This window comes from Lolium rigidum, chromosome 6, assembly GCF_022539505.1.
Source record: "Lolium rigidum isolate FL_2022 chromosome 6, APGP_CSIRO_Lrig_0.1, whole genome shotgun sequence".
In the NCBI taxonomy this organism is placed as follows: domain Eukaryota; kingdom Viridiplantae; phylum Streptophyta; class Magnoliopsida; order Poales; family Poaceae; genus Lolium; species Lolium rigidum.
The window spans coordinates 276384102-276456190 of record NC_061513.1 but is presented as its reverse complement, the minus strand read 5'-3'; the positions used below and the strand labels follow the sequence as shown (position 1 = coordinate 276456190).

General features: G+C 44.5%; 3 protein-coding genes across 3 annotated transcripts; all 3 read right to left on the bottom strand.

The window, feature by feature from the left end:
* Positions 1-45756: 45756 nt before the first annotated feature.
* Positions 45757-50265, bottom strand: LOC124659994 (2-succinylbenzoate--CoA ligase, chloroplastic/peroxisomal-like). Its single transcript, XM_047197795.1, is given in 11 exon segments — positions 45757-46200; positions 47505-47713; positions 47827-48197; positions 48326-48391; positions 48394-48449; positions 48527-48720; positions 48904-49001; positions 49137-49235; positions 49387-49555; positions 49710-49782; positions 50075-50265. Coding segments are annotated over 11 exon segments (1653 nt in total). The 3' UTR covers positions 45757-46073.
* Positions 50266-60372: 10107 nt separating this feature from the next.
* Positions 60373-62749, bottom strand: LOC124667917 (60S acidic ribosomal protein P0). Its single transcript, XM_047205147.1, has 5 exons — positions 62380-62749; positions 62208-62276; positions 61464-61562; positions 60984-61376; positions 60373-60589 (listed from the first exon to the last, which is right to left on the bottom strand). The coding sequence occupies exons 1-5, from the start codon at positions 62635-62637 to the stop codon at positions 60446-60448; spliced, it is 963 nt and encodes a 320-aa protein (XP_047061103.1). The 5' UTR covers positions 62638-62749; the 3' UTR covers positions 60373-60445.
* Positions 62750-64143: 1394 nt separating this feature from the next.
* Positions 64144-69634, bottom strand: LOC124667916 (BTB/POZ domain-containing protein At1g30440-like). Its single transcript, XM_047205146.1, has 4 exons — positions 68981-69634; positions 66695-66764; positions 65281-66507; positions 64144-64925 (listed from the first exon to the last, which is right to left on the bottom strand). Exons 1-4 carry the CDS (start codon positions 69037-69039, stop codon positions 64344-64346), a joined length of 1938 nt encoding a protein of 645 aa, XP_047061102.1. The 5' UTR covers positions 69040-69634; the 3' UTR covers positions 64144-64343.
* Positions 69635-72089: the final 2455 nt, after the last annotated feature.

Here is a 72089-nt window from a genome sequence, read left to right as displayed (position 1 = left end):
TTACTAGGATTTCGGAACCAAAAACAGCGAAAACGAGAACCGGCCCTTCGGCATCTCGTCAATAGGTTAGTTCCGGAAAACGCATAAATATGACATATAATGTGCATAAAACATGTAGATATCATCAATAATGTGGCATGGAACATAAGAAATTATCGATACGTCGGAGACGTATCAGTCGTCAAGGTGGAACGTGGCCGGCATGGCCATGGCCACGCCATGTTTGGCCGTGTCCATGGTGTCTCCATGCATGGGCTAGGTAGGGTGGGGTCCAGGGGTCATGGCTGGATCAAGTGATGATCAAGAAGTGGCATGGTTTGATCAAAATTTGAAAATAGATGATCTTGCCAAAGTTTCAAAGTCTCCACTTGGCTTGCTCCTAACTTTTGATCCAAGAAGATCTTGAGGGGGTGAGCTTTACAGAAGTTGTTCACCTTGTGTGTACTAGGATGTGGTGCAAAGAAAGGGATTTGTTTAGTTTGAAAAACTTGAATTGCAAAGGCTCAAAGTGGTGACCAGATTGTAAATGGCAGTTTTGACCATTATCATATGTGATCCCATTTTGAATTTGAATTTGATTTGTTTTGGGTTTCTTTGATCCCAAAAGTTGTACTAAGTGTTTAGTAACATAATACAACTAATGGTGAAGACCAAAAAGGTCTAGGGTAAAGATTTGCAAAAATGGCATAAACCATATGTGAGGGTTTTAGGGTTTTCTTATTTGGTTTCTTTCTCTTTTATTTTATTTGGTTTGTGATCTTCTAATGATCACTTTAGGGTTTTAGAGATTATCACAAAAACATAATAACAATCATCATGGCATATCACTCAAATGCACAAGTCCTATGCATGGCACTATATGCAGGAAAAGTTTTTGTTGGTTCTGGATTTTGGATCTCTGGAATTCTTCTTCTCTCTTTATTGAAATTTGGGATGTTACAAACCCTTCCCCCTTACAAAAGATCTCGTCCCGAGATCTTAAAGAAAAGTTAGGTACTAAAGAGATCTGGGTATTCTTTCTTCATGTCTTCCTCCCGCTCCCAAGTGGTTTCGTCTTCAGTATGGTTGCTCCACTGTATCTTCAGAAACTTGATGCTTCGGGTGCGGGTGGTTCTGTAAGCTTCCTCCAGGATGCGAATCGGCACTTAGCGGTACGTCAAGTCTTGGTTGATGTCCACCGACCGGTGATCGATGTTCTTGAACACTTCGGTCTTCTCGGGGACTTCAAGGCACTTCCGGAGGAGTGAGATGTGAAACACGTCGTGCACAGCCGACATTTCTTCAGGTAGCTCCAGTTGATAGGATACTTTGCCTCGGCGACTCAGAACTTTGAAGGGTCCAACATATCGGGGTGCGAGCGTTCCTTTCAGCTGAAATCTCTGCATTCCTTTCACGGGTGATACCTTGAGATAGACAAAATCTCTGATCTCGAAGGTCATCTCTCGACGTCTCTTGTCGGCGTAGCTCTTCTGTCTTGATTGCGCCGTCTTGAGGTACTCGCGGATCTTGTGTACTTTCTCTTCGGCTTCACGAAGAACATCAGGTCCAAAGACTTGGCTTTCTCCGACTTCCGACCAGTTCAGGGGGTACGGCATTTCCTTCCGTACAAGGCTTCAAAGGGGGCCATCTGTAAGCTGGCTTGGTAGCTATTGTTGTAAGAGAATTCTTCGTAAGGCAAGCAGTCTTCCCACTTGGATCCGTACTCCAGTACACATGCTCTCAACATGTCCTCCAGTATCTGGTTGACTCTTTCCGTCTGTCCATCGGTCTGAGGGTGATAGGCGGTACTGAAATTCAGACGGGTTCCTAGTCCTTCATGCACTTTCTGCCAGAATCTTGAGGTGAATTATGATCCTCTATCTGACACTATCGACTTCGGGGTTCCGTGCAGGGCGACTATTCTGGAGATGTACAGTTCAGCTAACTTTGGGCCTTGGTATGTGGTCTTGACGGCGATGAAATGAGCTACCTTGGTCAGTCTATCGACAACTACCCATATTGAATCATTGCCTTTGCTGGATTTGGGCAAACCTGTGATAAAGTCCATTCCTACGGAGTCCCACTTCCATTCTGGAATCTGCAGTGGCTGTAATAGTCCTGCAGGTCGCTGATGTTCCGCCTTGACTCTCTGATAGATATCACACTTGGCGATGTAGCTTCCGATCTCTCTCTTCATTCCATGCCACCAGAATTGCTCCTTCAGGTCTTGATACATCTTGGTACCTCCGGGGTGAATCGAGTAAAGGGTGTCATGGGCTTCTTGCAGGATGACTTGCTTCAAGTCTGAGTCCGATGGTACGTGATACGTCTCCGACGTATCGATAATTTCTTATGTTCCATGCCACATTATTGATGATATCTACATGTTTTATGCACACTTTATGTCATATTCGTGCATTTTCTGGAACTAACCTATTAACAAGATGCCGAAGAGCCGATTGCTGTTTTCTGCTGTTTTTGGTTTCAGAAATCCTAGTAACGAAATATTCTCGGAATTGGACGAAATCAACACCCAGGGTCCTATTTTGCCACGAAGCTTCCAGAAGACCGAAGGAGAGTCGAAGTGGGGCCACGAGGTGGCGACACACCAGGGCGGCGCGGCCCAGGCCCTGGCCGCGCCGACCTATGGTGTGGGCCCCTCGTGTGGCCCCCGCGTTGCCCTTCCGCCTACTTAAAGCCTCCATCGCGAAACCCCCAGTACCGAGAGTCACGATACGGAAAACCTTACTGAGACGCCGCCGCCGCCAATCCCATCTCGGGGGATTCAGGAGATCACCTCCGGCACCCTGTCGGAGAGGGGAATCATCTCCCGGAGGACTCTTCACCGCCATGGTCGCCTCCGGAGTGATGAGTGAGTAGTTCACCCCTGGACTATGGGTCCATAGCAGTAGCTAGATGGTTGTCTTCTCCTCATTATGCTTCATTGTTGGATCTTGTGAGCTGCCTAACATGATCAAGATCATCTATCCGTAATGCTATATGTTGTGTTTGTCGGGATCCGATGGATAGAGAATACTATGTTATGTTAATTATCAAGTTATTACCTATGTGTTGTTTAAGATCTTGCATGCTCTCCGTTATTAGTAGAGGCTTTGGCCAAGTTTTCGCTATTAACTCCAAGAGGGTATTTATGCTCGATAGTGGGTTCATGTCTCCGTGAATCTGGGGGAGTGACAGAAACCCCTAAGGTTATGGATGTGCTGTTGCCACTAGGGATAAAACATTGATGCTATGTCCGAGGATGTAGTTATTGATTACATTACGCACCATACTTAATGCAATTGTCCGTTGTTTTGCAACTTAATACCGGAAGGGGTTCGGACGATAACCTCGAAGGTGGACTTTTTAGGCATAGATGCATGCTGGATAGCGGTCTATGTACTTTGTCGTAATGCCCAATTAAATCTCACTATATTTATCATGACATGTATGTGCATTGTTATGCCCTCTCTATTTGTCAATTGCCCGACTGTAATTTGTTCACCCAACATGCTTTTATCTTATGGGAGAGACACCTCTAGTGAACTGTGGACCCCGGTCCATTCTTTTATACTGAAATACAAATCTGCTGCAATACTTGTTTTACCGTTTTCTTGCAAACAATCATCTTCCACACAATACGGTTAATCCTTTGTTACAGCAAGCCGGTGAGATTGACAACCTCACTGTTTCGTTGGGGCAAAGTACTTTGGTTGTGTTGTGCAGGTTCCACGTTGGCGCCGGAATCTCCGGTGTTGCGCCGCACTACATCCCGCCGCCATCAACCTTCAACGTGCTTCTTGACTCCTACCGGTTCGATTAAACCTTGGTTTCTTACCGAGGGAAACTTGCCGCTGTGCGCATCACACCTTCCTCTTGGGGTTCCCAACGGACGTGTCAACTACACGCATCAAGCAAATTTCCGGCGCCGTTGCCGGGGAGATCAAGACACGCCGCAAGGGGAGTCTCCACTTCCCAATCTCTTTACTTTGTTTTTGTCTTGCTTTATTTTATTTACTACTTTGTTTGCTGCATTATATCAAAACACAAAAAAATTAGTTGCTACCTTTACCTTATTTACTTGTCTTGCTCTCTATATCAAAAATACAAAAAAATTAGTTACTTGCATTTATTTTATCTAGTTTGCTTTATTTACTACTCGCTAAAATGAGTAATCCCGAAGTTGAAGTTCGTTCATTTAAGCAACAAGGGGGAGAATGTTTAAAAGATGCTTGGTATAGAATTAGTGATGCCCATAATAGGTGCACTAAGAAACACTCCACCACTATCCTACTCGGGAATTTTTATGTTGGTATCTCTAGCCGGAATAGATATGTTCTTGATTGTCTCGCGGGAGGTAACTTCCTAGGCGCTCCCGCTTTAGAAGCTAGTTGCATTATTGAGAGTTTATTTGGAACACCACCTGTTAATGAAACTAAAATTGAAACCTCTCTTGAGGATGTTATGAAAAAATTGGAAACCATAGAGAAAAAATTTCCGAGTGTTGAAACTAAATTGGAGATGTTACTCGATAAAACTGATGAACTTGATAAATCCTTAGGAGGAATTGATGAAAGATTTAGTGTCCTAGGAACTTGTGTTGTCCATGATGATCAAATCAATAGGATTGGTGAACTTGAAAAAGCTAAAGGAACCTTGGGTTCAACCTTTTCATCTATAAAGTTTAGAGAAAAAGCTTATGTGGGTAAGGAGCAAAAGTTCATGTATGTCTCTAAAGTGCCTAAACCAAAGAAATATTATTATAGGCCTAAAATTGACAAAGCCCTTAGTACCACTACAGATGGGGAAGCTTATGATATCAATGCTCCATCTCTCGATAATACTTGATTTACACTTTCTGCGCCTAGCTGAAAGGCGTTAAAGAAAAGCGCTTATGGGAGACAACCCATGTTTTTACTACAGTATTTTTGTTTTATATTTGAGTCTTGGAAGTTGTTTACTACTGTAGCAACCTCTCCTTATCTTAGTTTTATGTTTTGTTGTGCCAAGTAAAGTCTTTGATAGTAAAGTGAATACTAGATTTGGATTACTGCGCATGAAACAGATTTCTTTGCTGTCACGAATCTGGGTCTAATTCTCTGTAGGTAACTCAGAAAATTATGCCAATTTACGTGAGTGATCCTCAGATATGTACGCAACTTTCATTCAATTTGGGCATTTTCATTTGAGCAAGTCTGGTGCCTCAATAAAATCCATCTTTACGAACTGTTCTGTTTTGATAGATTCTTCCTTTTACTTCGCATTGCCTCTTTTGCTATGTTGGATGAATTTCTTTGATCCATTAATGTCCAGTAGCTTTATGCAATGTCCAGAAGTGTTAAGAATGATTGTGTCACCTCTGAACATGTTAATTTTTATTGTCCACTAACCATCTAATGAGTTGTTTCGAGTTTGGTGTGGAGGAAGTTTTCAAGGATCAAGAGAGGAGTATGATACAATATGATCAAGGAGAGTGAAAGCTCTAAGCTTGGGGATGCCCCGGTGGTTCACCCCTGCATATTCTAAGAAGACTCAAGCGTCTAAGCTTGGGGATGCCCAAGGCATCCCCTTCTTCATCGACAACATTATCAGGTTCCTCCCCTGAAACTATATTTTTATTCCGTCACATCTTATGCACTTTGCTTGGAGCGTCTGTTTGTTTTTGTTTTTGTTTTGTTTGAATAAAATGGATCCTAGCATTCACTATATGGGAGAGAGACACGCTCCACTGTAGCATATGGACAAATATGTCCTTAGGCTTTACTCATAGTATTCATGGTGAAGTTTCTTCTTCGTTAAATTGTTATATGGTTGGAATTGGAAAATGCTACATGTAGTAATTCTAAAATGTCTTGGATAATTTGATACTTGGCAATTGTTGTGCTCATGTTTAAGCTCTTGCATCATATACTTTGCACCCATTAATGAAGAAACACATAGAGCTTGCTAAAATTTGGTTTGCATATTTGGTCTCTCTAAAGTCTAGATAATTTCTAGTATTGAGTTTTGAACAACAAGGAGTAGAGTCTTATAATGTTTACAATATGTCTTTTATGTGAGTTTTGCTGCACCGTTCATCCTTGTGTTTGTTTCAAATAAACCTTGCTAGCCTAAACCTTGTATCGAGAGGGAATGCTTCTCATGCATCCAAAATCCTTGAGCCAACCACTATGCCATTTGTGTCCACCATACCTACCTACTACATGGTATTTCTCCGCCATTCCAAAGTAAATTGCTTGAGTGCTACCTTTAAAATTCCATCATTCACCTTTGCAATATATAGCTCATGGGACAAATAGCTTAAAAACTATTGTGGTATTGAATATGTACTTATGCACTTTATCTCTTATTAAGTTGCTTGTTGTGCGATAACCATGTTTCGGGGACGCCATCAACTATTCTTTGTTGAATATCATGTGAGTTGCTATGCATGTCCGTCTTGTCTGAAGTAAGAGAGATCTACCACCTTAATGGTTGGAGCATTCATATTGTTAGAGAAGAACATTGGGCCGCTAACTAAAGCCATGATTCATGGTGGAAGTTTCAGTTCTGGACATATATCCTCAATCTCATATGAGAACACTAATTGTTGCCACATGCTTATGCATTAAAGAGGAGTCCATTATCTGTTGTCCATGTTGTCCCGGTATGGATGTCTAAGTTGAGAATAATCAAAAGCGAGAAATCCAAAATGCGAGCTTTCTCCTTAGACCTTTGAACAGGCGGCATGGAGGTACCCCATTGTGACACTTGGTTAAAACATGTGTATTGCGATGATCCGGTAGTCCAAGCTAATTAGGACAAGGTGCGGGCACTATTAGTATACTATGCATGAGGCTTGCAACTTGTAAGATATAATTTACATAACTCATACGCTTTATTACTACCGTTGACAAAATTGTTTCATGTTTTCAAAAATAAAAGCTCTAGCACAAATATAGCAATCGATGCTTTCCTCTTTGAAGGACCATTCTTTTTACTTTTATGTTGAGTCAGTTCACCTATTTCTCTCCACCTCAAGAAGCAAACACTGTGCAATGATTCCTACATACTTGCATATTGCACTTGTTATAATTATTCTATGTTGACAATTATCCATGAGATATACATGTTATAAGTTGAAAGCAACCGCTGAAACTTAATCTTCCTTTGTGTTGCTTCAATACCTTTACTTTAATTTATTGCTTTATGAGTTAACTCTTATGCAAGACTTATTGATGCTTGTCTTGAAGTACTATTCATGAAAAGTCTTTGCTTTATGATTCACTTGTTTACTCATGTCATTACCATTGTTTTGATCGCTGCATTCATTACATATGGTTACAAATAGTATGATCAAGGTTATGATGGCATGTCACTTCAGAAATTATCTTTGTTATCGTTTTACCTGCTCGGGACGAGCAGAACTAAGCTTGGGGATGCTGATACGTCTCCGACGTATCGATAATTTCTTATGTTCCATGCCACATTATTGATGATATCTACATGTTTTATGCACACTTTATGTCATATTCGTGCATTTTCCGGAACTAACCTATTAACAAGATGCCGAAGAGCCGATTGCTCGTTTTCTGCTGTTTTTGGTTTCAGAAATCCTAGTAACGAAATATTCTCGGAATTGGACGAAATCAACGCCCGTGGTCCTATTTTGCCACGAAGCTTCCAGAAGACCGAAGGAGAGTCGAAGTGGGGCCACGAGGTGGCGACACACCAGGGCGGCACGGCCCAGGCCCTGGCCGCGCCGACCTATGGTGTGGGCCCCTCGTGTGGCCCCCCGCGTTGCCCTTCCGCCTACTTAAAGCCTCCGTCGCGAAACCCCCAGTACCGAGAGTCACGATACGGAAAACCTTACTGAGACACCGCCGCCGCCAATCCCATCTCGGGGGATTCAGGAGATCTCCTCCGGCACCCTACCGGAGAGGGGAATCATCTCCCGGAGGACTCTTCACCGCCATGGTCGCCTCCGGAGTGATGAGTGAGTAGTTCACCCCTGGACTATGGGTCCATAGCAGTAGCTAGATGGTTGTCTTCTCCTCATTATGCTTCATTGTTGGATCTTGTGAGCTGCCTAACATGATCAAGATCATCTATCCGTAATGCTATATGTTGTGTTTGTCGGGATCCGATGGATAGAGAATACTATGTTATGTTAATTATCAAGTTATTACCTATGTGTTGTTTAAGATCTTGCATGCTCTCCGTTATTAGTAGAGGCTCGGCCAAGTTTTCGCTATTAACTCCAAGAGGGAGTATTTATGCTCGATAGTGGGTTCATGTCTCCGTGAATCTGGGGAGTGACGTAAACCCCTAAGGTTATGGATGTGTTGTTGCCACTAGGGATAAAACATTGATGCTATGTCCGAGGATGTAGTTATTGATTACATTACGCACCATACTTAATGCAATTGTCTGTTGTTTTGCAACTTAATACTGGAAGGGGTTCGGACGATAACCTGAAGGTGGACTTTTTAGGCATAGATGCATGCTGGATAGCGGTCTATGTACTTTGTCGTAATGCCCAATTAAATCTCACTATATTTATCATGACATGTATGTGCATTGTTATGCCCTCTCTATTTGTCAATTGCCCGACTGTAATTTGTTCACCCAACATGCTTTTATCTTATGGGAGAGACACCTCTAGTGAACTGTGGACCCCGGTCCATTCTTTTATACTGAAATCCAAATCTGCTGCAATACTTGTTTTACTGTTTTCTTGCAAACAATCATCTTCCACACAATACGGTTAATCCTTTGTTACAGCAAGCCGGTGAGATTGACAACCTCACTGTTTCGTTGGGGCAAAGTACTTTGGTTGTGTTGTGCAGGTTCCACGTTGGCGCCGGAATCTCCGGTGTTGCGCCGCACTACATCCCGCCGCCATCAACCTTCAACGTGCTTCTTGACTCCTACTCGGTTCGATTAAACCTTGGTTTCTTACCGAGGGAAACTTGCCGCTGTGCGCATCACACCTTCCTCTTGGGGTTCCCAACGGACGTGTCAACTACACGCATCAAGCAAATTTCCGGCGCCGTTGCCGGGGAGATCAAGACACGCTGCAAGGGGAGTCTCCACTTCCCAATCTCTTTACTTTGTTTTTGTCTTGCTTTATTTTATTTACTACTTTGTTTGCTGCATTATATCAAAACACAAAAAAATTAGTTGCTACCTTTACCTTATTTACTGTCTTGCTCTCTATATCAAAAATACAAAAAAATTAGTTACTTGCATTTATTTTATCTAGTTTGCTTTATTTACTACTGCTAAAATGAGTAATCCTGAAGTTGAAGTTCGTTCATTTAAGCAACAAGGGGGAGAATGTTTAAAAGATGCTTGGTATAGAATTAGTGATGCCCATAATAGGTGCACTAAGAAACACTCCACCACTATCCTACTCAGGAATTTTTATGTTGGTATCTCTAGCTGGAATAGATATGTTCTTGATTGTCTCGCGGGAGGTAACTTCCTAGGCGCTCCCGCTTTAGAAGCTAGTTGCATTATTGAGAGTTTATTTGGAACACCACCTGTTAATGAAACTAAAATTGAAACCTCTCTTGAGGATGTTATGAAAAAATTGGAAACCATAGAGAAAAAATTTCCGAGTGTTGAAACTAAATTGGAGATGTTACTCGATAAAACTGATGAACTTGATAAATCCTTAGGAGGAATTGATGAAAGATTTAGTGTCCTAGGAACTTGTGTTGTCCATGATGATCAAATCAATAGGATTGGTGAACTTGAAAAAGCTATGGGAACCTTGGGTTCAACCTTTTCATCTATAAAGTTTAGAGAAAAAGCTTATGTGGGTAAGGAGCAAAAGTTCATGTATGTCTCTAAAGTGCCTAAACCAAAGAAATATTATTATAGGCCTAAAATTGACAAAGCCCTTAGTACCACTACAGATGGGGAAGCTTATGATATCAATGCTCCATCTCTCGATAATACTTGATTTACACTTTCGCGCCTAGCTGAAAGGCGTTAAAGAAAAGCGCTTATGGGAGACAACCCATGTTTTTACTACAGTATTTTTGTTTTATATTTGAGTCTTGGAAGTTGTTTACTACTGTAGCAACCTCTCCTTATCTTAGTTTTATGTTTTGTTGTGCCAAGTAAAGTCTTTGATAGTAAAGTGAATACTAGATTTGGATTACTGCGCAGAAACAGATTTCTTTGCTGTCACGAATCTGGGTCTAATTCTCCGTAGGTAACTCAGAAAATTATGCCAATTTACGTGAGTGATCCTCAGATATGTACGCAACTTTCATTCAATTTGGGCATTTTCATTTGAGCAAGTCTGGTGCCTCAATAAAATCCATCTTTACGGACTGTTCTGTTTTGATAGATTCTTCCTTTTACTTCGCATTGCCTCTTTTGCTATGTTGGATGAATTTCTTTGATCCATTAATGTCCAGTAGCTTTATGCAATGTCCAGAAGTGTTAAGAATGATTGTGTCACCTCTGAACATGTTAATTTTTATTGTCCACTAACCATCTAATGAGTTGTTTCGAGTTTGGTGTGGAGGAAGTTTTCAAGGATCAAGAGAGGAGTATGATACAATATGATCAAGGAGAGTGAAAGCTCTAAGCTTGGGGATGCCCCGGTGGTTCACCCCTGCATATTCTAAGAAGACTCAAGCGTCTAAGCTTGGGGATGCCCAAGGCATCCCCTTCTTCATCGACAACATTATCGAGTTCCTCCCCGAAACTATATTTTTATTCCGTCACATCTTATGCACTTTGCTTGGAGCGTCTGTTTGTTTTTGTTTTTGTTTTGTTTGAATAAAATGGATCCTAGCATTCACTATATGGGAGAGAGACACGCTCCGCTGTAGCATATGGACAAATATGTCCTTAGGCTTTACTCATAGTATTCATGGTGAAGTTTCTTCTTCATTAAATTGTTATATGGTTGGAATTGGAAAATGCTACATGTAGTAATTCTAAAATGTCTTGGATAATTTGATACTTGGCAATTGTTGTGCTCATGTTTAAGCTCTTGCATCATATACTTTGCACCCATTAATGAAGAAACACATAGAGCTTGCTAAAATTTGGTTTGCATATTTGGTCTCTCTAAAGTCTAGATAATTTCTAGTATTGAGTTTTGAACAACAAGGAGTAGAGTCTTATAATGTTTACAATATGTCTTTTATGTGAGTTTTGCTGCACCGTTCATCCTTGTGTTTGTTTCAAATAAACCTTGCTAGCCTAAACCTTGTATCGAGAGGGAATGCTTCTCATGCATCCAAAATCCTTGAGCCAACCACTATGCCATTTGTGTCCACCATACCTACCTACTACATGGTATTTCTCCGCCATTCCAAAGTAAATTGCTTGAGTGCTACCTTTAAAATTCCATCATTCACCTTTGCAATATATAGCTCATGGGACAAATAGCTTAAAAACTATTGTGGTATTGAATATGTACTTATGCACTTTATCTCTTATTAAGTTGCTTGTTGTGCGATAACCATGTTTCGGGGACGCCATCAACTATTCTTTGTTGAATATCATGTGAGTTGCTATGCATGTCCGTCTTGTCTGAAGTAAGAGAGATCTACCACCTTAATGGTTGGAGCATGCATATTGTTAGAGAAGAACATTGGGCCGCTAACTAAAGCCATGATTCATGGTGGAAGTTTCAGTTCTGGACATATATCCTCAATCTCATATGAGAACACTAATTGTTGCCACATGCTTATGCATTAAAGAGGAGTCCATTATCTGTTGTCCATGTTGTCCCGGTATGGATGTCTAAGTTGAGAATAATCAAAAGCGAGAAATCCAAAATGCGAGCTTTCTCCTTAGACCTTTGTACAGAGCGGCATGGAGGTACCCCATTGTGACACTTGGTTAAAACATGTGTATTGCGATGATCCGGTAGTCCAAGCTAATTAGGACAAGGTGCAGGGCACTATTAGTATACTATGCATGAGGCTTGCAACTTGTAAGATATAATTTACATAACTCATACGCTTTATTACTACCGTTGACAAAATTGTTTCATGTTTTCAAAAATAAAAGCTCTAGCACAAATATAGCAATCGATGCTTTCCTCTTTGAAGGACCATTCTTTTTACTTTTATGTTGAGTCAGTTCACCTATTTCTCTCCACCTCAAGAAGCAAACACTGTGATTGATTCCTACATACTTGCATATTGCACTTGTTATAATTATTCTATGTTGACAATTATCCATGAGATATACATGTTATAAGTTGAAAGCAACCGCTGAAACTTAATCTTCCTTTGTGTTGCTTCAATACCTTTACTTTAATTTATTGCTTTATGAGTTAACTCTTATGCAAGACTTATTGATGCTTGTCTTGAAGTACTATTCATGAAAAGTCTTTGCTTTATGATTCACTTGTTTACTCATGTCATTACCATTGTTTTGATCGCTGCATTCATTACATATGGTTACAAATAGTATGATCTAGGTTATGATGGCATGTCACTTCGAAATTATCTTTGTTATCGTTTTACCTCGCTCGGGACGAGCGTAACTAAGCTTGGGGATGCTGATACGTCTCCGACGTATCGATAATTTCTTATGTTCCATGCCACATTATTGATGATATCTACATGTTTTATGCACACTTTATGTCATATTCGTGCATTTTCCGGAACTAACCTATTAACAAGATGCCGAAGAGCCGATTGCTTGTTTTCTCGCTGTTTTTGGTTTCGAAATCCTAGTAACGAAATATTCTCGGAATTGGACGAAATCAACGCCCAGGGTCCTATTTTGCCACGAAGCTTCCAGAAGACCGAAGGAGAGTCGAAGTGGGGCCACGAGGTGGCGACACACCAGGGCGGCACGGCCCAGGCCCTGGCCGCGCCGACCTATGGTGTGGGCCCCGCGTTGCCCTTCCGCCTACTTAAAGCCTCCGTCGCGAAACCCCCAGTACCGAGAGTCACGATACGGAAAACCTTACTGAGACGCCGCCGCCGCCAATCCCATCTCGGGGGATTCAGGAGATCTCCTCCGGCACCCTACCGGAGAGGGGAATCATCTCCCGGAGGACTCTTCACCGCCATGGTCGCCTCCGGAGTGATGAGTGAGTAGTTCACCCCTGGACTATGGGTCCATAGCAGTAGCTAGATGGTTGTCTTCTCCTCATTATGCTTCATTGTTGGATCTTGTGAGCTGCCTAACATGATCAAGATCATCTATCCGTAATGCTATATGTTGTGTTTGTCGGGATCCGATGGATAGAGAATACTATGTTATGTTAATTATCAAGTTATTACCTATGTGTTGTTTAAGATCTTGCATGCTCTCCGTTATTAGTAGAGGCTCGGCCAAGTTTTCGCTATTAACTCCAAGAGGGAGTATTTATGCTCGATAGTGGGTTCATGTCTCCGTGAATGCGGGGAGTGACGAAACCCCTAAGGTTATGGATGTCTTGTTGCCACTAGGGATAAAACATTGATGCTATGTCCGAGGATGTAGTTATTGATTACATTACGCACCATACTTAATGCAATTGTCCGTTGTTTTGCAATTTAATACTGGAAGGGGTTCGGACGATAACTCCGAAGGTGGACTTTTTAGGCATAGATGCATGCTGGATAGCGGTCTATGTACTTTGTCGTAATGCCCAATTAAATCTCACTATATTTATCATGACATGTATGTGCATTGTTATGCCCTCTCTATTTGTCAATTGCCCGACTGTAATTTGTTCACCCAACATGCTTTTATCTTATGGGAGAGACACCTCTAGTGAACTGTGGACCCCGGTCCATTCTTTTATACTCGAAATCCAAATCTGCTCGCAATACTTGTTTTACTCGTTTTCTTGCAAACAATCATCTTCCACACAATACGGTTAATCCTTTGTTACGAGCAAGCCGGTGAGATTGACAACCTCACTCGTTTCGTTGGGGCAAAGTACTTTGGTTGTGTTGTGCGGGTTCCACGTTGGCGCCGAAATCTCCGGTGTTGCGCCGCACTACATCCCGCCGCCATCAACCTTCAACGTGCTTCTTGACTCCTACTGGTTCGATTAAACCTTGGTTTCTTACTGAGGGAAACTTGCCGCTGTGCGCATCACACCTTCCTCTTGGGGTTCCCAACGGATGTGTCAACTACACGCATCAGTACGCAGAGGCGTCCTTTGTACCAAAGAACTCCGGCTTCATCTACGGTGAATCCTGGTGCTTTCCCTGCAGCTATCTGTTTCTTGATTCCATCGATGCTGGCGTTTCCTATCTGGGCTTCCTTAATCTGGCTGATCAAGGTGGGTTGAAGTTCTATGCTGGCTAGGAATCCTTTACTAACAAGTTCCATTCTAAACTGCTCAAACTCTTTGTAGAGGCTAGGTTGTTCTTCTGCTATCATGGAGTTCAACTGACACGGCAGTCTACTCAGCGCATCTGCTACCACATTGGCCTTGCCGGGGTGGTAGTGAATTTCCATATCATAATCCTTGATCAACTCTAACCATCTTCTCTGCCTCATATTCAGTTCCTTCTGTGTGAAGATATACTTCAGGCTCTTGTGATCCGAATAGATCTCGCAGCGATTACCCATGAGGTAATGACGCCATACCTTCAGTGCTAAAACTACAGCTGCAAGCTCGAGGTCAGGGGTTGGATAGTTCTGCTCATGTTGCTTCAGTTGCCTAGACAAATAAGATATCACCTTGCCTTCTTGCATCAACACACATCCAAGACCAATCTTGGAGGCGTCACAGTAGACGTCAAATGGTTTGGTGATGTCCGGCATGATCTGTATTGGGCTGAGGTCAGTCTACTCTTGAGTTGTTGGAAGCTCTCTTCACATTTGTCAGTCCATTCGAACTTCTTGTCCTTCTTCAGCAGTTGGGTCATTGGTCGAGCGATGCTCGAAAAGCCTTCGACAAATCTGCGGTAATATCCGGCTAATCCAAGAAAAGCGCGGACCTCGGTCTGGGTTGTTGGGGCTTTCCGTTCTGCAACAGTCTTGATTTTGGCGGGATCTACGGCAATTCCTCCTGCAGACAAGATATGTCCCAGGAATCCTACTTCCTTCAGCCAAAACTCACACTTGCTAAACTTAGCATACAACTGATGCTCCCGAAGGGTATCTAGGACAGCTTCCAGGTGTTGCTCATGTTCTTCTTCAGACTTGGAGTAGATTAGGATGTCATCGATGAACACAACGACAAACTTATCCAGGAAGTTCATAAAGATCTTGTTCATGAGGTTCATGAAGTAAGCGGGGGCATTGGTCAGTCCAAATGACATGACATTGTACTCGTACAATCCATATCGGGTGGTAAAGGCAATTTTGGGAATATCCGATTCACGAATCTTCAATTGACGGTATCCCGTCCTAAGATCAATCTTCGAGAATACTATGGCACCGGTCAGTTGGTCAAACAGGTCTTCTATCTTTGGCAAGGGGTATTTGTTTTTGATGGTGACATCGTTAAGCTTACGATAATCCGTACATAAACGACTGGCACCTTCCTTCTTATCCACAAACAACACTGGGGATCTCCACGACGACGCACTTGGTCGAATCATACCTTTGGCTAGTAATTCATCCAGTTGCTTCTTCAGTTCCACTAGTTCTGTTGGGTTCATGCTATAGGCTCTCTGGGCTATAGGTCCTGTTCCAGGGATTAACTCAATGATAAACTCGATATCCCGATCTTGGGGCATACCGGGTAGACCATCAGGAAACACATCAGGGTATCGACAGACGACCCTGATCTGATCCAAGGTGGGCTTGGCTACACTCTGGTTGCAGGTGAATTTTCTGGGTAGTCTTTCAGATACATGTTCTACTATGATACCGGTGCTACTAGTCATGGTGATGGCTTTCTTAGCACAGTCAATCAATCCATGGTGTTTGGCCATCCAATCCATACCCAGTACTACTTCCAAACCTTTGGTTCCCAGAATAATCAGATTGGCATAAAACTCTACTTCATGTATTCTGATGGGTACATTTTTGCAAAATTTTCTGGCTTTGGTGGTTGATCCGGGAATTTGAACTATCATAACATGCTTCAAGCTGATAGGTTGAATTTTACTTGTGGATGCAAAGTCTTCCGTGAAAAAAGAATGGGATGCTCCAGAATCAAACAACACTCTGGCAGGTACTGAGTTGACAGGAAACATACCCAGTACAACATCTGGTGCTTCCTGGGCTTCTTCAGCGTTCATGTGGAAGAGACGGCCGTTGCGGTTGTTGGGGTTGTTGGACTTTTTTTATTATGTGATAATTATGAGAACCAATCCTACTACTTCTCGTCCCGGGGTTTCCACAATTGAAGAACATTTTCAGAATGATCTCTTCCATTGCACCTTTTTGCATGTGGGACACTCTGTAGGGTCTCAAGTTAGGTGGTTGTGATCCTTCCAGCAAAGGAATCGCATGGTCACAATCTCTCTTGGGAGGAAGACCTGTTGGTTCAGAAATCACTGACTGAAATTGCTGTAGCAGTGTTTCAATCTCAGTTGGTATTGGCTCTGAAGTGGGGCTGTGGTGGGGCCCACTCTGAAGGGGGCCAGCCGGCCTGCTGATACCCTTTGGGGGTTCACGTGCTGTTAAAAGAGCGACTGATTGATACCTTCCCTGCCTTACCTATTTCTTCTTGCCTGCTTCTACCGGGGTTCATAGAACCAAGGTGGTGCTACACTCTCGTCTTGATAGCGCAGTTGCAAATCCAATATATAGCGCGTAGTTGCAAGGCTTTCTTTCGTGAGCTAGCTATGTTTGCTTCTTCCTCTTTTCCTCTCTGTTCCGGATGTCAATCCAATCTCTGATTCAAGTCCATAACTTCCTTTAATATAGCTCCTGTTGCTCTTCTCTGGCTAGGATCTCACTTATATGGCCTTTTTTTCTTGTGCCGATTCTTCTTGTATCAAAATAAGAATATTTTTGCTTCCTAATTCGTCAAAGATTACTATGTTTTTCTTTATTCGGGTCTGTCTCTTAGATCTCTTTTTCTTTTGCTTAGGTTCAGGCGAGGTAGTGGACAAATTCTTACCGGTGGAGACGCGGCGTTGCTGCTGAGCAGGTGCAGCGGTGTTGCCTGCGAGCTTGGCGAGCCTCTTGGGACACTCGTTGGAGTAGTGTCCCACCACTCCGCACTCATAGCAGGTGATGGTGGACTTGTCCTTGGGGGCGACGGGGATGGCGTTGCTTCCAGTTCTGGGGGCGGTGTTGGGGTTGTTGTTATTGGTGTTGGGAGCTCTGGGCGAAGCGCGGTTGAAGTTGTTGTTGTTGTTGTAGTTGCTGTTGTTGTGGTGGCCTCCTGGCCTGGAGTTTCCTCCACTCCGGTCCTGATAACCGGGGCGCGAGTTCTGCATAGGGGGCTTGTTGTTGTTTCTCGGAGTGAAACCTCCGCTTGAGCTGGGGCGATACTTCGGGGCATTGCTAGGCCCACTCTGGTGCATCATGCGGCGTTTGCGGTTCTCATTGGCTTGGTTCAGCTTTCCCTCCATCTGGATGGCGGAGTCAACAAGGGCTTCAAGGTTGACGAAGGGGATGTTGACGAGGACAATCTACATCTCATCATGCAGTCCGTTCAGGAATCTCTCCTGCCTCTTCTCGGTGGTGTCTGTCTCGTCGGGGGCGTACCTTGACAGGGTAAGGAACCTGTCGCGGTATTCTACCACCGTCATGCGACCTTGCTTCAGTTCACGGAACTCATCCCTCATCTTCTTGATAAGACCTGGGGGTACATGGTACTTGCTAAACCAGAGCTTGAAATCTGCCCAAGTCATGAATTGACCTCCGTTCATGGCGCGGGTGCTAGTCCACCAGGCTCGGGCTGGTCCAGCGAGATAATGGGTTGCAAACAGGACCATCTTGTTGGCTTCCACTCTAGCTACTTCCAAGTTGTTTTCCATGGTCTGGAGCCAGTCGTCGGCGTCGAGGGGTTCCTCAGTCTTGCTAAACACCGGAGGGTTGGTGTTCTGGAAGTTCTTGAGTTTTGATCCAGGGTGATCATGATTCCCATGGCCTTGGTTAGCAAGGTTTTGCAGTGCTGCGATGTTGGCTTGACGTTCAGCTCTTTCAGTCTCCCTGGCTTCCAGCAGGGTTTGCAGCAGTTGCATCATGGCGTCGTTGTTGTGGCGATTGGGAGGGGCCATCTGGATATACAAAAGATTATGAGATAAGAGGGAAAATTCTATGGTTTATTTTGAGTAAATTCAAAACTTTAAAACTTGAATGCTTTTGATGACCACACAACATTCATTCATTCATTCATTCAACATAACACATTACAAGCTAACATACCAACGTTTCCCATGGTTTGAAGAACCATATCTCATGCTACGATACAACGGACGGGATACAACTCACACCTACATAAGTGCTCAAGTGCAACTACCCTCGTCCTCAACGTCGATCGGGACGACGTCGTTGGGTCCTGCCTCCAGGAACGCGTAGTCCTCCTCCTCGGTGAACTCGTCCTCCTCAAAGTCGTCGTCGTCACTCAGGAAGGCTCCTCCTCCCTGAAGGTCGATACCATCATCATCCTCCTCCATCTCCTTCAGTTGGTCCTCCTGGGCCTTGATAGTGGTCTCCAAAGATGCGATCTGGGCGCGAAGGCGCACAATAGTAGCATCCTTCTTGGCACGCTGCAGGCGGAGCTTCTTGCGGTCATTGGCAAGCATCTTGATTGCCTCGGCATGATTTGCCAAAGCAAGGTGAGTCTGGTTGGCGTACGCACGGGCGTTGTCCAGATCCTGCTGAGTGTGGTACAGCATGAAATCCAGATGCTCAGCGTGGTGCCTCAACTCGTGGTGAGACTCGCAGCTCCATGGGCACTCTCGCGGCATCACGCCTCACAAGGTGAGCGAAGCGGGACGCAAGTAGGCGCACCATGTTCTGTCCACAGAGGCGCGCAAGTGCCTCCTGAAGGGCTCGTGCGAGTCCGTCGAGCCAGTTGCTCTCACGGAAGGAGAAAAGGATCCTCTCCGAGGTGGGAGACTCCATCGTGCCCCTCAGGTCTGCTGTGATGATCCACTGCAACTCGCCGCCGGGCTGATCGTTCACCTGAATCCCGTGGAACTCGGGGTGGAGGCGTCCAAGAAAGTTCGAGACAGCGTTGAGGTCGTGCTCGAAGATCAGACTTCCGCCGTTTTCGAGCTGGTAAAACTTGGCGTTGATGGGTTCATTCGGCTCCATCTGAAAGCGAAATGGATGAGTATGTTAGAGAGTGAACAAGTGTGGCAAAATTTTAAGTAGATTTGAATAAGAGAGAGCACGATTCAGCAAATTTCGAAAAGGTCTCAAAGGCAAGAGTGTGAATGAATTTTCATAAATATTCTCTTCATTTTGACTTTAAGGTTATGTTTTTTTATGAACGTCCATTCTAACTAGGGTCTTCTAAGGTCAAACAATGGCTCTGATACCAAATTGTCAACACCCGGATTTTTAAGTCCAGATGCCTATTATGTCATTCATCGCAATCCCGGGAATATTGTTGTTGCGAGGCATAATAGTTAGGGATTTCTAGTTTCGTGCCCCTGGTTCGTTAGTTGTACTCAGTTTTCCCCAGCCTCTTAACTTTTCCTCAGTTTTCCCCTCCCTCTAGTTTGAAACCCCTTTCAGAGGCTCGGACGGGAGGGTTGCCGTCTGTTCGTAGGCCTTCCGTTACCGGTGACGGCTAGGGAGCCGCGGTGGTTTTGACTTGACCGTTGCTTTCGAAATGTGTTGACTATTGACCGGAAGAGCCGACCCAAAGCTTTCCCCTCCGTCCGAGACCGGAGGAGCTCACACACCGCCCCTCCGCCGCCACGCCATCCTCGCCCACCTACCTTATGGCGTTGTCCGCCGCCGAGCCGGCCCCGCCCCCACCACCACCCCCGGCTCCGCCTCCACCGGATCCGGATCTACCCCCGTCCTCTTTGTAATTCCGTCTCGGTGTGCGTACTATTCCCGCCAGCCGTGGAGAAGATTGGGAATCGGAGGGATCTAACGCATGGATTCCATCTCGGGTAAGCATCGTCTCGCCTATCCCATGTGAATTAACAAGCAGGCAGTTTTTGAGCGCCAATCGTTGTTGCTCAACTAACCGCGTTGCTTTTCGAATAGGATGGATCCAGCATCGGCTTTTCGGCCGGTGGTTACGCTCGGATTCTAGCTTTACGCGTGATTCTAAACGTTGTAAGACTCGGGTTTAACTTCCCTGCGGTGGTTGCAACCACCATCTCGTTAACGGATTTCAAAGCTAACATCTACGATAACTACACCTGGAGCTCTCTCGATGCAGTTCATTTTGAATATTTCAACAGCTCGGAGGGAAGATTTGTTCCACTAATTTCCGAAGACGATCTGGGATTTCTTTTTCTTTGAATGCTTCTTGCCGGTTCGGTAAAATTCGTATCCATGTGGACAGGGGCCAGGCATCATCTGGTGCCGGGGCATCATCAGTGGTCGGGCATCATGTCCCTCTACCGCCGCCGCCTCGCTAATAGTGTGCGCCGTGGCGCTCCTTGTAGGTCCACAAGCAGCACCATCTCGTCCCTGGTGCTAGTGGTAGCCGGATCGTTCGTACGGTCGATGTGGAGGACGATGCGGACATTGAGGATCAGCCTCCTCAAGATGATGAGGATGAGTTGATGTTTCCTGAATTGGTAGATCGATGCAGAAGCGTGCAATGGAGGATCAATACATGGAAGATATGGCTTTTGGTGCCAGATTTGATGACACTGATGATGAAGAGAAGAATGAGAATGATGACAGCCTCGTTTTAGCCGATTACGAAGGTGAAGACTTGCCAACAATTGAGTGGAACAGGGAGAAACCCCGACTTGTAGAAGGCACCGTGTTTCAAACGATGATGGACTGCCGTAATGCAATTACTACATATCACATTCTCACTAAGAATAATTTTGAGGTTATTAAAAGTGAGCCGGTAGGTTCACAATTAAATGCCCATACCCAAGGTGTAGGTTTAGGCCGCATGCATCCACAATGCGCGTAAGCAGCTTGGTTCAGTGTACTACGCCAACCAGCTTGTGTATTTAGATCACGGTGTAAAATTTGTTATCTATTACCGACATCCCTTATCATTATGTTTCGGATAAAGAAGAATAATGAGATCCATAGGTGTCCACCTCTAGGGGAGAGCCGAGCTGAAAACAAAGCTAGCGAAGACTAGGTGGTTGGCAGATGTAATCCTAGATTGGCCGAGAGAAGATCCTTCACTTGGTCCAACAACGACTCGTGAAAAAGGTGGTTGAGAAGTATAAAATGGAAGTACCTTACATGAGGATGTTCTATGCAAAGGAAATGGCTCTTGACAAGATCAATGGTCCATGGAATGAAAGCTTTCGGCTTGCTTTACACTTTCAAAGTCGAAGTGGAGATGGCTAGTCCAGGCAGTGTTGTAGCGATAGACAAGCATACAGCTCCCTACAAATTGAAAAGCGGGAAGGTAATGCACAAGGAATGTTTTAGAAGGGCTTTTGTTTGTTTCAAAGCTTGCTGGAAAGGCTTTTTGGACGGTTGCAGTGCCTTATTTGGCCGTGGATGCATCAGCTCTTCATGGCAGGTTTAAAGGACAGCTAGTTGCTGCCATCGCTAGCTGATGGACATAATTGGATGTTCCCTGTTGCTTATGGGGTTTTGGAGGTTGAGTCACAGGAAAGTTGGACTTGGTTTCGCGACCTTATAGGTCATCCAACAGGACTTGTTATCCACACAGACGCTTGCAAAGGTTTGGAGACTGCGGTAGAAGCAGTATTCCCTGGAGTGGAGCATAGGGAATGTATGCGACACTTGGTACAGAATTTTACAAAGAAATTCAAGGGTAAAGTTTTTACCGACAACCTATGGCCAGCTTCATACACATGCAGCTCTAGGAAGCATCTCGTTTCATTTGGATGTGTTGTATAAACAAAAACCTGGGGTGAAGGAGTACTTGGATGAACATCATGGTAGGGTGTGGTCAAGAAGCCAATTCAATGAAATTTGCAAGGTAGACTATGTAACAAGTAACCTTGCGGAGAGTTTCAATTCAAAGGTCAAGTCATTGAAAGGGCTTATGATGTGGCAAATATTTGATAAGATTAGGCGGATGATCATGATAAAGATCGATTCGCGTCAAAGAATTGCATCCACAAATTATGTTGGCCATCTCATGCTCCCATCTTTGATTAAGTCTTTGCATGCCAGGGCAAAACAATTGAGGATGCAAAGCGTCGAAAAGGAATGGAGGCCGAGGTAACCTACACCGACAAAGAAAACAGGCAAGGGAGGTATCCAATGGAGTTTGGTTGATAGGACATGCCATTGTAGGGGATGGCAGATCCGTGGGATACCCCGCATACACGCATTGTTTTTCATGAGTGTTATAGGGGGTGAAGATGGTGAAGTTGATCGTATGTGTCGAGTATTTCTCTCGTTGCCAAATTTAGGGCTGCATATGCTATGAATGTTCCTACCTTGTTGGGAAAAGACCAATGGATGAAAGTCGATCCAGGCTTCAAACCGTACTCTCCGATATTGACTAGACCGGCAGTAAGCCGAGGAAGAATAGGATCGAGCTAGTGCAGAGGGTGGTGCACCGATTCGAAAACGTAAGTGCAATCGTTGTGGAATCCCTGGACACATTGCTAGGCTTTGTAAAAATGGAGTTGACCCAGCTTTTGGAATGGAAGATCAGGCGGGAGCAGAAAATGCAGAGGAGAATGAAGCAGCAATTCAACTTGAGATTGAAGCAGCAGCTCAACATGAGGTGATTGAAGCAGCAAATGCAGAGGAGATTGAAGCAGCAGCTCAACATGAGGAGATTGAAGCAGCAAATGCAGAGGAGATTGAAGCAGCAGTTCAACATGAGGAGATTGAACCGATGGATCGAGAGCGGGGGGAACAGATGGATGTAGAGCTGCTTGAACCATTGGATGGAGAGCAGAGGGAACAGATGGATATAGAATGGCTTCAACCGATGAGTCTAGAGGAGAGGGAACAGTATAGTCGAGAATGCCACGAAAGTGGTAAGGCCATGATACAAGCTAACTTCGAAGAGTACATGGCGAAGAAAAAGCACAAGCTTTGCGTAAGAAGAAGAAGAACAAGAAAGAGGGCAAAAGGAAGGTAGACACCGGTAATATCCCCGTTAGGGTTACCCGGAGTAAGGTGGTGGCCCCGGCGAGTCACACCAGGAGCAAGAGAAAGATTTTATTCTGAACAACTAATTTGAATTTGTATGAACAATTTGTATTGGGGTTCCCTTTGTATTGGCGATCCCTTTGTGTTGAACAATTTGTATTGGGGATGCCTTTGTGTTGAACAATTTGAATTTGTATGAACAATTTGTATTGTGGTTCCCTTTGTATTGGGGATCCCTTTGTGTTGAACAATTTGAATTTGTATGAACAATTTGTATGCCACATTTAAGCCACATTTATCATTTTAGGGTTTTAGGGTTTTAGGGTTCAATTCAAAATAATTCAAAACATGGTGGAACCTTCCCATGGAGCCTTGTTATGTTACCTACAACCTAGAGAAATAATAATGGAAAAGGAAATATAGAGATATGAAGTTTTTATGCCAAAATCTTCAAAACCACTTCCTAGTCCATGAGCTACTAGATATGAAGATGCAGGGCTTTTCGCTCAATACACCTCCCAAATACCCACTATGCTTACAAACTTTGTCCAAATGAGTCCAAATTCGTCACACTTGTGTATCTTTGAGTTGCAAACAATATCTAGTCGGCCAAAATGTAATATATTGTTCAAATAACACAATTTTACAATTTTTATGCCAAAAGCTTCAATTTCCCTTAGTCCGTTTATTATTTGGGTGCCCCTGTTTTACTTAGTGTTACTCAGCTTTCCCCTCCGGGCCCACTTGTTTTACTCGGCCATACTCAGCTTTGCCCTTCCGATAAACATTTCCTCACTTTTCCCCCTCTTAGTTCTACTCGGCTTTCCTAACTTGTACTCACCGGCTGATCTCTCGATTGGTCGAGATGTATGTCACACGGATCTTGGTTAGTTGAAAGCTCAACGAACGCTTGCACCGTTCGATCATTTATGATCGGACGGCCCGTATCTCTCTCTCTACCACGATGGACGCATACGGAGACAAGAGCAGAGCACATACCTACCAACCCCGCGGTCGCATATTCCGGCCGCATCCTCCTCTCTCGTATTTCCTCTCTTACTACGGCGGTCGCGGCGGCGCGGATCTAACTGTGCGTGCGGCGGCGCGGATCTAACCGTGTGTGCGGCGGCGTGCGGCGGCGCGGATCTAACCGTGCGTGCGGCGGCGTGCGGCGGCGTGCGGCGGCGCAGATCTGACCGTGTGTGCGCCGTGGATCTAAGAGTGCCGGTGAGGATCTAACCGTCAGAAATAGTTGAAATGTCTCTCTCTGTCTCTAACCGGTGAGGATTCTATTCTCAGATCTGTTGAATGATGAAGAACACCAAGACGGCGGCCGTGCCGACAGGTGGTCATCGATGCCACGAACATTGAAGCCATCGCCTACAACATCGCTTCGACGGCGCAGTACCCAGCCTTCAATGTCGGAGCTCGTTGATGTCTCACTTCCGGTGCCGAGAGTGCGAATCGATGCCAAGACGATTGAAGCCATCGTCTACAACCGCGCTGCAAAGCCGCCGATCCAGCCCTCCGCAGATCCGTCGCTGATGAAGTACACCAAGACAGCGGCGGTTCCGACACTAGTCATCGATGCCACGAACATTGAAGCCATCGCCGATAACATCGCTTCAACGTTTGATGGCGCAGATGACCGTGTTCGACGCCGCAAATTGGGATAAATTATGATAAATTTGTATTTTTCAATTGCCAAATGGGATAAAATTGTTCGAACTACTACCTCCGTCTCAAAAAAAGCTTCTCCACGTTCTTGATGTGTCCATGTACATTCGTATGTATGATTTGAATTCTATCCCAACTTGATTGGGAAGATATTGATATGTATTTGATCCGGAGGCTGGTACATGCTTTCACTTTTGGGATCCCTTCACTTTTATAAAATGTTCATGCATTCTAAAATTATCGTGCGCATTACTTAGCACAAGTAGGAAATTGTACACCAAAATACGAGTGCTTAGAGCCACAACAAAATACAAGTGGTTAGAGCCATCTACTGAATAACAATTCTATACTAAATCGTCTACCAAAACCACATAACTGCTAGGACAGAGATGACACCTAATAAAACTGCACAGATGAATCTACTTTTCTCCTCTCCCATCACTTAAAGTTCATGTTCTAGATTTTCTACCACTTGATCAAATACGGCAAGATCTGTCTCAACTCTCAACTTCTCCTTGCGAATAAGCTCTGAATTCTTCTTTTCTTCCTCCACAATACGCTTCAGCTCGAATATCATCAGGTTTTTACGGGCCAATTCATCACCTAAATTGGCCACCTTCTCCTCCAAATCCATCCTCCGGCTACACCACCGGGTTGATTCATCTTGGTATGCAATGTACCATGGATCATCGGCTTGCCCGGCTAACCGTAACAATAATGGAAAAAAGAACAACCGAAATCACCCCAACAGGCCATGGCGGAACTTCAAATTCGACGGTAGTACAGAGAGCTGAAGCTAGATACCTGCACTTCCGACGAGGTAGGAGAAGTAGAACGTGGCCACGACATGATCGAATCCCCACCCTCGCCGGTGTACCCGCTACGACCGTACATTGAGGACTATTTCGTACCTGCAAACTCCAATAAATTACGGGAACCGAATCGATTAGGGGGCGGGGGGGGCAGAAGCGGAGGTCTTACAAAGCTATACCAATTGGTGCGTGGAACAAATCCCGGTCGTCGTGGGCGGCGGATCTTCTTGCGGCGGACTTTCCTGCGGTGGGTACAATGCGTGCGGACGAAACAAGTGCTGGAGCCGTGGTTGACGTGCAGCGCCGCAGTTCGTCCGACGCCGCCGGGGACGAGCCGGCGGCGCGACGAGGCGCCGGCGATGGCTGCTCCGTCCGACGGTGGGGAACGAGCTACCGCCGGTTCTCCGGTCTAGCTTAAGAATAATTAATTAGCGAACTTGTTGCTTCTCTCTATGATATTCTCTAAAGACATATATCGGAGCGGCAATATGTGAGTTTTCCCGAAAAATAGACGACCCACCGGTCATTGGCTGCGCAGCCCCACGAGAGCGGCAATATATGATTTTTTCTCTCTAAATAAGTAGACGATCCCACTCGGTCATTGGCTGCGGCAGCCACACGGAGCGACAATATGTGTCTTTTCCTGAAAAATAGACGACCCCACTGGTCATTGGCTGCGGAGGCCCCACAGAGCGGCAATATATGATTTTCTCTAAATAAATAGACGACCCCACCGGTCATTGGCTGCGGCAGCCCCACGTAGCGGCAATATATGTCTGTCTTTTCCTGAAAAATAGACGACCCCACTCGGTCATTGGCTGCGGAGGCCCCACAGAGCGGCAATATATGAGTTTCTCTAAATAAATAGACGACCCCACTCGGTCATTGGCTGCGGCAGCCCCACGTAGCGGCAATATATGTCTTTTCCTCGAAAAATAGACGACCCCACCGGTCATTGGCTGCGGCAGCCCTATAGAGCGGCCCCATTTGTCATTGGCAGCACCGCGTATAAAATCATGAAATAAAACGGCCCACACGTCGGCGATAGATGGATGGCTGCTCCGACGTGTCTCCCCGACCCTACCCGTCGGCACGAGACGGTCGGGGAGGAGCTGCCCCCGTGCGGCCCCACCCGGTCGGACTAACGGTCAAGGCCTCCGACCCGACGGCTACCGGCCGTTCAAGCACTTGTGCGTGTTTCAAACTAGAGGAGGGGAAAACTGAGGAAAAACTAAGGGACTGGGGAAAACTGAGTACAACTAACGAACCAGGGGCACGAAAATAGAAATCCCTAATAGTTAAGTATCACAGTCATCATTTATTACAAACCATAATGTCTTACAACTTGAATCACATGACCCATATTACACAAATAGTTGATCTATTGATCAACGAACAAACACAAGTTCATAGCGGAAGCGTAAAGATAAAGGGACTCTCTAGTCCACAGGCCAACGCTTGACGTTGGAAGACTCCTAGTTGTCGTAGGCGTCCTGCTGGTCATCTCCTTGGTAGTTCTGTTCATCTTCATACTCTGGCCATTTGAATAGCCAGGGACAAAGCCGTGAGTACTTTAAGTACTCGCAAAACTAGTACTAATGTAAGTGCTACTAATTCTAGTGAGGGGATGCTAAGCTCTAGTTTAATTTGCATAAAGCCAATTTTAGTTCACAAGTATTTCACAAAGACTTACTCCAATGCTAACTAACTCATGTGGGAACATTAGTGTCATTCCCACAACATTTGATGTAATTCAAACAAGTCACCAAGTTACCATTCATTTCACCAACATTTTCTAAAGTCTGACACAGGAAACTGTATGGCCTTTCCAACCGTCTGTAACCGTGGACACGGCTATTCGAATAGATTTACACTCTGCAGAGGTTGCACACTTGTGCCACAACATTTAATTTCATCCGTCGGGATAACCCCGAATCATCGTAACACAGTACGCGGATCATCAACCATAACCTTTCACTTACAAACCCTAGTATGAGCACCTCTCCCCATGAGCTTGCCTCCCAGTGAGTGATACGTCTCCGACGTATCGATAATTTCTTATGTTCCATGCCACATTATTGATGGTATCTACATGTTTTATACATACTTTATGTCATTATGCGTTTTCCGGAACTAACCTATTGACGAGATGCCGAAGGGCCAGCTTGTCGTTTTCTCGCTGTTTTTGGTTCCGTAAATCCTAGTAAGGAAATATTCTCGGAATCGGACGAAATCAACGCCCAAGCATCTTAGGATTGCATGAAGCTTCCGTAACACCCGAGAGCCGCGCAGGGGGGCCACAGGCCCACCAAACAGTAGGGCCGGCGCGGCCGGCGGGGCCGCGCCCCCCCCCCGTTGTGTCGTCGCCTCGTTGACCTTCTGACGCCGCCTCTTCGCCTATATAAAGGTCCCTGACCTAAAACCTCGATACGGAAAAGCCACGGTACGATAAACCTTCCAGAGCCGCCGCCATCGCGAAGCCAAGATCCGGGGGACAGGAGTCTCCGTTCCGGCACGCCGCCGGACGGGGAAGTGCCCCCGAAGGCTTCTCCATCGACACCACCGCCATCTTCATCAACGCTGATGTCTCCCATGAGGAGGGAGTAGTTCTCCATCGAGGCTAAGGGCTGTACCGGTATCTATGTGGTTAATCTCTCTCCTATGTACTTCAATACAATAATCTCATGAGCTGCCTTACATGATTGAGATTCATATGATGATGCTTGTAATCTAGATGTCATTATGCTAGTCAAGTGGGTTTTACTTATGTGATCTCCGGAGACTCCTTGTCCCACGTGTGTAAAGGTGACAAGTGTGTGCACCGTGTGGGTCTCTTAGGCTATATTTCACGTAATACTTATTCACCGTTATGAATGGCATAGTGAAGTGCTTATTTATATCTCTTTATGATTGCAATGTGTTTTGTATCACAATTTATCCGTGTGCTACTCTAGTGATGTTATTAAAGTAGTTTATTCCTCCCGCACGGTGTAATGGTGACAGTGTGTGCATCGTGTAGTACTTGGTGTAGGCTATGATTGTGATCTCTTGTAGATTATGAAGTTAACTATTGCTATGATGGTATTGATGTGATCTATGCCTCCTTTCGCAGTGTGAAGGTGACAGTGGGCATGCTATGTTAGTACTTGGTTTGGTTATGTTGATCTGTCATGCACTCTAAGGTTATTTAAACATGAACATCGAATATTGTGGAGCTTGTTAACTCCGGCATTGAGGGTTCGTGTAATCCTACACAGTTAGTGGTGTTCATCATCCAACAAGAGGGTGTAGAGTCTAGCATCTATTTATTTATTCTGTTATGTGATCAAAGTTGAGAGTATCCACTAGTGAAAGTATGATCCCTAGGACTTGTTCCTAAATACTGCTATCGCTGCTTGTTTACTGTTTTACTGCATCTCTACTGTCCGCAATATTACCACCATCAACCACACGCCGATCCTGGGCAAAGCACTTTTCTGGCGCCGTTACTACTGCTTATATTTATTCATACCACATGTATTTCACTATCTCTTCGCCGAACTAGTGCACCTATTAGGTGTGTTGGGGACACAAGAGACTTCTTGCTTTGTGGTTGCAGGGTTGCATGAGAGGGATATCTTTGACCTCTTCCTCCCCGAGTTCGATAAACCTTGGGTGATCCACTTAAGGGAAACTTGCTGCTGTTCTACAAACCTCTGCTCTTGGAGGCCCAACACTGTCTACAAGAATAGAAGCACCCATAGACATCTAGCACTTTTCTGGCGCCGTTGCCGGGGAGGAAAGGTAAAAGGTACTCACACTCCGGATCTCGGCTACTAAGCACTTTTCCGGCACCGTTGTAAGTACTCGAAGCTATTTCCTTTAGATCCTGCAATTGCATCTTTTTGTTTCTTGTTTACACTAGTTTGGCATAATGGACAACAATGAGCTTTTTATTCTATTTCCTGATTTAAGACATGGATGGTTTGATGCGAAAATTAAAAAACCCATGGAACATATTAGTATGAACACTTTAAATACCATTGTTGCTAATGATATAGAAAGTTCTAAGCTTGGGGAAGCTGGTTTTGATGAGCATGATCTTTTTAGTCCCCCAAGCATTGAGGAGAAAATTTACTTTGATGATACTTTGCCTCCTATTTATGATGATTATAATGATAGTAATCTTTTAGTACCGCCTCGTTATGGAGGATAAATTTGATTATGATTACAATATGCCTCCTATATTTGATGATGAAAATAATAATGATAGCTACTTTGTTGAATTTTCTCCCACTATTACTAATAAAATTGATTATGCTTATGTTGGGAGTAGTAATAATTTTATGCATGAGACTCATGATAAGAATGCTTTATGTGATAGTTATATTGTTGAGTTTGCTCATGATGCTACCGAAAGTTATTATGAGAGAGGAAAATATGGTTGTAGAAATTTTCATGTTACTAAAATGCCTCTCTATGTGCTGAAATTTTTGAAGCTACACTTGTTCTATCTTCCTATGCTTGTTACTTTGCTCCTCATGAACTTGTTTATTTACAAGATTCCTTTTCATAGGAAGCATGTTAGGCTTAAATGTGTTTTGAATTTGCCTCTTGATGCTCTCTTTTGCTTCAAATACTATCTCTTGCGAGTGCATCATTAAAACTGCTGAGCCCATCTTAATGGCTAAAAAGGAAAGAACTTCTTGGGAGATAACCCATGTGTTTATTTTACTACAGTAATTTTGTTTTTTATTTTGAGTCTTGGAAGTTTTTATTACTGTAGCAACCTCTCCTTATCTTAGTTTTATTGCATTGTTGTGCCAAGAAAAGTCTTTGATAGTAAGGTTCATACTAGATTTGGATTACTGCGCAGAAACAGATTTCTTGCTGTCACGAATCTGGGACTAATTCTCTGTAGGTAACTCAGAAAATTATGCCAATTTACGTGAGTGATCCTCAGATATGTACGCAACTTTCATTCAATTTTAGCATTTTCATTTGAGCAATTCTGGTGCCTCAATAAAATTCGTCTTTACGGACTGTTCTGTTTTGACAGATTCTGCCTTTTATTTCGCATTGCTTCTTTTGCTATGTTGGATGGATTTCTTTGTTCCATTAACTTCCAAGTAGCTTTGAGCAATATCCAGAAGTGTTAAGAATGATTGTGTCACCTCTGAACATGTGAGTTTTTGATTATGCACTAACTCTCTAATGAGTTTGTTTTGAGTTTGGTGTGGAGGAAGTTTTCAAGGGTCAAGAGAGGAGGATGATACAATGTGATCAAGAAGAGTGAAAGCTCTAAGCTTGGGGATTCCCCGGTGCTTCATCCCTGCATATTTCAAGAAGACTCAAGCATCTAAGCTTGGGGATGCCCAAGGCATCCCCTTCTTCATCGACAAATTTATCAGGTTCCTCCCTTGTAACTATATTTTTATTCGGTCACATCTTATGTACTTTATTTGGAGCGTCTGTTTGTTTTTGTTTTTATTTGAATAAAATATGATCCACCATGCTTGTGTGGGAGAGAGACACGCTCCGCTGGTTCATATGAACACATGTGTTCTTAGTTTTTAATGTTCATGGCGAAGGTTGAAACTGCTTCGTTAATTGTTATATGGTTGGAAACGGGAAATGCTACATGTGGTAATTGATAAAATGTCTTGGATAATTTGATACTTGGCAATTGTTGTGCTCATGTTTAAGCTCTTTCATCATATACTTTGCACCCATTAATGAAGAAATACATAGAGCTTGCTAAAATTTGGTTTGCATAATTGGTCTCTCTAATGTCTAGATAATTTCTAGTATTGGTTTGAACAACAAGGAAGACGGTGTAGAGTCTTATAATGTTTACAATATGTCTTTTATGTGAGTTTTGCTGCACCGGTTCATCCTTGTGTTTGTTTCAAATAACCTTGCTAGCCTAAGCCTTGTATCGAGAGGGAATACTTCTCATGCATCCAAAATCCTTGAGCCAACCACTATGCCATTTGTGTCCACCATACCTACCTACTACATGGTATTTCTCCGCCATTCCAAAGTAAATTGCTTGAGTGCTACCTTTAAATAATTCAAAATTTATCACCTCTGATTTGTGTCAATGTTTTATAGCTCATGAGGAAGTATGTGGTGTTTATCTTTCATTCTTGTTGGGCAACTTTCACCAATGGACTAGTGGCTTCATCCACTTATCCAATAATTTTGCAAAAAGAGCTGGCAATGGGATTCCCAGTCCCAAATTAATTAACCTAAATAGGCACTCCTCCATGGTATGTGATTGTTGGACGGCACCCGAAGAATTCGGTTAGCCATGGCTTGAGAAAGCAAAGGTGGGGAGGAGTGTCATCATAATAAAACTAAAATAAAAAGGCACTCCTTCATGGTATGAGATTGTTGGCGTGCACCCGAGGATTCGGTTAGCCATGGTTTGTGAAAGAAAGGTTGGAAGGAGTGCCACCCAAAAATAAAAATAATTCATGGGAGCCGCTCTTTGAAGGTTTGTCCGGCAAGGGGGTTAGAGTGCCCACTACCATTCGTTGACAACAACAAACACCTCGCAAAATTTTACTTTTATGCTCTCTTTATGTTTTCAAAACCAAAGCTCTAGCACAAATATAGCAATCAATGCTTCCTCTCGCGAAGGGCCTTTCTTTTACTTTTATGTTGAGTCAGTTCACCTATCTCTCTCCACCTCAAGAAGCAAACACTTGTGTGAACTGTGCATTGATTCCTACATACTTGCATATTGCACTTGTTATATTACTTTACATTGACAATATCCATGAGATATACATGTTATAAGTTGAAAGCAACCGCTGAAACTTAATCTTCCTTTGTGTTGCTTCAATACCTTTACTTTGATTTATTGCTTTATGAGTTAACTCTTATGCAAGACTTATTGATGCTTGTCTTGAAAGTACTATTCATGAAAAGTCTTTGCTATATGATTCAGTTTGTTTACTCATGTCATTACCATTGTTTTGATCGCTGCATTCATTACATATGCTTACAATAGTATGATCAAGATTATGATGGCATGTCACTCCGAAATTATCTTTGTTATCGTTTACCTGCTCGGGACGAGCGAAACTAAGCTTGGGGATGCCGATACGTCTCCGACGTATCGATAATTTCTTATGTTCCATGCCACATTATTGATGATATCTACATGTTTTATACATACTTTATGTCATATTTATGCGTTTTCCGGAACTAACCTATTGACGAGATGCCGAAGGGCCGCTTGTCGTTTTCTCGCTGTTTTTGGTTCCGTAAATCCTAGTAAGGAAATATTCTCGAATCGGACGAAATCAACGCCCAGCATCTTAGGATTGCATGAAGCTTCCGAACACCCGAGAGCCGCCGGAGGGGGCCACAGGCCCACCAAACAATAGGCCGGCGCGGCAAAGGGGGGGCCCGCGCCCCCGTTGTGTCGTCGCCTCGTTGACCTTCTGACGCCGCCTCTTCGCCTATATAAAGGTCCCTGACCTAAAACCTCGATACGGAAAAGCCACGGTACGAGAAACCTTCCAAAGCCGCCGCCATCGCGAAGCCAAGATCTGGGGGACAGGAGTCTCCGTTCCGCACGCCGCCGGACGGGGAAGTGCCCCCGGAAGGCTTCTCCATCGACACCACTGCCATCTTCATCAACGCTGCTGTCTCCCATGAGGAGGGAGTAGTTCTCCATCGAGGCTAAGGGCTGTACCGGTAGCTATGTAGTTAATCTCTCTCCTATGTACTTCAATACAATAATCTCATGAGCTGCCTTACATGATTGAGATTCATATGATGATGCTTGTAATCTAGATGTCATTATGCTAGTCAAGTGAGTTTTACTTATGTGATCTCCGGAGACTCCTTGTCCCACGTGTGTAAAGGTGACAAGTGTGTGCACCGTGTGGGTCTCTTAGGCTATATTTCACGTAATACTTATTCACCGTTATGAATGGCATAGTGAAGTGCTTATTTATATCTCTTTATGATTGCAATGTGTTTTGTATCACAATTTATCCGTGTGCTACTCTAGTGATGTTATTAAAGTAGTTTATTCCTCCCGCACGGTGTAATGGTGACAAGTGTGTGCATCGTGTAGTACTTGGCGTAGGCTATGATTGTGATCTCTTGTAGATTATGAAGTTAACTATTGCTATGATGGTATTGATGTGATCTATGCCTCCTTTCGCAGAGGTGAAGGTGACAAGTGGGCATGCTATGTTAGTACTTGGTTTGGTTATGTTGATCCGTCATGCACTCTAAGGTTATTTAAACATGAACATCGAATATTGTGGAGCTTGTTAACTCCGGCATTGAGGGTTCGTGTAATCCTACACAGTTAGTGGTGTTCATCATCCAACAAGAGGGTGTAGAGTCTAGCATCTATTTATTTATTCTGTTATGTGATCAAAGTTGAGAGTATCCACTAGTGAAAGTATGATCCCTAGGCCTTTGTTCCTAAATACTGCTATCGCTGCTTGTTTACTGTTTTACTGCATCTCTACTGTCCGCAATATTACCACCATCAACCACACGCCAGTCCTGGGCAAAGCACTTTTCTGGCGCCATTACTACTGCTTATATTTATTCATACCACATGTATTTCACTATCTCTTCGCTGAACTAGTGCACCTATTAGGTGTGTTGGGGACACAAGAGACTTCTTGCTTTGTGGTTGCAGGGTTGCATGAGAGGGATATCTTTGACCTCTTCCTCCCTGAGTTCGATAAACCTTGGGTGATCCAGTTAAGGGAAACTTGCTGCTGTTCTACAAACCTCTGCTCTTGGAGGCCCAACACTGTCTACAAGAATAGAAGCACCCGTAGACATCACTGAGGACCAACTGTCAACCTGGGATCTGCACAGGGCTTGGCCGTACAATTCACCTCAATTCACATCATTCATCAACAAAGGAGGCAGCCTCGGCATAACCCCTATGATGTGTGTTCAGAGGGAACTCATACTAAGATGCATAAACTTCCAATTAAGCCTTACCCATAATCAGGTATTGTGGGGGTACTCAAAATTGGAAAGGTATCGCATTCAAACCAATATCAGTTTTATATCAAAAATCACCATCTTCTCTTGGTCAAAAACATCTTCAAAAAAACAATCAATGGAATGATTCATCATTCCAAGGTTTCAAGTTCAACACAAGTCACATGTTCCCATCTAGAGTAGTCAAATTTTAGTATTTAGCACTAGCACTAATCATGAGGGGTGCTATCTTGCTTGGCTAGCTTGAGACTAACTTTGCTACTCTAGTAATCTTCTTCACCTAGACCCAAAATCAACTATTTAAAGTAACTCTTAAATAACAAGTAAAAACTTGTAGGATAAAAACTTGGGATAGGCTTATGATAAGAACAGTAAGAATCATGGTGCCTTGCCCCAAAGGAGCTTTGCACTTTGCAAGAGTATTAGCTTGCCTTGGTAGTTCTCAAAGTTCTCCTCTTCTTCCTCTTGGTAGCAACCTTCCTCCTCCGGGTATTCTCCGGTGCTAGCGTCTAAATTTGAATACGAGTATAATTACTCACTAATTCAATGGCTATTCCAAACATCATATATATTCACACAAACTATTCTAAGCACACAATTAATTCAATTAGGGTGCATTGGTTGTGTGGCTTGAGGAAAAAATAACTTCCTCTCATTTCATATGTAAAAGATAGTTTCCATAGGGTTCTTGAGGAATAAATTCCTCTCATTGAAATCTTCTTAAGATTTAATTTCTCACACAATAATACATGAATTTATATTGACCTAAGTCAACCATTCATTATCATCATTTGAGAAAATGATTTAAATGAGGTAGACCACCTCATACCATTTAATAATTCTACAAATGATTTAAATCTCCAAGTATTTCATAAAAGAGTATTTGACCAGGGGTTCAAACATCACATGAATTCACTTGGGACAAGATTTAAATGAAGTAAATCACTTCATATGATTTGCATAATAGTTTTGGACAATATCACTTAAAGAAACTAGCCATATTGTTCATTAATTAAACTAGGGCATGATCATGCAAAGTGACCGCACCATTTTCTTACAGAAACAATTAGTGTAAGTCAAATGTGAGCTATTGGAGTTGGAATTAACTGAATACCTATTTTGGTTGATTTTTAAGATTTAATTGAATGTGCAAACGTCCCTGGATTGTTCTTTTTGTCACATTATTTCTACAACAGATCTCAAGGTGAGACCAGTGGCATGTTGTAGAACTTTTCCATAGCTTTCCAACAATATCAAGTTTGCTAAATTTGGCCAAGCCAAACAGATTCTATGGATTTTCAAAGTGGGAGCCAGTATTGAATTTGAATTGAATTGATTTAAACTGGATTTGAATTAACGGGCTAGCGGGAAGACTAGGTGGGCCGTAACGATTTAAACGGAGAGAAAACGGCCCAGTAACGCAGCTGGTGCGCTTGGGCCGCCTGACGGAGTGGGGTTCATTCGTCAGCGACTCTTAAAAGCCGAATCGGTATGGATCAAAGGGAAGCGTCGGATTAGAATAGGATCGGACGGCGCAGGGCCATCGTCGTCTCCGACGAGATCGAGCCACTGGCGCGGCAAGGTAGGGGGTCGGCGAGCTCACCGTGGCTCCAGCTAGGGTTGGCAGTGTACGTGACGAAGTTGTAGACGACGGCGAGGCAGCCTGTAGCAGCGGCGGAGCTCGAGGTGGCCTAGATCGACGGCGATTTCACCAGGGCTTCCGCGGCTCCGATCGTCCAATTGGAGCTGCTCCGGCGTCGATTGAGGTGGCTAATGGTGCGAGGAGAAGCAGGGGTGAGAGGAGAGCATGGTGGTGTGCTTGGTTTGGTCCGGGGAGGCCTCTATTTATAGGAGGGAGAGTGTGCTGCGGGGCAGGGTGAGGGTCGTCGTGGGCGCGGCGTCTCCGGTGAGCTAGGGAGCTAGGCGATGACGCCGCGGTGATCGCGACGGTACGGCGAATCTCCGAGCGTCCATGGCGCGTCAATGCGAGGCGTACGGTGGTCGGGCGAGCGCGTGTACTGCCGCGGCCGTGGCGGGAGGAAGCATCCTCTCCGGCGGCGGTAGGCGCTAGGGGGTGACGCGAGCGTGTCCGGCGAGCTCCGCGTGGCGCGACGGGTACCAGGGCGAGCGGAGATGGTCGGGGTACGGCGGAGTACGGCGAACGACGCGTGCCCGTGTCGCGCGCGTCCGTGCGCTGGTGACGTCGCCATGCCGTTGGCGGCATACCTGGAGCGTCGTGGGCGCGCTCCGTCCGGGTCGTGTCGGTGTCCTCGCGTTCAACGGCTGGTACAGGCGATCTCAGGAGATCAATGGCAACCTGTTTGGCAAGGTGGCGCGGGCTGGAGAGCTAGGGAGAGAGAGGTGGTCGTCGAGGTGGAACGTGGCCGGCATGGCCATGGCCACGCCATGTTTGGCCGTGTCCATGGTGTCTCCATGCATGGGCTAGGTAGGGTGGGGTCCAGGGGTCATGGCTGGATCAAGTGATGATCAAGAAGTGGCATGGTTTGATCAAAATTTGAAAATAGATGATCTTGCCAAAGTTTCAAAGTCTCCACTTGGCTTGCTCCTAACTTTTGATCCAAGAAGATTTTGAGGGGGTGAGCTTTACAGAAGTTGTTCACCTTGTGTGTACTAGGATGTGGTGCAAAGAAAGGGATTTGTTTAGTTTGAAAAACTTGAATTGCAAAGGCTCAAAGTGGTGACCAGATTGTAAATGGCAGTTTTGACCATTATCATATGTGATCCCATTTTGAATTTGAATTTGATTTGTTTTGGGTTTCTTTGATCCCAAAAGTTGTACTAAGTGTTTAGTAACATAATACAACTAATGGTGAAGACCAAAAAGGTCTAGGGTAAAGATTTGCAAAAATGGCATAAACCATATGTGAGGGTTTTAGGGTTTTCTTATTTGGTTTCTTTCTCTTTTATTTTATTTGGTTTGTGATCTTCTAAAGATCACTTTAGGGTTTTAGAGATTATCACAAAAACATAATAACAATCATCATGGCATATCACTCAAATGCACAAGTCCTATGCATGACACTATATGCAGGAAAAGTTTTTGTTGGTTCTGAATTTTGGATCTCTGGAATTCTTCTTCTCTCTTTTATTGAAATTTGGGATGTTACAGTGATCCACTTCTCGATCGGGCCTACCGAGGCGAGGATTTAGCGCGATCAAGCTCTCCGATCGAAATCGAGGAACTCAATCACAACCCGACCCTGAAATTACGAAACCCAAATCTGGAGAGGAAAATTTAACCACGTTACTGCGCCCGAGGAATTCATCCGCAAATCTGATACCAAGTGTAATATCCCGCTACCAGTATGATTGCCGATATAGATCTACGATGTGAGATGAACTTGCAAAGGAAGAAAGAATCAACAGATAAGGCAAAGCATAGAGAGGAGGGGAATTTGCTTTGTTCGTCTATTTCTTCAAACTTGTATTTCTCCTCCTAAACACTGCTTATAACCGCACAACACTCACACCATACACGCCTCCTGGCTGGCCCACTGGACCCACAAGTTAACTTAACAGACGCACCCTTATGCACCACCTTTATTCACACTTTACTCCCTAGGTGATAAGGGCTAAGCCCTAGGGGAGGCCCGATCTTCACGAATTTGGGGACGGGGTGAGGAACACGAAGAACAAGGGTAGAAGCGGAGGGGATCGAAGATACAAACGCACACACGCACACACGCACAACCGGTTGTTCTTCATTGGCCTGATACACCAACCCAATAGAATTCCAAGGAAAAGACCCACAAGGAGTAGAATCCCTCACAAAAGATTGCAAGCAATTGGTAGAGTTCCAAAGAGGAAAAGAGTGCAAATAGATAGAATTGCAAGAATCAAAAGATCCACAAACACTAGAATTCCTAGAATGGAAGAGACCAATTCCTTAGAAGAGTCTTGGTAACTTCATAGATTCAGATCTAGAAGGGTTTCCCATAGGGAGGAGCAAAGCTCATGTCTATTCTCACAACAAGTCTAATCTCATATCTGAGTCAACAAGGCTATTTATAGTGGGTGGGGCGAAGGGATAAGTTACATGCTGAATCGGGCAGTTTTGGTGATGTAACGCGTGCAGGCGGAAGTTCTGGTCTCTGGGGGAGGAAGTTCCGACCGGGCGGAAGTTCCGGTCGGGGCAGTACTTTCGGCCAACTTCCGACCTAGTTCCGAAAATGACCGTTTTGCATGCAGTAACATCCCGGGGGCTCTGAGCTTGTTTTAGGAACTTGGGCGGAACTTGGGCTGAAGTTCCGGTCCGCAGAAGTTCCGGTCCTTGGGGGCGGAAGTTCCGGCTGGATCCTCTTCACCGAGTGCTTTCTTCACTTCTGGACAGCATCTGGGAGGCATCTGGGCGTAAGTTCCGGTCCTGGAAGGCGGTACTTCCGGCTGGAGCGCTGGAGCTCAATCTTCTTCATCTTCAGCTCCCTCTCCATTGGCTTGGTCTCCATGGCTTGCGTCTTGTTCGATGTACCTGGTTGAACACATGGTATTCGCATGAAGTAGCATGCCATCCGATGAGGTATCAAATGTATATGTGGAAAGGAGCGAATTCACCTCTTGGTGTATGGCTTTGGCCCGAGCTCATGTCATTGGGCCACGACGAGGGCTTGTCGCTCTTGAGGAGGAGGTGTCCAAAAGCCACCCTATATCATCTCCCCCCCCCCTTGGAAAAGATTCGTCCTCGACTCTAAAGTGTCTACATCTCCTTGACGTGGCATCCTATCCTTGATGTTGATGACGTACTTGATCTTGAGGATCGTACCATTGAAGTTCATGAAGCACTTGTCTTGGTCCGTTGCGATGGTTGTTGGAGGTGGGTTTTCGCTTCCGAACAAGAACTTGGGTAAAAGCAACTTTCGCATAGAAGAATCGGGTATGCCAATTTTATTTGCCTTGGACAAGAAACCATCATGCAAACGGAAATCAACAAAAACTTTTTCAATGGAACACTTGGCAAAACTGGGAACAAAAATTGTGTCGGTGTAGTCAACCTTTTGTAGGACAAAGAGTGGTGTATAGGGAAATCTCATTTGCAAGACATGAAAAGCGTGTTGTGTAGCGTTGTCCCAAACAAGCGGAACATTCAAGAGGCAAGCAATGGTGCTAATGTTTTTCATAAAGCAAGCATGGAACATGGCAATGGCGTGGAAACTTCGAGCTTGGGAAATTGTGGTTGGTGTGGGCCACTTATGTATATCCTCAACTTTCGAAGAATCCACTTCAATGCCAATAGAGAAAACCGCAAATCCAAAGGAAATCAACTTTTTGTGTGCAAACGTGCATAAGATGCATAAGGCTTCTCTCACATGTATAATATGGTCCTTGAGATTCTTGGAAAACATGAGGGTATCATCAAGGCTTACAATAACACTCTTGCCAACAAGATGTTTCAAGATATGTTGCATAAGACGCAAAAAGAGTGACGAAACAATGGAACAACCCAAAGGCATGACAAGAATTGTCGGAACCACACTTGGGCTAAGGTTTTCATGAACATACCCGTGTTTTTACGATCATGAGTTTGACGTTGCCTTTCCTCTTGGTCTTCGGGTTTGGTGCGGTAAGCGATACATATTGGTAGTGTGGCGCCTTGCATGAGGTCGATGTGGTGCTCTATGCCTTGTAGCAGTGGTAGTCCTAGAGGAATATTGTTGAGGAAGACATCTTGAGACTCCTTCAAAAGAGACAACAAAGACGAAGGAAGTGTTGTTAAGTTGTTAGTCTCCGAGGATGGTCCCTTGCAAATGAGCACATAGTGCAATTTGGTGGATGGGTTGTGATGCACTTCTCTCATCTCACTCTTGGTGGATATGAGGACACTCTTCTTCTCACTCACATTTAGCTTGTGGCGCTCACTTTCATTTTGGTGGCTCACTCTCTCACCTCTCATCTCACTATTGATAGTAGCTTCCTTAGCCCTCGCTAAAGCCTTTGCATTGTCGGCAATTACTTTGCTAGGAGTCATTGGGCGTAGGATGAAGAAATTGTCATCGACCTTGAAGCTATAGGCATTTGTGTAAGCATCATGGTTTGCTTTCTTGTCGTGTTGCCAAGGGCGACCAAGTAGTATATGGCACACCGACATTGGTACCACATCACACTCAACGGTGTCTTCATATGCTCCAATCTTGAAGGATATTGTGACGGTGTGCTGAATCTTCATATTTCCGTTGTCACTTAGCCATTGTACATGGTAAGGATGGGGATGTTTCCGGAGCGGGAGGTTGAGCTTGGAACATAGTTCGGTGCTTGCAAGGTTGTGGCAACTTCCTCCATCGATGATGACCTTGATTGACTTGCCATTGATTCCGGCTCTTGTTTGGAAGATGTTACATCTTTGGTCTTCATTGGGGAGTGCATGGGTTGTCAAGACTTTATTGGTCACCACAAGTGATGGGCTTGCATCATGCACACATAGGATTTACTCTTGGTCTTCCAATGCATCATCTTCAAGATTGGATGCGGCTTCCACTAAGGCTTCATATTCATCTTCACTTAAGTATTTCACATTGCCATCATCTCGAGTTATCATAACTCTTGTGTTCTTGCATTCAAAGAATTTATGTCCTTCGGCACCACACTTGAAGAAAGTGATGCTACTAGATCACGTGGAAGCTTTGGAGGACATAGTTGATGGTTCTGGCTTGAAGCTTGTTGTCTTGATGGCACTTCTTGTTTGCTTGGGAGGGTCCTTGGAGGAACTATCACTTGTGTTGTTTGTGCTTGAGGAGGCATTCGTTGCATTTCTTGCGGCGAAGAAGCTCTTGGACTTTGCACTTGCTAAGTCTTCTCGCACTTGGCGCTCGGCCCTTGTAGCTTGATGAAGTAACTCAACCATGTTGGTGTAAGAAAATAATTCCACTATCCTCTTGACAGGGATGTTCAATCCATTCAAGAACCTTGCCATTTTTTGCTCTTCTCGCTCATCCACATTCGCACTCATCATGGTCATGTGCATCTCCTTGTGTTCTTCAACAGACTTGAAACTTTGCTTGAGTTGGGTAAGCTTGTGAAGAGGTCACGTTTGTGGTGAGAGGGCACAAAACGAGTGTGCATCACTTCTTTCATCTATTCCCATGTGTCAATGGGTTCAAGAAGGTTGGCTTCACGTTTTTCATTGAGTTCATCCCACCATACACTTGCATAATCTTCAAACTCTAAAGATGACATGGCCACTTTCTTGGCATTGGAGTAGTTGTGAATGTGGAAGATCTTGTCTACTTTGCGGACCCATGAAACGTATGCTTTGGAGTCTTCTTCTCCTTGGAACTTGGGCATGGTGAACTTTAGCTTCCCAAAGATTTCTTCCTCATTACGGTCACTGCCTCGATGTATTGGTATTGCATCCTCTTGATCCTCAATATGGTTGTGAGGTTGTTGATCATGATTATCATCTTCATTGCGGAGGTTTGGAGGAGGAGGACGCCTTCCAAGTGGTTGCCTAGGGTGTGGCATTATACTAGCTTCACTTGGTTCTTTTTTTGAGGGTGCTTCACTTGGTGCTTCATCTTCATTGTGGTGACTTGCTTCACCTTGATGGGCATGAGGTGCTTGACGAGCTCAATGATTGAAAGGATTGTGTCTTCTATTGTCCATGTTGTTCCTTCTTGCGCCATCATCTTGAGGAGCATCAATATTGATGATTTGGCGTTCTTGGTTCACTTCTTGTTCGTCATCATGTTGTGGTTGCCTTTGAGCATTGGCCACTTGAGATGGACGAGGTTGCCCTTGTTGTTGACATGCCTCTTGCTCATGTAGACGACGTTCTTGCTCACGTGCAAGAATGATATCTTGATCATGATGAAGACGTTGTTCCTCTTGGAATTGAGCTTCACGATTTGCTTGTTGTATCCTCTCTTGTTCAAGTTGAGCACGTGATTGCTCCGCATCTCGAGCTTGTTGTTGAAGTACTTGAGCATCCACATTATGGTTGTGTGGATCTTCATTAGAGGCATGATGAGATGGCGACGAGCTCGATGCCTTGAACTATGAGAGCGCGAAGACCTTGAGTGTTGGCTTCGATTGTTGGCGATGTTGGCAATAGCTTGTTTAAGGTGTGCCAACCTTTATTCTTGTCTTCTCATGCTCGCCAAGTTTTGTTGACCTTGAGTAGCGAGTGTAGCCTTCATATATATCGTGGCCTTGAGCATCAAGCTTGTCATGGAAGTCTTGCACTTGGACATTGAGGTCCCTTCTTTGCACTTGCGCTCGTTCTTCATAGCGTATGATGGTCTCGTCTATCCTTGTTGTGAGGTCATGGATACTCTTGTTGACGGCTTGAGTAGCTATCCAATGTTGGTGCCTTGTCATCGGTAGTTGGTTCCCCTCTCCACTAGACATGGTTACAAACTAAAACAATAACTATGTTGTGGGGGTTAGAGGAAAACTCACAAGTAAGTCAAAGACTCACAACAAAATTGGAAAGGTGTGTCAAGGTGAGGAACAACCGGTTACACACGCAAAAGGCTAAGAAATCTATATGGTGTTAGGTATGGTTGTGGAAAGCCAAATGGAAGAACCAAACGAAAAGTCTATTGTCAAAAGTGGGTAAGGTCCAAAAGTCACAAGTCAAAAGCGGTGATCACAAAAGGCATACACAAGGTGGAACACACGTACGGGACAAAATGGGGTTAGCGCGACCAAGGAAAATGAGCACGAACAAAATTGGTCCTAACGAAGACTACTAGCTCGGTGTCACGCTAACACAAGAGAGACCGTGGCTTGGTTGCAAAATTGAGAATCAACAAGATTTGCGCAAGACGCCTCTCTTCTCTTTTCTCTCTTTTGCTTATAAGCTTTGGAATCTTTTGTGTATAGGTGTCACTCACACACTATTTTTTTGTATTTTTCTTTCCTTTTTCTCACTGTGTAAGTATACTACTATCTATGTAAGTATGTCACACTTATTTTGCTTATCTTTTCACAACGAGCTTGCTTTGTAGCTTTGCTCAACACACGCACACCCTCACGGTCGGGACGCTTGCGCAATGCCTCGCAACACTAGAAAGCCACTCTCGATGGGAAAGGTATGCAAAGGAGGCTAGGGCTACAAGTTAAGGGGCAAGTGATACCACTTGATGATGGTGGCCAACGATGATCTCGAACTTGCGAAGGTGGTGGGAGGTGTCAAATGAACCGCTTGGATCCTCGGGGTGCCGTCGTCATTGTCGATGTTGCGGAAGCTTGTTGTAGCTGAAATGGCACTCAAAACCAAAGTCCAAACACGAAAGGTGTAGTACCAACACGAAAAACGAAGTTAGCTGTCAACATTTCGGACGGGAGGAACTTCCGGTCCTTGGGGCAAGTACTTCCGGTCCCGGGCGGAACTTCCGGTCCTGTCGGGCGGAATTTTCGGTCTCCACAGATCTGCAGGCTGTTCGTCGATTTGGGCGGAAATCCGGTCCAAAAACCTTCAAATTCACGGAAAATTTGGCACTAAAAACTGTGGGAAGGTGGGGGAGTTGTAGATCAACACCAAAGACAAGTTTCTATCGGAACAGAACCACCAAAAACTCAACAAATAGAGAGATCCAACCAAGGCCAATTTGGGGCTATTTTTTGGATTTTTGAAATTTTCTCAAGAATTTTTTTGGGGGTATGGGGGTCAAATCCGTGGCAACCAAAGAGCTATTGATACCATATGATAAGAGCTAAGCCCTAGGGGAGGCCCGATCTTCACGGATTTTGGGACGGGGGTGAGGAACACGAAGAACACGGGTGAAAGCGGAGGGGATCGAAGATACAAACGCGCGCGCGCGCACACACACACACACACACACAACCGGTTGTTCTTCGTTGGCCCGATACACCAACCCAATAGAATTGCAAGGCAAAGACCCACAAGGAGTAGAATCCCTCACAAAAGATTGGCAAGCAATTGGTAGAGTTCCAAAGAGAAAAAGAGTGCAAATAGATATAATTGCAAGAAGCAAAAGATCCACAAACACTAGAATTCCTATAATGGAAGAGATCAATTCCTTAGAAGAGTCTTGGTAACTTCATAGATTCAGATTTAGAAGGGTTTCCCATAGGGAGGAGCAAAGCTCATGTCTATTCTCACAACAAGTCTAATCTCAGATCTGAGCCAACAAGGCTATTTATAGTGGGTGGGGCTAAGGGATAAGTTACATGCTGAATCAGGAAGTTTTGGTGTTGTAACTCGTGCAGGCGGAAGTTCCGATCTCTGGGGGAATAAGTTCCGGCCGGGCGGAAGTTCCGGTCCTAAGGGGCGGTACTTCCGGCCAACTTCTGGCCTAGTTCCGAAAATGACCGTTTTGCTTGCAGTAACATCTCGGGGGCTCTGAGCTTGTTTTCGGAACTTGGGCGGAACTTGGGCTGAAGTTGAGGTCGGCGGAAGTTTCGGTCCTTGGGGGCGGAAGTTCCGGTCGGCGGAAGTTCCGGTCCGCGGAAGTTCCGGTCGGCGGAAGTTCTGGTCCTTGGGGGCGGAAGTTCCGGCTGGATCCTCTTCACCGAGTGCTTTCTTCACTTCTGGACAGCATCTGGGAGGCATCTGGGCGTAAGTTCGGTCCTGGAGGGCGGTACTTCCGGCTGGAGCGCTGGAGCTCCATCTTCTTCATCTTCAGCTCCCTCTCCATTGACTTGGTCTCCATAGCTTGTTTCTTGTTCGATGTACCTGGTTGAACACATGGTATTCGCATTAAGTAGCATGTCATCCGATGAGGTATCAAATGTATACGTGGAAAGGAGTGAATTCACCTCTTGGTGTATGACTTTGGCCCAAGCTTGTGTTATTGGGCCACGAGGAGGGCTTGTCGCTCTTGAGGAGTAGGTGTCCAAAAGCCACCCCGTATCACTAGGTGGCACTGCCTCTATCTAAGGTGTGACAAATTGGGAGTCGATTAGAATCATGGAATTGGCTGTTGGACCGTTCAGAAGGTGTTAAACTAGTACCAGCGCATGATGAGTTCCGTTGGAATTTACACCAACATGGACAATTCTGTATCAACTCAACCTGTGTTTATTCTGGCCCTCTTTTTTTACCTCAAGGGAAGTTAAAACTTAAAAGGAGTCCCAACGCATAATGTGTCAAGTGAGTGTGTAGTGCTGGGGAATGTTCCTCTGTGTGTGCTAGACAGGTTAAAGAGTGATTGTAATCAAAACTTGTGTGTTCAAAATTAATATAAAGCAGCCCGAGTTCAAAAAAGAAAGGAGGAGTCCCACACACACGCTTGCTTTTCACAGCTGCGATCAAACTGCAACATGCAAGAACTTTGACAAATTGCCCAGATTTACTTTTAGCTCTTATCATCAACCAGAGAGCACATAATTATCTACAGTACTCTCATCAAGTAATGACAAAGCCGAAAGAATACGTTGCAACTAGCAAGAGATGATCAGTACCGAAGTCTACAGCTGAACCTCCAAACTGAACCATGTCGGCACGAGTGAACTTGTACAAAACTGAAACTCCATTGAAAATGGTAGGTTGACAGAAGAATCCCATGTGGTTGCTGCCACTATTGAATATCGTAGATGGAGATAAGATTTTTCATGTGGTTGCTTCCATTGTTGGTCCAGGGCCTAAAGCTACAAACTGCTACGTAGCTGCGTGCATGCCAAGATCTCAGCCTTCAGCTCCTCTCTTTTAATTTTCCCTGTGGTGGTCACCGGAAACGGCCTGCTCCACTGATAATATATCTTTGGCACCTTGAATCTGTTGTTCCAAACAAGATCAGAACAGGTTACTTCTCACTAATTAAGGAGTATCACTAAATAAAGGAGAGGTGTTTAAGCATGATTTGTAAAGATTTTTTTGGCTCCTGGGTACTGATTTATGAGTCCATAGTTTCAAATTTTAGAAAATCATGTTATTAAGTTTCAAAATCTAGAGAAAAGAAGCCGGTGTATGTGCAGCAATACACTATGAACTTGGAATATTTTGTGTTTTTTTTCCACTTGTGGTCTACAAAAGAAGAAACAATGATGAGAGGCTAAAACAGCAACAAAAAAAATCAATTTTTCACAGCATGCAGAATTGCACATTTCCACGATATTTTCCATGTGCATATAGAAAAAATCCAATTTTTTTAAATTATTCCTATCAGGAACATGTTTTATTTGACATATTCATGTTTCGTCTTAAGGTTTGTCTGCCATCGTCAATTCTGTCTGAAGGTTTTTCTGACATCTTCACGAAATTTTCCAAGTGCTTGATACCTATTGATTATGATTCTTTTGTATTAAGGATTATCTGGCTCCCGGGTGCCGATTTATAATTCCTTTGTTTCCGAAATTTGTAAATAGAAGTTTAAAGTTCCAAAAAAAATCTCGAGAAAAGAAGCAGGTGTACACGTGGTTGTACACTATGAACTTGGAAAATTTTCTGATATTTCCCACTTGTGGTCTGAAGAACAAGAAATGACGATGGGAGGCTAAAACAACAACTTTTACTTTGAATATTTGCACAGCATGCAAAAGCACAAATTTTCCTCAAAATTCTCCAAGTGCATATAGTGATTTTTCCAGGTTTTTTAGGAATTTCTTGAAATGTCGAATATAAAGTGTTCTATTCGGAACATGATCTTTTTTTTGGCGAGGGGAGGAACATGATTTTATTATGGTCTGAAAGCTTCATGCTACAAGTTATGTTTTAAGGTTTGTGTTGTTACATGCTTGCTACCTATTGATTCGAACATTAACTAAAATATTGAGTACAAATTGAGACCATACTTTTTCTGATACGATTAGTTATTACGATTTAAGAAAAACTGTAGTGGCCCCATGTTTATTCAGACCATGTATCCTTTAGAAAAACTTCAACAATATTAGACAAATTTATCTGCATGCCTAAAAAAATTATTGAGTATTCTCTACAGAAAATAATGTAGACATTACATGTACATGCACAGATATATAGCTTTTTTTTGTTGTTGTTTCCAGTGTTTAAGACCTTATCGAATGCCATGGTTTGAAACAGTTGGCATTCCACTTCAAAATATGGTAATCAAGAATTCTAACCTGCTCAGATTTTTTATCATGCAGTGTTCTTGAAGGATCTGCGCTGACACTTCTTTACCTTCTCCTTCGTGCTCAGCCCTTGCATCAACCCACCTCCAGTTATTCCTGATGCTAACACATGCAACAATTTTCTCCCCAAGACGACTATCCGGTACACCAAAAACCACAGCTTTAGCTACCCCTGAGTGTTGTGATAGTACTAACTCTACCTGCAACCATTTGAGATGTCGGTCATTACTCATTAGAAATGGTTGGTTTTGAAGAGTAAGAACCATACACCTAAAATATCAGCTTGAGAATACACCAGTAAAACAATAAGCACCTCTTCCGGATAAACATTTTCCCCTCCGCTTTTGATTCGACCTTTTTGTCGCCCCATGAGCCATAAATTACCAGTTCTATCTATCCACCCAGTGTCCCCAGTGTCAAGCCATCCATTCCTGACAGATTCTGGTGTGTCAACCATATTATTCCCCCAGTATCCAACCATTGTGTGCAAGCCTCTTGTCAAGATTTTCCCCATTGGTGAAGAACTACTGTTACTTTCATCTCTACCAATTTGTATCTCGACATGCGGTGCTGGCTTTCCAACACACACGCCTTCACATTGGTTGCTTGACTTGTTCTTGGTTTCATGAAATTCTGGCTTGTTGATAGGCATGAATGTCAGAGATGAACAAGCTTCAGTCATCCCTGGTAAAAACAAGTTCAGTACGCAGATAAGAGACTTTACTGCTTGTAAGCATACAAATGACTGCAGGTAAACATAATTCTGTAGAAATTACAGATAAAGTGAAGTGGCGATGGTAAGAAGATAATACCATAAGCTGAAACGATAGTAGCATGAATAAATAAGTGAGACGCTCCATTTATGAGCTCATCTGACAGCCCCCACCACCATTGAGGATCTTGGTCACTGTCCCGCACCTTGATATCTTGTCTTTCCTGATCAATTACCAAAAGTCAACAACAAACTGTGCAGGATTTGGCTTTTAGATTTGTACTTTAGTGTTACTGCTTACTGAGCATAGGACAGTAGGTCAGCCATGATTGCGGGAACGGTAATGAAACAGGTCACTTTGTGTTCCCGGATGGCTTCAGTAGCCGATTTTGCGTCAAATTTAGGTATCAGGACATGGCAGCCTCCAGCCATCAGGATGGCCAAGCATGAGGAGATCCCTCCGATATGGCACAGAGGGGCTGTATGCAGGTAGACCTGTAATAAACATACACTGTTCATAACACTTTTTGTTATTTTGTGAAAAGAAAAAGGAGTTACACTCATATAGCATCCAAATTATCATTTGACAATCTAGGAAGTAGCGTATGAAGTTGGTCACTCATCCGTAATGCAATTTTCATGAAGAACTATAGTAGTACATGGATCCGGAAAGCATACATCATCCTCACTGTAGCCGACAAGGGCGATTTTCGCAAGGGATTGAACGATCAAAGATGTATGGCTTATTGCTACGCCCTTTGGCCGTCCAGTGGTTCCTGAAGTTTGGACCGGATGTCAATTAAACCCATGCGTTGTCAAAATGCAGGGCTAGAAAAGTGAAAATACTCTAGAACTGCAGATAAAAAAAACTCAATACAAATCGAAGTAACGAACCAGCCCATATCTTTTACCAGATGTAAAACATATCAAAGCTACATCGCTTGGAGCCGACACAGGCTCCATCACCGTATTTCGTCTGAAAGTGCTCTTGATATGATTAAGCGACACGACTGAAAATAACATGTTGAACACAGAGGATTACAAATGCCAGTACTATATGCTGCAAGGATCTATTTTCAAACCGACTGATCAATCCTTAAAAAGGGAAGGAAACAGGTATCTTATTCATCCTCTGCATACTAATCCAAAACAAAAACGTACAGTTTGCAGGTTCGCTGGTGATGACAGGGTCCCCCATGGTGAGGTAAAAAGCAATGGTTGAGAATCTCTTGCTCTCCATCAACCGGAGCGCCCATGAGCTGTAACTTCCATCAAAGATGAACGCCGAAGGCCGCACAAGCTCTAGCGCCTGTGTCGTCTCCTCGAAGCTCTAGACGACAAGAAAGAGAACCCCATTCTTTAATATTCCATTCTTCAGAGTAAACACATTCAGACCATCAAAAACTTGTGAAGCGAGTTGGAAGATTATGATGGTGTGCGGTGCGGTGCTCATGATTAGATTAGGGAAAGAATAATGTTGTTACCCAGCGGTAGTTGAGAGGGGCGATGATTGCTCCGATGTAAGGGATGGCCAGCAAGAGCTCCATGTAGTCAACGCTGCAGATGATCAATACGAGAAGTTGACGACATGAATGCTGAAAAGGATCTGGTGAATTCCATGTTCACATTTCATTATGCAGTACAGCGTAAGATAATTAACTTCGGACCAGCATATATTGCTTTTTCATGCCCGGGAAATCCATAGATTTTCTGGAGCTTGAAGCAAGAGCAGCGGTTGACTTGCATTTGCCTAACTGAAGAAGGGAAGAAAATGCCGGACGATTGGCCGGAGAGCAAGCGAGCGAGGGTCATAGCATCTAGCCATCTACTGCTATGCCCTTGTGCGTACCTGTTGAAGCCGACGACGGCGACGACGTCGCCTGGACGGAGACCACTCTCCGAGAGGCCGGCGGCCAGCCCGCGCACGTCATCGACGAGCTCCGCGCCGGTCAGGCGTAGGCCGCCGGAGACAGCGACGGCAGCGGTGGACCGCCTGGCAAGGATGCCGCCGAGGCAATGGGCGATGTGGCCGCTTGCCATTGCGTCGCCTGAGGGCAGCAGGAGCGGGCGGGTCAAGGGAGCTCGAGTTCGAGAGTGTACTATGGATTGCAAATCCAATCCAAAGGGCGCAACTTGTTTGGCTGCTAGCACAGCACGTGCCATACACACCCCGTCAGAACCAACAGGCCCCGTTGCACACGACCCAGTTGACCCGCCTTCCATGGTAAAATGGATAAAACTGATCTCTCGCCAAGACAAATTCATAAAATAAAGTCGGTGTGAAACTATTTCATCGAACCAACCCTTTTACGTAGGTTTTTTACATCAGTGTTATGCGACACTATGTAGCGCCGCTCTGACAAGCACTACACCCCCTATCGGCGTGACGGGATGGCGCCTCGGTTATGTCGCCGCTCGCAAAGACGCTACATTGTAGCGCTCGCATAGGAGCTACACTTCTAGTTAGGTATTTGGTTGGCTAACGTTAGGCCTAGGGTTTGGTTATGTGGCTAGATTTTTTGTGTCTTGCCATGAGTATTTATAGTTTACATTTACCAATGTGTTGTCATAATTATTTTAGGGATGGCGAGAACTGTTCGTGTTCATCGCAAACAGAGCTTGGCTCTGGTGGTTAGGTCCCTTGTGGTGGAACCAGCCCACTCAGGTTCAAGTCCTAGACTTGACATGGATGTTTGCATTTACCTGGATTTATTCCAGGATTTTACCGGCGCTATGCTTTCAGTGGTAGGTGACGTGCCCGTCAACAGCGAGGCGCCAGTGGTGACTTCGTCAACCTCAAGATATGTCGGCTCAGTCCCTCGGAGGTGCTCATAGGGGTAGGGTGTACGTGCGTGCGTTCATAGGGGGTGTTTGTATGTGCGTGTTTGTGAGCGTCTGCGTTGTACTGTGTTCTCAAAAAAAATTGTCCGTATTCATCATGTGGACAAGAACACATTTTTAAAAGGAAACATAGAGCCGGACACGGATGAGCTTGGCATGGTGTTTGAGCGTACTCCTAACTATTCCGAGGTTTTGGAACAAGTGAGGATTGACTTGCATTGGAATCATCCAAGTGATGTTGTTGAGTTGAAGGGAAGGCATATTGTGTGGTTTGGAATGCACGTGTGTTGGAAGTCGATGTGTATCAATTCCGAGCAACGTTGGTTGCATACAAGGAGAGGATGACGAAATCACAAGACAAGGCTCAGGAGTTGTTTGCCACCGAAAAGGTTGATGCTAGTTTGCGATTTTACTTGAACCGGCATGCTTCTCGTTCGATGATAGGAGTCCATCACCCACCATGACCCAAGACAAAATATACGAACCTCCCATGAACCAACATGAAGCAATGAAAACTTTGAGCCCTATTTGGAAGAACCAATATGAAGCATTGTAAAAGGAGGAATGATGAGTATGGGAACAATGAGAATGATTTTTAGCTCAATGACAACAATGTAGGTGATTTCGACACATATTATGTGCAAGAGAACAAGTACATTCCATCCCTTGTTCTTGATGGTATGCATCGGACTCGGATGACGATGGTCCCAATGAAGAAATTTATGTGGAGGGGTTCACGGCTATGGAAGAAGAAATTTTCTAGAAGGTATTGGGTCGGGATCATGGAATACCATTGCACTTCGATCTTTGTCTCGTGGAGGAAGCCATGGTTGACGATGGAAAGAGTTTAGTTCTTGAAGCTAGGCCAATTTCCCATCGGCTGACGTTTGAAACCTTTTTGGAATTTAAGGTATGGATCAAGGAGTTCTCATTTAATAGCATCATCGTCCGTACACCATTGTTCACTCGGACGTCAAGAACCGCTAGACGTTTAAATATGAAGAGGCTGGATGTCCATGGTTTGTGCATCCAAGACCTTTGAAGGGAGGGTCCTCTTGGATAATAACTAGTTGTGTAGCAACTCAATGTGCCGAGGCAAGAAGATTGATGGCAAGGATGTGAAGTATGACCATGGATAACTCAACTCCAAGTTCATAACTTCCAAAGATGAGCATTAAGTCCATTTAGGATCTTGTGGAAATCCGCTTTCACTACAAAGTCAAGTATGGAAAGGCATGGAAGGCCAAAAAGTATCCCTTCAAGATGTTGCAAGGTGATTGGGAAGAAGCATACAACCTACTCCCTGGGTACTTGAGAGCGATGGTCGCTACTAACCCGAGCATGGTTCCACCCCATGGAACCTTTTGGTCAAAAACATAACAACATTGCACGATGGTAACACAGTTAGTGTTGAATATATAAGCAAATATCCATATGAAATAATCCGTACAAGTAATTGATAAATCATGACTATGAAATTAATCGTGTAGACTAGTAAGGTAGATGAACAGATCACATGTAAACAAGACAAACCGATCGCATCTACCACAGAAACTAGAAGAAGAAACTCTAACGAACCGAAAGAGAAACGACAAGATCACATACTTCGCAGCAGCGTCATTGTCGCCCATGTTGAGGTTGTCGAAGAAGTCGCTGAGGTCCGGGAAGAAGTTGTCGGTGTGGAGGAACTCGTCGTCCGATGACGACGTCGTGATGCCGATGAGTCGCGCCGGAGCGCTCCCCAAAAACCTCGATTGCCCCTCACCCGTACGGGTTCACGAGAGGCGGGGTTCCGGAGGCCTCACTGTCCCGGCGGTCGGTGCACGCCGACGGACGGGATGAGGAAGACGAAGGCGGCGGCGCAATGAGCTGGAAACGAGGTAGTCGCATATGCGTCCGATACGGACTAGGGTTGGCGTCCGCGCTTATATAGTGCGGTTCGGGAAGGTCGTGGGGCGCAGCCCACGTCCGAGTCGGCACAGCCACGATCCAGAAAAACCGGAAGGCAAAACGGCTGAGTAACGCGTCCGTTAATGACTCGTAATTGATTAACAGCAAAAAGATAAGCTCGGCTCGGCGAGATTCCCGCAACCCGCGGCGCGTCGTGACGAGGCGAGGCGTGGCGAGGCGGGCGGCGGAGGAGGAGGAGTGCGCGAGGGCTCTCTCTCTTCTCACTCACTTACTAGGACTAGAACAGCCCATCTTATATACCACTCCAACTCTCTCCCAACTAGCAATGTGGGACTAAACTTTAGCCCCCACTAGTGCTGCCACTGATTATTGGAGTGGGCCATGTGAGTTTCAAAATTTGATAATGGGCCACGGGCCAAAGGCCAAATGCCCAAAATTCCAGCAATCCCCCACAAACTCTCATTGGCACATCTCATCAGTAAGTTTCCAGAATATTGTTTTATATACCGGTATGTCGTGGAGACTGTTAAGTTGAACTTCCACTTAAAGCTTCATATTACACTAGATTGCAACTTGGATAGTGGACTATGCCTTGAACTACAAGTTTTCTGCGCACTAGCTTCATACAAAGCCTAGACTGATACTAGGCTGCCACGAGACTTCCTCGCGGTTTGGAGCTTATACCTCATACTCCAGGGCCTTTCATGAGTTTACTAGAGAGCACCCAACTCTCATAGATTGCAACGTTTAACAATCAGACTCATATAGGTGTGTTCTTCAAAAGATGTTCTGCAGGACAACATCTCTGCTAAAATAAGCCACTTAGAACATATTAAGATAATTATCAACCTGCCATGAAGATTAGGAGAGTATTGCATCTTACGGAGTGGTAAAATTTCTATAGGGATATATACTCTCCTCTCAGCTGACCAACAGCTTGTCTCCTAGTTCTAATTCACGGGATCTCCGATCACATAGAGTGGGTTACCACCGTGGGCAGCTCATAGTGTGGGTCTCATACACATCTCCCTCGATGCATTTTCTATCACATTTCGTGATAGTCCCTTTGTGAAGGGGTCCGCCGAGTTTCTAGACGTATGGATATAATCCAACGCTATAACTCCGGAGTTTCTCATTTTCCTAACAGTTTTCGGTCTCCTCTTCACATGCCTTGATGACTTCATATTATCCTTAGAACTCGTTTACTTTGACGATCACGAGTTTGATTATCACGGTTCATAGGAATAGCGGGTATTGGTTTCTCAACCACAGGTAAGTCCATCAAAAGCTCACGAAGCCACTGCGCTTCAACGGTGGTTGTGTCTAATGCCGTAAGTTACGCTTCCATAGTTGACCTCGTAATGATGGTCTGCGCTTGCAAGACTTCCGAGAAACGAGCGCCACCTCCAAGTGTAAACAAATAACCACTTGTGGCCTTAGTATCATCGAGCATCGGATATCCAATTTGCATCACTATAACCCTCAAGTACCCTTGGATACCCGAGTATAGTGAATGCCATAACTCGCGATGCCTTTCAAATAGCGCAAAACTCTCTCAAGAGCATGCCAATGAACATCTCCGGGTCTAGACACAAAACGGCTGAGTTTACTTACGACAAAGGAGATGTCGGGCCTCGTGGCGCGGCTAAATACATAAGCGAGCCAATGATCTGCGAATATCGCAATTGATCTCTAGCAATTCTTTTATTCTTTCGAATTATCACACTAGGATCATAAGGCGTTGGAGAAGATTTGCGGTCGCTATACCCGAAGCGACTCGGGATCTTTTCCACATAGTGGGACTGAAGCAATGTAATCCCACCATCGTCATCCTTCAACAGCTTGATGTTTAAGATCACATCAGCTACTCCCAAGTCCTTCATCTCAAAACAATGAGATAGGAACTCCTTGACCTCCTTAATCACAGTAAGGTTGGTCCCAAATATCAATATGTCATCGACATATAGACAAAGAATAACTCCCTCGCCCCCACCATGGCGATAGTATACACACTTGTCGACTTCGTTTACAACAAAGCCTTCGGCGGTTAAAGTTCTTTCAAACTTCTCATACCACTTGCTTAGGTGCTTGCTTAAGCCCATACAAAGACTTCGATAATTTACACACCTTTCCTTCTTGACCATCTACTACAAATCCATCGAGTTGCTCCATATAAATTTCCTCTTCAAGCTCTCCATTTAGGAAAGCGAGTCTTAACATCCATTTGATGAACGAGAAGACCATGTGAGGCAGCCAAGGATAGTAGCACTCGAATGGTGGTCAATCCGGCAACGAGTGAGTATGTATCAAAGAAATCTTCACCTTCTTTACGGGTATAACCCTTGGCCACAAGACGTGCCTTGTACTTTTCAATAGTACCATCAGGTCTAAGCTTTTTCTTGAACACCCATTTACATCCTACAGGTTTGCACCCATAAGGACGATCAGTAACCTCCCACGTTCCATTAGCTAAGATGGAATCCATCTCTCTACGGATAGCTTCCTTCCAGTAGTCAGCATCCTGAGATGCATAGGCTTCTGAAATAGAAGTGGGAGTATCATCCACGAGGTACACAATGAAATCATGTCCAAAGGACTTTGCAGTCCTCTGTCTCTTGCTCCTTACGGGAGCTTCATTGTCATCCTCCACGGGATTATCAAAGTGTTCTATAGCCATGGTAGGTTCGGGAAATAATTCCTGAGTAGATGAACTGGGCATCTCTCGAATTGATGAGCTAGACGTTTCTTTCATAGGAAAGATGTCCTCAAAGAAAGTCGCATCATTCGACTCCATAATTGTACCAACATGCATGTCGGATACCTCAAATTTTACTATCAAAAATCTGTAGCCAACGCTATGAAATGCATATCCCAGAAGAACACAATCCACGGTTTTTGGTCCAAGCTTGCGCTTCTTGAGTAGTGGCACATTTACTTTTGCCATACAGCCCCAAGTTCGTAGGTAAGAGAGTTTCAACCTTTTCCTTTCCCATTCCTCAAACGGGGTAATGGTTTTGTTCTTTGTGGGGACACGGTTTAGAACATGACATGCAGTCAATATCGCCTCCCCCACCATGCCTTGGATAGACCCGATGTATCTAACATGGCGTTAACCAAATCGGTTAGAGTACGGTTCTTTCTTTCGGCCACCCCATTTGACTGAGGTGAGTAGGGAGGCGTCCTCTCATGGATAATACCATGTTCCGCACAAAAAGAATCAAACTCGTTGGAAAAATACTCTCCACCACGGTCAGACCTTAGCCGCTTGATCTTTCGATCAAGTTGGTTTTCTGCTTCAGCTTTAAAGATTTTGAAGTAATTAAGAGCTTCATCTTTAGATTTCAGGAGGTACACATAACAATATCGAGTAGAGTCATCAATTAAAGTCATGAAGTATCTTTTCCCTCCTTTTGTCAATTCACCATTCATTTCACAAAGATCCGAATGTATAAGCTCCAGTGGTGCCAAGTCTCTTGCCTCCGCGAGTCTTGTGAGACTTACGTGGTTGCTTAGCTTGCACACATACTTGGCACTTGGATTTCTTGACAATAGCAAATTTCGGAATTATATTCATATTCGCTAGCCGCGTCATGCACCCAAAATTAATATGACAAAGTCGTGAATGCCAAATATCGGACTCACTATCATTGCAAACATGATTAATAATTTGAGTACATAAGCCTGACAGAGATAAGCGGAACAATCCTCCGCTCACATAACCTTTTCCAACAAATTGTCCACACTTGGAAATTACAACTTTAATGGACTCAAAAACCAACTTAAAACCATCTCGACATAAAAGCGATCCACTAACGAGATTCTTATTAATTGATGGAACGTGCTGCACATTTTTCAGCTGGATGGTCTTTCCTGAAGTAAACTTCAGATCCACCGTACCAACACCACGAACAGAAGCACGTGAGCCGTTTCCCATCAACACGGAGCAAGTCCTTGCGACACGATAAGAAGAAAACATAGAGACATCGGAACATACATGTGTATTGGCTCCGGTGTCTATCCACCACTCGGGAGAGTTACATGCCGAAAGGACGAGTAGGAGAAATACCGTACCCAACGTCCTTCATCTCGGTATCAACACCAATAACAACATTTGCGGACTTGCCGCTGTTCCCACGCCGATCATGGCGTTACGGGCAATCGGGAGCCCAATGTCCGGGAGCGCCACAAACATGGCAGTTCCCTTTCTTCTTATAAGGAGTCTTCCTCTTGAAGTTGGTTGAGTTAGAGGCTTTGTTCTTCTCGTCAAACTTGCCTTTTCCATTGTTCTTATTCTTAGACTTGTGAGATTGGAAGTTTTTCTTCTGTACCACATTGGCACTAGAACCTCCCTCAAAACTACAAGCGCGTGTGTCCTTTGCTCTCGCCTTCTCTTCCACATGAAGCGAGCCAATGAGATCCGAAACGGAAAACTCTTGTCTCTTATGTTTCAGAGAAGTAGCAAAGTTCCTCCACGAGGGAGGAAGCTTGGCAATAATGCCACCGGCCACAAATTTTTCCGGTAAGGTACACTTAAAATGCTCGAGTTCTTTGGCAAGGGACTGAATCTCATGAGCCTGCTCAACCACGGAGCGCTCATCGGTCATCCCTGTAGTCATAGTATTGCTCCATGACATACAATTCGGTGCCGGCGTCCGAGACCCCAAATTTGGCCTCGAGCGCATCCCACGCATCTTTACCATGGTCGAAAGCCATGTACGGGTCAACAATGTTGTCCCCAAGAATGCTGAACAAGGCCGCCTTGAACATGGCGTCGACCTTCTCAAACTTTTCCCGCTCCTCTGCAGAGAGAGGCCCCTCGGAGTCTAGCATCTCGTGGCTCTAAAACAGCCTAGGTTTGTAAACCATAGAACTGCCTTTGTGCGCCACCTCTTGTAATGCATACCATCAAAGAGGGGAGGTCGAGTAGCGGCAGCAACGCTGCTTGAATTGATTTGCCTAAAATCAGGTTTTTTGATTGTTGAATATATAAGCAAATATCCAGATGAAATAATCCGTACAAGTAATTGATAAATCATGACTATGAAATTAATCGTGTAGACTAGTAAGGTAGATGAACAGATCACATGTAAACAAGACAAACCGATCGCATCTACCACAGAAACTAGAAGAAAAAACTCTAACAGAAACTGAAAGAGAAACGACAAGATCACATACTTCGCAGCAGTGTCGTTGTTGCCCATGTTGAGGTTGTCGAAGAAGTCGCTGAGGTCCGGGAAGAAGTTGTCGGTGTGGAGGAACTCGTCGTCCGATGACGACGTCGTGATGCCAGTAGTCGCGCCGGAGCGCTCCCCAAAAATCTGATTGCCCCTCACCCGTACGGAGTTCACGAGAGGCGGGGTTCCGGAGGCCTCTCGTCCCGGCAGTCGGTGCACGCCGACGGACGGGATGAGGAAGACGAAGGCGGCGGCGCATGAACTGGAAACAGGTAGTCGCATATGCGTCTGATACAGACTAGGGTTGGCGTCCGCGCTTATATAGTGCGGTTCGGGGAGGTCGTGGGGCGCAGCCCACGTCCGAGTCGGCACAGCCACGATCCAGAAAAACCGGAAGGCAAAACGGCTGAGTAACGCGTCCGTTAATGACTCGTAATTGATTACACAATTAATTTCCCAAACAGCAAAAAGATAAGCTCGGCTCGGCGAGATTCCCGCAACCCGCGGCGCGTCGTGACGTGTTGTGACGAGGCGAGGCGAGGCGGGCGGCGGAGGAGGAGGAGGAGTGTGCGAGGGCTCTCTCTCTTCTCACTCACTTACTAGGACTAGAACAGCCCATCTTACATACCACTCCAACTCTCTCCCAACTAACAATGTGGGACTAAACTTTAGCCCCCACTAGTGTTGTCACTGATTATTGGAGTGGGCCATGTGAGTTTCAAAATTTGATAATGGGCCACGGGCCAAAGGCCAAATGCCCAAAATTCCAGGAGTTAGTACAGTCAAGAAAGGACAACAAGATACTCAATAGGCACATTTCATTTCCTTTTACCTGGGAAGCGTGCGGTCTGTGTCCTCCTACTCGTGTGGGTGAGCCTGAAACGGCCTAAACTGGGCCATCACATGGTGCTACAAATTATATTCAACCGCCCAATTGCATATCAATGGGCACCGCATAAGTATAAAGGATTCTTCATGCAAGGACTTCGGGTTCAATGCGTCGAAGGATGTAGCAAAATGGTGTCTTTCACCATATGGTTGCCAGTCCACCTTCAACATAGCACAACAACATCGATGTGGAGTTTCTAAATAGAGCATGCAAGTGAGTGATGTAATCGCAATGTTTACCTGCTCAGGGGTAAGCGTGCCTAACTCGTTGGTGTACTGCTTGTACATGAGATCGACGTCGTTCTGTCATCTTCGATGCCACGTCCCACCTGTAAGCCCAAGTAGGGTAGTTTGGGTCGGGGAGAGGCGAACAAACCCTCTCCATGTTCTATGCTTGGTCGGGCAAGGCCAAGGTCACTCATCCTATACCTAACAGGAGTGTAGAGCCGATGTGAGAAGCACTACAATCCATACATAGTGTCGATGCGAGGAGCGCTACATGACCGCATGTGGACCCCGACCTAGCCCCGTAACACCACGCTAGCAGGAGGCGTGGCACATGTCGGTGCTACACTAACTAGCTTAGCACCTTTGCCAGCGACGCTACACAAAAGGTTAAGTCCGGTGAGGTACTTTCAGCCAGAGTTCATTTCATGAAGACGGTGGCGCCATAGTTTAGAGGAATGGTAAGGACGGTGGAGGATCGGCGGGAAATTGGAGAGGGTGGGATGGCGAGGAGCTTCAATAGCACGCCTGCCACAGGCGAGGAGACCGCAGTTCAGCCGGTGCCGATCGTACAAGAGGTGGTGGTGGTACGCGACAACACTTCTCTTCCTCACCTCCGGCGGTGCTGCTTCATCAGTTCATCTCTTCCCTTTCCCAGCTCTTCTCCAACGCTGTCCCAACAGCAGCTACAGTAACTGTCCGAATGTAACCCGTGGCCACAGGTGACCGTAAACTAGCAGCGCCCCATGTATAGAAAAAAAAACTACATGTGTCCAGATTGCTAGATGAACCAAACAAGTTTCAGTTTTACATTAAGTGTACCGAAACACTATTTTTTCACCTTTACTCGATCATTTTGCTTTCTTGATAAAAGCAAGAAAACCTGAGCGAGTACGAGAGAATTTCATTACATAGGTACCACTACTTTTGTGTGCACTGCGACGGCATAAAAACTAATATTCTAGTTTATCAAAAAGCAAATCGATAACCAATGAAAAGAAAGGCATAGAGACATAAATAACTATAGGTGCATGACATGACGATACCATATTCGAATACACACTAGGAAATAACATAACAAATACTTGGGTTAAAAATAAAAACTTGCAACTTTAGTGTTCAACACTACGACAAAACTTGCGACTTCTTTGACAAGGCGAAATACTACGGGTGCACACAGCTTAGTCATCGAACAGGCTGAAGCCCATCTCCTCATCAGACTCCTCCGCAGGCTCTTCCTTCTTCTCCTCCTCCTTGGGGGCAGCAGCAGCACCACCTGAGGCAGCAGCGGCAGCTGGGGCAGCAACTGCAAACTTGCTGGGGTCCTGCAAAGGAAAGTATGGCAATAAACACAACTGAAAATAAGCATGTATTTTAAAGATAAAAAAAATCTGATGCAATGATAAATGGAAACTGGGTGCAGGGAAATTAGAGTTGGGTAAAGACTCATTACTGTAAAAGCATACTGCGCAAGTAGGAATGTTCAAGTACAATCTACCAAATAACAATGCTAAACCTTTAGAACTTACTGATACAATATAGCAATGAAAAGAGGCTCAAACAATTTTGCACGAAGACCAAAAAACTAATGCTCTTGAAGATGGTGTGTCAGTTCAGTAAACACAATGCATTCATCTAAATGAACCTAAGCGTTCAAAGCAAGCTAAACATTTGACATCAGAAAATCTTCTAGAAATGATTGAGATGTCAGGGGGTTACCTTGAGGTACTCCTTGATCTTATCAGCATGTGGGTATGAGTAATCAGTCTCCACAGCAATAGCAAGGACATTCTTGTAGGCATTGAGGAACATGTGGGGAGCGGCAGCCATGGTGGGGTATGAGATCGCCAGGGACAGTGAGGCAACCATAGAGACACCAGACGCAAACTTGTCCATCAGGTCCTCCTCAGTCAGGTCAAGAACCTCAGGGCTGAAGACCGACCCACTGTCATACACGTTGTTGATAACCAGCCCATATGAGAACGGGCGGATACCCAGCTTGGCGAGCAGGGCAGACTCGGATGAGCCCACCTTGTCACCCTTCTTAATCAGCTCCACGGGGGTGATAATTTCCACAGTACCCTTGTTAATCTTGGTGGGGATGTTAAGCACCTAAGAGAAGACAGCAGAGGTTAGAACTTATGATAAGAGTGAGTACAAAGGGAGGTTCGAATGGACGGTAAATACTCAAATGTTCACCTGGAAGAAGGATGTCTGGGAGGGGTCCAGACCAGTGTTGCCTGGGGGAACAACCACATCAACTGGAGCAACCAGCCCAACACGAGCAGGAGCACCAACCTGTAACACAACAACAACAAGATCAGGATGACTGCCTCTCACGAAATATTCAGCTACTACCCACGGTCTAGAAAATTACTGCATCAGCACAAAATATCCCAGACGAAATATATAAAAATTACACTGTACAAAGAACGTATCAACATGTACTTGACTTCAGACAGATATAAACTAACAAATCACATGTCACTGCAGACTGTGTTACCCTAACAGAACTTTTCATGTTTATGATACAGTTACAAAACAACAGGTCCAAAACAAAACTATTACACTTCAATGGAAGAATCCATAGATACTGCTGGCAAGCATTTCATGGATATTAAAACTGAAGAACCTATGCCGAGCATACATGGCTCATCATTTGAGTGCAAATTCACTACTAACAACATCCAGATATTCGTCCACGCAAATAACAATACAATCAACTTTTAGTTCATGATTCTCTATAAACCTTAGAAACATGGCATACATGTTTATACGTACATTAGATTCCAATACTGGGCCAGAAATGGTTGAAGTCACTCCGGACTTACCCAAAATGGAACTACAGTTCATGCGATTTTCTATTTATGTCCTGAAGAACACTACCGCACTTAACCGAAAACGTAACTAGTTAAACAGTAAGTAAGCCAGTGCAAATTTTACCTTGTACTTGGCGACCTCCTCACGGACCTCCTTGAGGTCACCCTTGGTGAAGATGAGGCCAACGTTACCCTGCAACCGGGGACACATCCATTTCAGCACAGAAATCGCATCGCCGGAAGAACGCAAATACATACACACAAATCGAGCCAAATCCGGAGGAGGTGGCGCTTACGATGAGGAGGTTGCCGAGCTCGAGGTAGTCCTTGTTGCCGGTCTTCTCGGCGTGGACCTTGATGCAGCGGCGGATGAGGGTGTTCTTGCCCATGAGGACGATGGAGTCGCCGCGGAGGCCCTTGCGGATCTCCTGCAGCTGCTTGGAGCCGACATTGTCGGCGGCGGCGATGAGCACCTTGCTGTACTCGTCCAGCAGCGAGCAGAGCTTCTTGTCGTACGCGATCTTCTTCTCGGCCTTGGTCCTCTTGATCGCCATCGCTGCTACGACGAGATCGACGGGAGAGCTAACCTAATCTGTGGTGGAGAGGCGAGATAGAGGAGGAGGACCAGGCTCGCAAGAAGAGCAAGGCGGACGGCTGGCGGCGGCGGCGTCGCTTTAACCTAGGGTTTCAGGTCCAGGAGTTGGGATATTTATAGCGTAGTGTGGTGTGCGCTAGGGTTGCTGTGCCGGGGATGGGCCTAATGGGCTGGAGTGCACTTAACTTGGGCTTACAGAGTGGGCCATTTGGCTGATAAAATTTTACTGTACCTGCTCGTCCAGTGCTACTAGCTTTTTTTAGTTGTACAACGCCATGCCCAGTGCGCTTAATTTGAGATTCTCCAGTTTGATAGTAATAATATACTGCTCGTGAAATTCCATAGATTAAACTACATGGCGTTTAGATATTGATGTAGTCTACTACAAATATATTTTTTCTATTCCAATAACTATGTTTCTGTTTGACTAATAATCACAATCATATCTTTTTTTTTTAAGCAACCGGCAGGAGCTCTGCCTATTCATTAAGAAGAGGGAAACTTGACCAGTTTATAAGGGAAACTGGCCGAAAACAGATACAAACACAACACCGTGTCCGGTTTATAAGGAAAACCAGACAAGACAAACCACACACGGCACAGTTTTCTGGGAAAACCGGCAAAAACCCGCACACCTGGCCACACGACGGCAACAGCGAGCGCCGCGACTGCCCGGTCCACGTCCCTGGAAAGGAAGTCAGAGCCGAGAGATCCACAATCATATCTTTCATGCTCCTAGTAAATACGTTTGACTGCACACTTCCTAGTAATCATTTATCTTCTTTATCTGAGTTCTCCCGTCTGCTTTTCCCATAGCAATTGTGACATCTTCTCTCAGGCGGTGGTGAAGGGCCGTCAGGTCTTCATGAGTGGTGCTTGGATATGCTCCGTGTGACGAGTGTGGGCGTGACCCCATGAGGTTCATGTTTTTTTTTTTGATAAAACCCATGAGGTTCATGTTGTTCTTTCTGTTAATCAACTAGACACTTTCTTCTTAATTAATGCATAAGGGAAAAAATTTGCCTTTGTTATCTTTCATACTCCTGGTAAATACGTTTGACTGCACACTTCCTAGTTATCATTTATTTATCTTCTTCATCTGCATGTTCGAGGGTCCCATCTTCTTGTCCCATAGCAATTGCGGTGTCTTCTCTCAGGCGATGGTGAATGGCCGTCTGGTCTTCAAGATGCTCCTTGTGGCGAGTGTGGGCGTGGCCCCACGGGGTTCGTGTTGTTACATGGTTTTCGTCTGGTTATTCGCTAATTAAATTGGCACTTTCTTCTTAATTTAATAAATAAGCCAAAGCTCTTGCCTTCGTTTAAAAAGTCTGCAAGAAAACTAGTGTCAACTCTTCATGGTGGATAATCAGGGTAACAAAACCGAAGAACTCATCAGTCGCTTACCCTGCTGATGGATCTGAGCAGAACGAGACATCATGCAACACACAAGAGGTGAAACAATAACGAGGCATGAAAAACAGTTGTCATCATGGCTAATGCACTCGCAATATATTGTACTTGTCGGCTGTCAAAAACTTATAATCAGGTGTCTTTCAGTCCATCCATTCACAGGTGGTGGTATGTAAAAAGCATCTAACAAGTAACAGGTTCACAGGCAAAAAAGCAACTCATTTCTGAAGTGATCAGGTTCGACAGACGATGGAGCTAGGCCTCTATGGACAGGTTTTTCTTGGGTCTGCTGAGCTTCAGCCGTGGTGTGGCATCAGCCTTCACCACAGCCAGCTTTTCGTCGTCGCTCGCCGCTGTTGTCGTCGTTGCGGGAGCAGCATCCTTGGTGCTGCAGATCTGCGGCTTCGTGCCACCAAGACCGAGGAAGAACAGCCTGCTCTTCCCGACACTTTTGCTGCGGCCCAGCCTCGCTATCTCCTCTCTCATGGTGGAGCACTCCTTCTCCAGCTCGGCCACCCGCTGCTTCATGCCGTCCATGCCATCACGCAGGGCCTGGTTCTCCCTGGCACCTAGGGGCCAGCCGACGCCATGATGTTGTTCACTAGAGATTGGCAGGCCAAGCTGCCTCGAGCCACCCTCGAGGTTCTCGGAGATCATGAGGCACTCGGCGATGGAGCTCCGAAGCTGGAGCTGCTCAAAGAAGAGTACCTGCACGATGACACGCAGAGGGAGACGCTCATTCTGAGCTGCGTGGGTGCAAGCCTCCAGGGAGAGTTTCTGGCAGTCCATCACATGGCAAAGTTCTTCCTTCTCTGACTCCGGGAGATGGGGATGCGCCTATGTACAGGAGACAAAACAAAACATGAACATTAGCAAAGTGAACATAAGATGCCACATCAAAATTACTAGCAACCTGCCGCTTGCAGTTGCATGGAAAATTTATTCATGGGAGGTAACAGAAAGAACAATAAGCCTAAGCAACTCTTCGTGCAACCTAAATAATGTTTCCAAAACTATTTGGTTATTTCACCATTTAACCGGGGAAGGGTTTTGGAACTACGAACATTACATCTATTCACCAATCCTTCCAAATATAACTAGACAAGAAGTTAAAAAGATAGGACGTACTTCAGCTAAAAGTGCCTCATTCTTGTGTTCATGGAAACAAGGAGCTGAAGTACAAAAGTATTACCTTCAGATAGATGTCAACAGCACGATAAAGTCCATCATCTATTGGCCGAGCATAATCTGGTATGGCAGCAGCCAAAGACTTAAACTTTGGCAACTTTAGGTTGGCATCTGGCGCAACTTCAGCTAGGTAGCCATCAATCAACTTAGCAACCATAGTTACCGGCATTAGAGATGGAGAAGCTAATAGTTGCCCATCGTCGCCAAGGCCAGGGGAAGCTCCACCAGTTTCTTGATCCATTGCCAAGAAGTGTCCAAGAATCCTATGGACGCAATCCACATCATAGAGCGCTTCATCAACTTCAGACATGTTTGTTATCAGAAGATCTTCCAGAGTGGCCTTGTCAAGCTGCAAACCTATCCGTCGCTCCAAGTTAGATACACAGGAGGAGCTGGCTTTAAGAATGATCGCTGTGCGCAAAAGGCCAAACAACAGCTTGCAAGATGTAACATCCCTTTGAAAAGGCAACAGTCTATCAATCTCCTCAAGAAGATACTTCTGCTCCTCTTCAGAAGGCATGGCTGTTAAAGTTGTCGCTGAAAGGCAGCTGCTGACATCACCAATGCTTTTACGCCGATTTAGACCAGGTAAACGCCTCTTGGCATAATGGTTAAGGGATCCAACGATAATGTCCTGATTGATGCCTCGGTATTCCATGGCTGAGATTACCTTCTTGTACAATGGAAGACTTAAGCACGAAACATCATCATACCACCAATCTGAACTGCAATTTATTGGCCTTGCTCCAGTGCTAATACCATTCCACAAGAAGCTCCCTCCAGGACTCTGTGTGGGACCACCATACTGCAAGACTGGCCAACCAAATACATCCGGATCAGTACATGATTTCGTTGCAACCGAGTCGATGCACCTCTTTACAACTTGCAATTTTTCAGCAAGATCAATGACACCATCGCAAGTATGAAGTGCCTTGATTGAATCTTTCCAGCTTTTGAGGACTGTTTGGGTAAGGAAGTTCTCAGTCTGTGCAATCAAGTTTCCCTCGGCAATGTCTTCAGTCATCTCGAGATACTCAGCAGCGCAGCGAAGGTGCACAACATTGGAGGAAGTCAATTCAAACTTCACACCATAGCAGAACCTAGCAGCTAGTTCAAAAGCCTTTGCTCCACCAGGAATATCAGATAGGTCGATGACACAGCTATCTTCTCCCTTCTCAATTTTCTCTCTAATGAGACGTTCCAAAAGGCCACTCTTTGATAATAGAGGAAACTGCAAAACAGAAATGAATTGTTACGAAGTGATTTCTTCCTTTGTCCTTCGCAGATATGTACGTCTATTTTTTTTGTCTCTAAATCATAGTATGTACATATCACTCCCAAGAATCAGGGATAAACGTTGCATAATGCTAACAAAATAATATGTGAACCGCAGGAAGCTTTGTTAGTGATTTGTTTACCTTGTGGAGATGAAAAGATGGTTCCCCAACTACCACAGTAATATCACTAGGAAGACCAGTTGTGCAATACCTACATAACAAACATACTTCCATTAATAATTTTTTATTCGAACAATTTAGTTCGAGTAAGATGATATGCTTACACAACTAGAACTGTAGAAGATGGAAGTACACAAATATAAGTACAGAAACTATTTCAGCAAAACCACATGAAATAATCTTCAGATGGTTTTAGTTTCTTGTACACAAAGGTGGAGAGCTTGAATGAGCTGAATTTAGTCCCGCCATCTCTTTTAAAGTTCAACATGATCTCAATCTTGATTTAGTAAGTGTGCCACACCCAAGTGAGGTGTACAAAGCCACCACACTTTCAAGACTCAGAGGCTCGATATGGGTCCCTTTTCTTTTCAACTATTTGAACATCTAACTCTCTTACATGTACAAAAAAGAAGTTCCTGACAAAAATGTTATGCTTTGGTTCTTTTTGAGGTCATGTAGGGAGTGCAGCTAACGGAAATCCACTTTGGCTCGCAGGACCAGATGCTCCCATTGTGGAAAACCACATTTCAAAATATCAAAAAATCTCAGGTGTACATTTATATATTCTATGCCCGCATATAAAATTTCACGGAAAAAATACATGGTTTGCGACCTGTGTGAAAAAGAAAACTTTCAGTGCCTCAAAATGGCTTTTCACGAGACATTTTTGTACTTTTTTTCCTACAACACTACATATGTTTTTTCTTCAAAAAATGTTTCAGGACAGACAAAAGGCACAAACATGTACATTTCTCAAAAAAAAAACATTTTTTCGAGAGTACGCCATAATTTTATGGATGGCAAAAGACAATTACAAGAGGACTACCACTCGCTGCGAACAATAAGCGTAGTACAAACCCCACACCCAGGCTAGTCCGAAGACAGCCACCACGACATTACAACTAGAACACAAAAGGGCCTGACGGCCTGTCCTAAACTCAGCAACATAGCCACGTCTAGACCGACAATGGTCACCTCAGTTCCAACTGAACTCCCCTTATCAATATCCACGCTTGAGGCCTAAAGGAGACAACAAGTAGATGTTTTAACCATTTTAAAATGTGTTTTCCGTAATGGGAGTATCTGCTCCTGTGAGCCAAAACGGTGCCTCTGTGCAGCCAATCTTAATGCACTACATAACCTAGCTGCATATCAACATGCCACATTAGCCCTAACTGGCTTCGTTAAGATGGAAACAGTTAGTAAGAAAAGGCTGATGTGTCATCACAGTCAGCTCCAGCCTCCAGGACACATTTAACTTGCTTGACTTCCTCGACTAAATTTGTTCAGCGTGCACACAGAACAAAAAAAAATGTTTGACTTATATAGAATAAAAGAGATTGCATAAGAGATTAGCTATAAGCCTTCTAACTGTACCAAAAAAAAAAAAAAAAAAAAAAAAAAACCTTTGCAGCAGTGTATTTACACACTCCAGGACCAGTATGTCTGACAGAGTACTGCTTGCAGTGATTGTGATGAGAGGACATAATTTGGAGAAATAAATATGATCTATTTAGTGTTGAGCATGTGCAAAACCAGCAAGTACCAACGTACGGCCCGAAAGTCAGGTAAAACAATATTTCACATAGAAGGGGGGAATAATAAATCCTGGACAGGCATCCTGCACTGTGAACACTCTATTTACCAACCAACGCTTCCATCTCAAAAGTCCCAAAAATGGTACTATGAAGAGGTTAGGTTCCGTTTTTCCACAAAAAGATGAGGTCCTCTAACACAGTACTATGAGCATAGAATGCATCGACTTGACAATCTTAGCCGAATGGTATTAACAGGCTGTACATGGATAACTGGCGGTCATGAGCCCTTCCAGAAAGGCGTGTCAGCTTAAAAACAAAAATGGTTGTAGTTTTCATAGCTGGCCTGGCATCCGTGTTTTGATTATAGCCCTCCATCCAGAAGGAGTTGGTTACCATATTATAATCAGCGCCCCAGATGAAGCCAAGAGGAAGAGGTTTGGCCATGGGCGCTTCTACATATGGCACCTATCCAATTATTTTCCACTTAATGAAATAACTTATGGCACATTTCCTATCCTGTTGTGATAATTATATGGCAGCAAATAAAGCAAGTAATCAAAACGATGCAGAAATTGGATGGTGAAGCAACTCTTAGATCTTAAGATTATCGGTGCTAGCATAACAAACAGCGTAACTGTGCAGATTAGACATGGCAGAGCAACATGTTTGGGGAAACAGAGAAAGGGAGAGAGGGAGGAGCTGTTCGTACCAGTCTTGGCCCTGCTTCCTGAACACATCGGCCCTTGATCCCAGCTTCAGACAGGCCATGTCAGAAGTCCCGATTCCCAGCGGAGGCCACACGGCATCAACGGGCCAGCCGGTGAGGTTCCTTGGGATCAAAGGCAGAAAGATTCCAGCTTCTCCGACAACCCTAGACCCAAATCCTCGAGAAAGTAACGAAGACGATCCTCCAGGCAGGCGCTACGATTTGGGAATCGAAGAGCATCCGGATTACGCGGAACGCCGACACGAGGTTGAGCATCTACCGCTGATCCACAACCCTCCCCAGAATTCCTCGAAACAAAAGCAACCCCTCTGGAAACGTAAAGAACGGACCTTTTGAAGAATCCTGGTACCTAGACCCACCCACCGAATTACTCCTCAACGCAAGAACACTCCCTTGGATTCTCCCGCGCAAGATCCCGACTCCGTCAAGGAAAAGTCGATAGGCAGCGCTGCCGCCGGTGAGTGAGGAGGACTGGGGGAGTAGGGGGGACTGGGAGGAGGTTTCTGGGTTTGTTTATGGGGGCAGACCCAGGGTGGGGGACTAGGAATGTTGTGGCAGGGCAGAGGGATCCAAGAACATTCTTTTCCTTGGCTGGCTCGCAGTCGCAGCGGTGTACTAGTACTACTCGCGTGGTGGGCTTCACAATTTCCTATAGAGAAAAAAAAAGGACAGAATGGAAGGAGAGGAGGAGGAAGACAGTCAGGCTGTGGGCCCAGAGGCTAGAGCCAGCACGCACCAGGCCCACAATCCACTTTGGCTGCACCCTCCTCTTTGACTTTTTCTCATGCTCTTGATTTTGGTTCTCGGTCACTCTCTATAAGACCATTCCCAATGGGCCAACCTAAATCGGTGATTCAAATGGTTTGTTTCTGTTTCATTAGGTCAGCTCGCGGATAGAATGCGTCTCGCGGTACCGCCAGCTCAGACAGCACGCCCAGCGGCGCCACCCATTCAAGCATTTTGAAAATCTGGCCAGTTGGCCACTCCATTTCAAATTAAAACACAAAAACATAGCAATATATAAACATAATATGTGGTAAACATGTGTCATTGCCATCCAGGCAGCGCCAACTAGTGGCAAGTTTCTCCTAAATGTGTAAAGTGAGATAATATTTTACAATTTATACAAAAAGTGGCAAGCTTCACCCAAAAAGTGGATACTTTAACCCAAATGGCAATCATCTATGTGAATGCCCTTCAATCATTGCGAGCAAAGATCATATTTTGCTTCTTCTCAATCCAAGCCTTTTGCACGGGATCGGAGATGGTGGCCAAGTTCGTGAGCATGATCTGATTCTCCTCGGCCATGATCTTGGCTTCGGCCTCCAAGATCCTGGACTTGGCATCGGCATCCATGAGCCTTGCCTTGGCCTCGGCCTCGACGAGAATGGACTTCGCTCGGGCCTCTTCCACCTCAAGAGCTCTCAGTTGAAGATCAACAAAAGCTCTTGGTGGTTGCCTCTTTCTCTTGGTAGCGCCTCTCTTCCCTCTCGACGATGACCTCTTCTTTCTTGGCCATCAACTCCCTCAAGGTCTCTTGGAACGCCAGTGAGAAAGCTTGACGATGCATGTCGGTCTTGGTTGCCTTGTGACCAACTGGCGGCAAGTGATGCGGCCAGTGTTGTCGCGGTGGCTTGGGTGATTTCTTTGTTGGTTAAAAATTCATGTGGGCAACAATGTTTCTGGTTTTTGGAAAATACAGACGAAAATATCATTCAAGATTTATCAAAATTGTTTACAGACTTGTTCATAATTTATTAGAAAATGATTTCGAGTGAATTTATGATTGCCTGTAAGTTTTACATTGTAGTATTTTTCTCAGTGGTAACCGGAATAACCATATTCCGGTGAGATACCAGAATATCAGTCGGGGAAAAAAGATGACAATATTAAGTGAACCTTTTGAGGAGCAGACCTATTAGGAGTTGCCAGGTGACAATGTGAGATCTGATATTTGTCATCCACGGTCGCTTTCAAAATTCAACGGCTGTCAATTCATTTGTTCCATGTTCTAAAATATAAACATCTGTTTCTTACAACAGACGATCATAGTTCGATTAAGATACTTGGTAGAGGAAATCTGGTGATGGAAAATCTACCACCAGTTTACATCGATCATAGTTCACATATTCAACAGTTTATTCAGTACTCCTTCCTTTTCAAAATATCCTACCGAAACATTTTATTTTTGGGAGAGAGGCATCTGCTAAAACATTACGCCATTGTGAAATGCAAGGTTAGGACATGTATAATGGGGGTGACGTCAATCTTTTCTTACGATTACGGCATATGATTTTTCCTTAGTTGGCGGAGAGAGATTGGAGAAAAAGAAGGTTATCTTCCCTTAGTTAAGAAATGATCTCTTATAAAATAAGAGAAGACTATTTTCTCTATTGTACCATTTGTCTTCCTTAGCAATTAATTTTTTTCTAAAATTTAATTGATTCTCATTTATTGCCTAGAGATAACAATAAGAGATAATGCATTGTATCATTTATATTTACTAGTGTCTTTTCTAGATGATGTGGACTTACCTTAGAACCTCTCCGGGGAAGTAGGAACAATTCTCTTTGTTTTGCCAATTTTGTCAAAACAGGAAATTAAAACATGTCGCGGGGCTTAGGGCACGTACAATGGGGTGATGTCAGCCTTCCCTTACGCTTGCCACGTCAGATTTTTGCTTAGTAGGAGAGAGAATGAAGAGAGAGAAGGTTGTCTTCCCTTAGATAAGGGATGATCTCTTATGAAATAAGAGAAGGTTATTTTCTCCATTGTATGACTTGTTTTCCCTTAGTCACATAATTTCCTACTAAAAATAATTAATTATCATTTATTGCAAGGGATGATAATAAGAGATAATGCAGTGTACCAATTATATTTATCATCCTCTCTAGATGATATGGAATACTAAGAGAAAACGTGTCTTCCCTACCATTGTACATGCCCTTAGTGGTAACCTAATCAATCTAGTGACCACACCTATGACATTCAAAACATCCAAAACAAAACAAAAAACCATAGAATTTAATAATGTAAGATTAAAGGCACTAGATGCACTGTTGATTCGCTTTTGACCAAAAAAGGAGGTTGT

What these genes read in the sequence shown, in the direction of transcription:
- LOC124667916 (XM_047205146.1), bottom strand. Translation starts at nt 69,039, where the DNA reads ATGGCCTGTCTGAAGCTGGGATCAAGGGCCGATGTGTTCAGGAAGCAG. An exon ending in AGGAAGCAGGGCCAAGACTG is followed by an intron (nt 66,765 to 68,980) that starts GTACGAACAGCT and finishes TTTGTTATGTAG; the next exon opens with GTATTGCACAACTGGTCTTC. An exon ending in CTGTTGACATCTATCTGAAG is followed by an intron (nt 64,926 to 65,280) that starts GTAATACTTTTG and finishes TCCTGTACATAG; the next exon opens with GCGCATCCCCATCTCCCGGA.
- LOC124667917 (XM_047205147.1), bottom strand. Translation starts at nt 62,637, where the DNA reads ATGGCGATCAAGAGGACCAAGGCCGAGAAGAAGATCGCGTACGACAAG. An exon ending in AGCTCGGCAACCTCCTCATC is followed by an intron (nt 62,277 to 62,379) that starts GTAAGCGCCACC and finishes CCCCGGTTGCAG; the next exon opens with GGTAACGTTGGCCTCATCTT. An exon ending in CCCAGACATCCTTCTTCCAG is followed by an intron (nt 61,377 to 61,463) that starts GTGAACATTTGA and finishes GTCTTCTCTTAG; the next exon opens with GTGCTTAACATCCCCACCAA.